Source organism: Aotus nancymaae, unplaced genomic scaffold, assembly GCF_030222135.1.
Source record: "Aotus nancymaae isolate 86718 unplaced genomic scaffold, 86718_ANA_hifiasm-v0.15.2.pri h1tg000008l, whole genome shotgun sequence".
NCBI classification, from domain to species: domain Eukaryota; kingdom Metazoa; phylum Chordata; class Mammalia; order Primates; family Aotidae; genus Aotus; species Aotus nancymaae.
In genome coordinates, this window is record NW_026988419.1 from 9611439 (window position 1) to 9683527 (window position 72089).

Here is a 72089-nt window from a genome sequence, read left to right on the forward strand (position 1 = left end):
CACTTCAGTCTCCCAGGTAGCTAAGATCATAGGTGTGTTCCACCATGCCTGGCTAATTTAAATTAAGTTTTTTTTTTTTTTTTTTTTTTGCAGAGACAGGGTCTAACCGTGTTGCCCAGGCTGTTCTTGAGTTCTTGGGCTCAAGCAATCCTCCTGATTTGGCCTCCCAACTTGCTGGGATCACAGGCATGAGCCACCGTGCCCACGCTTTTTAGTGATTTTGTTGTCATTGTTGCTGTTTTTGAGACAGAGTCTCGCTGTGTCACACAGACTGGAGTGCAGTAGTATGACCTCAACTCACTGCAACCTCTGTCTCCAGGGTTCAGGCAATTCTCCTGCCTCAGCCTCCCGAGTAGCTGGAATTACAGGTGCCTACCACCTCACCCAGCTAATTTTTCTATTTTTAGTAGAGACGGGGTTTTGCCATGTTGGCCAGGCTGGTCTCAAACTCCTGACCTCAGGTGATCCACCTGCTTCGGCCTCTCAAAGTGCTGGGATTACAGGCGTGAGCCACCGCGCCCAATCCGTTTTGTTATTGTTTTTACAGCTGTATAGTATTTCATTAAAATAACATACACTATTTTATCTGTTCCCTATGGCACTTACAGGGTTTTATTTGAGGAGTGAAAACACTATGAAATGTAAAATATTTCATGTTGAGATCTCTGCAGTAGTAGAGCACTTGAAAGCTTGGGGTATTTAGCTCCTTTGGTCCTCTCTGTTGAGAAAGTCAAGTTAATTATCACCATTGCTACTTGTTATCTTCAACAAATCATGAAACCAAACCCGAGAATGTCAGGTCCTCGCTGGGTGAGCAGTAGAAGCAGGTGGAACGGTCAGCCCTCTGACTCACAGCGTGTTCCACGTGATTTCTCTGCCTTAGCTGAGAACTGTAACTGGCCACAGAAATGAAGTCACAGCAGAAGACCACAACAAAGAGCGAGGAGGAAACACGCCTTCTTTGTGTGCACCTGTGAAAACACAGGGTCTCAGCTCACAGGCTGCGACTGGGCTGCATTGTCCTGGAAAACGGGGAAACAGATGGCAATTTAAGATGAACCTGATAGCATTGTTTGGGGCTGGGCAGGAGGTGTCCTCTGGGAAACTAGGAGAGAAGCTTTCAGCTAAGAGCCACAGCAGCATGAAAAAGGCACTAACCACTTCCTCCTTCCCCACCTCTGCCCTTGGAGGAGCCTGGAGCCAGTGAGAGGGCACAGCCCTCCATTGTTTGCCTGGTGCTGTTTCTGCCAAAACTCCCAGGAGGAGCCAGGAGCCCTGACTCAAGGGCCTCTGGTGTGTGTGTGTGTGTTGTGGGGGAAGAGCTGAGCACAAGGATGGCACTGACTTAGGAGTGCCCAATGTAGGGAAGTACACATTAACCAGAAGTGATATGATATGCTGTGTCCCTACCCAAATCTCATCTTGAATTGTAGCTCCCATAATCCCCACATATTATGGGAGAGACCCAGTGGGAGGTAATTGAATCATGGGGTTCGATTTTTTCTGTGCTGTTCTCTTGATAGTGAATAAGTCTCACGAGATCTGATGATTTCATAAAGGGCAGTTTCCCTGCACTCTCTCTTGCCTGCCACCATGTAAGACGTATCTTTGCTGCTCCTTAGCCTTCCACCATAATTGTGAGGCCTCCCCAGCCATGTGGAACTGTGAGTCCATTAAACCTCTTTTTCTTTATAAGTTACCCAGTCTTAGGTATGTCTTCATAGCAGTATATAAATGGACTTATATGGCCAGCATAGTGGCTCATGCCTGTAATCCCAGCACTTTGGGAGGCCGAGGTGGGCGGATCACCAGAGGTCGGGAGTTCGAGACCAGCCTGGCCAACATGGTGAAGCCTCATCTCTACTAAAAGTATAAAAATTAGCTGGGCATGGTGGCATGTGCTTGTAATGCCAGCTACTCAGGAGGCTGTGGCAGGAGAATTGCTGGAACCCAGGAGGTGGAGGTTGCAATGAGCCAGGATCGCATCACTGCACTCCAGCCTGGGTGACAAGAGTGAGACTGTCAAAAAAAAAAAAAGGCCAGGCGTGGTGGCTCATGCCTGTAATCCCAGTACTTTGGGAGGCTTAAGTGGGTGGATCACAAGTTCAGGGGTTTGAGACCAGCCTGGCCAACATAGTTAAACCCCATCTCTACTAAAAATACAAAAAATTAACTGGGTGTGGTAGCAGGTACCTGTAATGCCATCTATTCAGGAGGCTGAGGCAGGAGAATCTCTTGAACCCAGGAGGTGGAGGTTGCAGCAAGCCAGGATCCTGCCACTGCTCTCTAACCTGGGCAACAGAACAAGACTCCGTCTCAAAAAAAAAAAAAAAAAAAAAAAAAAAGATGAATACAAGAGGCATGTAGAGCACAAGATAGGAATAATGTTAGAGATCTGAGAATAATCACTACTCCTTGGATCTAGGTTTTCTTTTTATGTGTACTGAGCCTAAATGGCTCTTACCTGAATAGCTGAATGGTATTGTCCCCTTAGGAGTGGGGAGGGAGCATGGTTTAGAACTCAGAAATCCAGGCTCCGCCAATAACCAGTTGTGTGGTGTTGGGAAAGTCCCTCAGTCTCCCTGGGATTCTGATCCCTTAGGAGATGCCAAGATTCCTTCAATCATGACAGATCCATTTAGTGCCTGTGCTGTAGGTTCAGCGTTATAGGCTGCAGTCAGAAGTTAAAAAAAATAAGTACGATATGGTCCCTTCTCCACAGCCTGTTTCTCCAATTAGTGTCCCAGGTTCTAGAATGCCTCGCCCCTGGTTAGCAAGTGAGTATCACATCAAGAACCAGAGTTAAGGTTGTTTGGGAACAAGGAAAACAGAGGCTTGGATGGCTCTGAGGTTCGCTGGGTGACAGCTGCTTTTGTGAGTTTTCCCAATCGAGAAGGTAAGTGAGTCACAAATGCTATCCTGAAGTGATGCTGTCGGCCCAGCCGAGGCCACGTTCTGAAGTCCTAGTAATACACTCCACTCTCCATTTTGCCCTGGGTGCCACTTAAACATTGCTTGTCTCTTAAACTGGGTACTTCTGGAATCCCGTCCTCTTCCTCCTTCTGTCCTTTTCTTTCTGGGTAGTCACGTCCTTTCCCATGGCTGCCTGAAGACCAGCAGGTCCCCAATTTATATTCTCTGATGTACTGCTCCCCTCGAAGCTGTAGTGAAAAGGCCACTGGACATCTCCACTCTGGCCATCCCACGGGCATTCCATGCACAACACAGCCACCCTGCACTCCTCATCCTCACGCCCAACCACCCCCCTTTCCAGTATTCTTTTTTTTGAAACGGAGTTTTGCTCCTGTTCCCCGGGCTGGAGTGCAATGGCTCACTGCAACCTCCGCCTCCCAGGTTCAAGCAATTCTCTTGCCTCAGCCTCCCGAGTAGCTGGGATCACAGGCACGCGCCACCACACCCGACTAATTTTGTAATTTTAGTAGAGACGGGGTTTCTCCATCTTGGTCAGGCTGGTCTCAAACTCTCAGATGATCTGCCTTAGCCTCCCAAAGTGCTGAGATTACAGGTGTGAGGCATCGCGCCAGGCCCAGTATTCCTTATTTGGTGACTGACAGCCTCACCCAAACATCTACAAGTAGCACCCTGAAATGCCTCCAGGACTGACCACTGCGGTTTTCTGCCTGCATCCAACCAGACAACAAACCTGTCCTTTGACTTTGCATAGCTTGCTGGGTCCGTGGCTTCCTCAATGCATCACTTCTCTTTTCATGCCGACTCTTAGGTGGTTCTGGTCAGATCAGAATAAAGTGGCATGCAAGGCCCTTCCTGATCAGGCCCCTGGCTGTCCTCCACCCACCCCTTCATTGAACCGCCACTCCAGCCACCTTGAACTGCTTGCAGTTGCACCAGTGAGTGACAGTCCTGGACCCTCATCTAAGTCAGTGTCTCCCCATGGGGTCTCTATGCATCCTGCAGTGCCCGTTATTATGGCATTGACCCATCATTTAGGGCGCCCCTCCAAAGTGGAGGATGGTGGTGATTCTATCTTCTGCTCCTGGTGCAACGCCTGGCTCTCGACATGTGAGATAAACATATTTTATAAATTAAAGATGCAAAGAAACTCTTTTCAGACTTCTCCTGAGTCGAGGCTGGGAATCTGGAGATTATAATGCATCCCATTGTATTTTATAGACTTGCAGAAAGGACAAATCCCTGAGGATTTCCACAAGTTCCAACAGAGCCTCAGATTTCCTAGGTTTGCTTGCGCGACTCATCACCAGCCTCTCCGTTTGCTGTGAGGCATGGACCAACGAGCTGCCGTCCAGGAGCTGGTGATTGCAGAAACCTGGGCATCGTTGCTGAATCTGAGAAAAATAAGGTAGAGAACTGAGTCACAGCCGTCTATGTGCTGAGAGTCAAAGCTCATGATTTCCCTGAGTATTTTCATCTGTGCCTTCAACAGAAGGACCAAGCTAAAACAGTGTTGTGGTGCACAGCTGAGAATCTGGCATTGGTGGTGGGTGGAAGGTGGTGACCGAAGGTGGAGGCGGTCTGGGGAAGGTCAGTATTTCATGTTGTTCCTGGAGAAATAATCGTGGGCACAGCCAGTCGGAAATGAGGCTGGTCCCCCTCTTCCCTGGCCTCCTGCCCCTGGATTGGTTGGTACTTTGGCTGCCAACAGATTAATGAAATCTTTTCAATCCTGAAAGGAGTGGCAACTTCATGAGGAAAAAGGTATGTTTTTAGCATTAGATGGAAGATTAAAACAATGCTATCGAGAAACCAAATCTTTTCCTATAGAAGAGTTTTAACACTTGCCTTGTACAATATGTTGTGAGTTAATATCGTGATCTTGCGGGAACAATTTTTCTTCTCAAATCTTTAGAGTTATTTCCAGAATTTCAAAGCCTGTTTCAAAAACTATAGTTTTGTTTAAAGTACAATCAGCTGTGTGAATGGGAGGACCGGGGAAGGGAGAGCACTCACACTGAGAGACGAGAAAGTTATCTGCTTCCAGTGCCAAAGCATGACGTGAATTCTGTTGAGTTTTCTTAAAAAAGCTTGAGAGCTGTAATGCCAAAAAAAAAAAAAACTCTAATGATTTTTTGAAAAGTTGAAACAAAATGAATTTAATTACTGAGTTGTTCACAGTAACGAAAACACAATTCATCTGTTATAAATTGTATTTATATATTTTTCCCATGCAAAAAGTATAGGAATTATGAAACATAAATGATTAGAATTGGAGGTTAGACTTAGATAGTGAATCTGAATAGAAATAATGCATTTTCTTGGATAATAATATTTTACTTTAAATTGGGTTATTATACTGTTAAAGGAATCCAGATATGTAAAGGTTGTTATATTTTTCATCACCAAAGTGTTTTTCAACATAAATTGTCATACTGTGTTCCATTAGAAGGCTTCATAAATTGCCTCTTTTATTTTAATTTTTTACAGCCCTTTTTAAAGAACTTTTTTTTTTTTTGAGATAGGGTCTTGCTCTGTTGATCAGGCGGGAGTGTAGTGGCATGAACTTAGCTCAGTGCAGCCTGGAACGCCTGGGCTCAAGCAATGGTTCTGTTTTGGCCTCCCAAAGTGTTGAAATTACTGTTGTGAGCCACTTCGCCTGGTCCAATTGTTTCTTTTAAGAATTATGTTTAGAGAGAGTGCTTGTTAATATCTGTTGAGGAGCACAGCTATCAGGAGAGCAAATGATTTTTTAAAAAAATATTTTTATTTTTATTTATTTTTATGTATTATTTTTTATTTTCTGAGATGGAGTCTCGCTCTACTGCCCAGGCTAGAGTGCAGTAGTGCGATCTGCAACCTCTGCCTCCTGGGTTCAAGTGATTCTTGTGCTTCAGCCTCCTGAGTAGCTGGGATTATAGGTGCATGCCACCAAGCCCAGCTAATTTTTGTGTTTTTAGTAGATACGGCGTTTTGCCATGTTGGCCAGGCTGGTCTTGAACTCCTGACCTCAGATGATCTGCCTGCCTTGGCCTCCCAAGGTGCTGGAATTAGAGGCGTAAGCCACCGTGCCTGGCCACAAACAATTTTTAAATCAATATTTAGAACACATTAGGGTGAATGTTGTTTAGAGGTTGAGAGCATTCTCACTGAAGATTATTCCATTTAAGATTCAACAGCTCAAGAGTCTGCAAATCTAGGTCCTTAACCAGAACTTGCTTTTGTATCTTTTCCTTACAAGAAGGAAGAAAACCCAGGCTGGGATTTCAAGACCCTAGAGAGGTAGTGCAGCAAATTTCTGCTGTTCAAATCTTCCCTCAGCTACTTCTTAGCTGTGAGAACTTGGGCAAGTTACTTAGCCTTTCTATGCTCCAGTTTCTTCATCAGTAATTTGGGGCTAGTAATCTCTTCTTCATAGGTTTATTGCAAGATTAAATTAATTTACATTAACGGCTAGGCTCAGTGACTCATGCCTGTAATCCCAGCCATGTGGAACTGTAAGTCCATTAAATCTCTTTTTCTTTATAAATTATCCAGTCTTAGGTATGTCTTCATAGTGATATAAATATGGACTAATATGGCTGGGTGTGATGGCTCACGCCTGTAATCGTAGCACTTTGGGAGACCAAGGGGGGCAGATCACCTGAGGTCAGGAGTTTGAGACCAGTCCGGCCAACATGGCGAAACCCAGTCTCTACTAAAAATACCAAAAATTAGCCAGTTGTGATGGTGCATCTGTAGTCCCAGTTACTGGGGAGGCTGAGGCAGGAGGATCTCTTGAACCTGGGAGTTGGAGGTTGCAGTGAGCCAAGATCATGCCACTGCACTCCAGCCTGGGTGATAGAGTGAGACTCCTTCTCCAAAAAAAAGTTTACATTAAGAATTAGAACAGTTTATGACTGGTACATAGTAGATCCTCAATAGACACTAAAAATTATAATTCTTAAGTATTTATTATTATAATTACATGAGCAATTACTGGAAAGCTCTCACTCTTTCTAAAGAATTTGCATAAATAGCCAGGTGCAGTGGCTCACGCCTGTAATCCCAGCACTTTGGGAGGCCGAGGTGGGCAGGTCACCTGAGGTCAGGAGTTCAAGACCAGCCTGGCCAACAAGGGGAAACATTGTCTCTACTAAAAATACAAAATTACCTGGTGGTGCATGCCTGTAATCCCAGCTGCTCGGGAGGCTGAGGCAGGAGAATCACTTGAACCCGGGAGCCAGAGGTTGTGGTGAGCCAAGATCATGCCATTTTACTCCAGCCTGGGCAACAAGAGCAAAACTCTGTCTCAAAAAATAAAAATAAAAAAATTTTGCATGATTAAAGGAAGACTTATTTTCTCAATGTCTTTTTAGTACACTCAGAATTTTTAGTAGAGCAAATAATTTTCAGTGAAGTCAAAATTATTGAGATAAAATACCTTCTCTTCATGTCCTAGCATAAAATGTTCAGAAACAAAATGAAATAAAGAGACAAAGGAAAAAAACCTTGGCAAGGGGTCAAGTTTTGAGAATTGTTTTCAAGAGGTCATTGTATTCAGACTGGCCGCACAGGCTACTGTAAACTGTAAGTAGGAAATGAGAACCCGTTGTGCTGATAAAATGGCTGTCTTTTCAACTAAACAGATTGCTATCAGCCTAACAGAGCCAACTCCTGTTCCTTTTTGCCGGGTCATTTCCTTTACTCACTGTCTGTAAGAGCCGCCCACTTGGGTGTTTCTCAGGATTATAGGTTTTTAGGTCACACTGAAACCCTGGGGAACGCCTGAAAAGCCAAACACAAGCGGTTACTTTATGCACAAGCTAGATGATGTGACCCCACTGCTGCCGTGTGGAGCGGAGGCTGCTGAACTTGAGCTTGTGTGAGCTGCTCTTACGGCAAGTCCGTGGGTGGCCAGGAGCACATGTCAGTCTGGTTAAGAGCTCTGCTCAGAAGTAGCCCCTGCAGCTGAAGGTTTTCGGGTGGGCTGAAGGCTGGGCTGCTCCTTCATTCATTTCAGAAGCTTGAACAGTGAGCCTTCTACGCACGCTATCTTTGTCATCGCCAGGCAGTTCCTCCATGGATGAGACACAGGGGCCTCTGGCCATGACTGTCCATCTTCTTGCCAACTCTGGGCACGGTTCTCTTCTGCAGAGGACTCTGGACCAGCTCCTGGATTGCATTTGCCCAGAGGTCCGGCTCTTTCAGGTGTCTGAACGGGCCAGTCCTGTGAAATACTGTGAAAAGTCCCACTCCAAGCGGTCCCGGTTCCCAGGGATGTCCGTGTTGCTCTTTCTGCCCAAAAGCCTGGGAGAGGATCGGCTGTTCCGCATCCTGGACTCTCTCCAACATTCGCCATGGCAGTACTACCCCACCCAGGACACTCGGGGAAGGCTGTGTCCCTACCTTCTTGCCAATCAGGAGTTCTACAGCCTGGACAGCCAGATGCCCATCTGGGGAGTGAGGCAGGTGCACTGCGGCTCTGAGATCCTGAGGGTGACACTCTATTGCAGCTTCGATAACTATGAGGATGCCATCAGACTCTATGAGATGATCCTGCAGAGAGAAGTCACGTTGCAAAAGAGCAATTTTTGTTTCTTCGTGCTCTACGCCACCAACAGCTTTGCTCTGCAGCTCTCCCTGAAACAGCTGCCCCCAGGAATGTCAGTGGACCCCAAAGAGTCTTCGGTGCTGCAGTTTAAGGTTCGAGAGATTGGCCAGTTAGTGCCTCTGCTACCCAACCCATGCATTCCCATCAGCAGCACCAGGTGGCAGACTCAGGACTACGATGGCAACAAGATTCTGCTTCAGGTATTTCTGTTTTGTCTTTGCGATCTTGTAGCGGCTCATGGAGCTGCGTCATTTTACATCAGAAAGGGCCTAAGTTAGTGCTTCTCATTTCAGGGGCTTTCAGAAATTCCCACCCCAGGCCAGTTTGATCAGAATCTCTGGGAGCATCCAGGCCTAGGTAACTTTTTTACAGCTACTTGGATGATTATAACCTGTAACAGGGTGGAGAGTCACTGATCTCATAAAATCTCATCTGACAGATAAGAAAGTTCAGATTCCAGGAATTGGCAGCTGACACAGGTACTTGATAGTAGAATCAGATAGGATTCGACTATAAAGATCAGAATCTTTTTAAAGAACCAGCCTCCTTTCTCAGGCTTGCCGTTTAAATGCCAGTCAACCTTACCCATATCCTTTGCTTACCCTTTGAACTCAGGAATGTCACAAATTCTTCGCATCTGACCTAAGGAAGTTGAAGTCATACTTATGTTTAGAGATGGTTTTATTTTTTAATTTTAATTTTTTAATTCCCTTCTCCTGATTGTACATTTTTTTATTTTTAAGAGATGGGAGTCTTCCTCTGTTGCCCAGACGGGAGTGCAGTGGTGCCATCACAGCTCTCTGAGATCTCCACCTTCTGGGTTCAAGCTATCCTCCTGCCTTAGCCTCTTGACTAGCTGGGACTACAGACACATGCTGCCATGTCTGGCTAATTTATTTTATTTCTATAGATGGGGTCTCGCTATGTTGACTGAGCTTGTTTAGGGATAAGTTTTCAGTGCTATTGACTTAATTTTTAAGCATCTTGCATCACTGTGAAATTTTACCATGCACCAAATTAGAACTCTTTCTGAAAAAAATTTTTTAAATTAAAGCCTTCCTTTGTAACCATCCTTTAAAACCTAATGCAGCATGTGTGTATTTAATCACGACAGCTGTCATGCATTGCCTTTCACGGTATATGAGCCTGACCACTTAGTAGCTGTATGACCGAGGGCCTCAGTTTCTTCATTAGCACAATAAAGGCAAGGCAGAATTAGCATCTTCCTCTCTCGTATTTATTTACAGTAAATGACCTGACACTTACAAAGTACATAATTAAGACAGTGCCCAGAGCTCAATTGTAGCTATTGTTCATATTATGCCCTATACTAAAGATTTTAAATTGATAATTTTATTTAATAAACTCTTATAACAACCTATGAAGTTACTATTTTTCCCATTTTGGAGATAAGAAAACTGAGCTGTACAGGGGTCAGTTATTTGCCCAAGATAGGAAGTGTCTATCAACCTTCAAAGTTCATGTGGTCAGCCACTGCAGTCCAGTGGATGTGTGTAAATGTGTGGGCAGAGGGATGAACGTGATAGTCACGGCAAAATATCCCGTGGCTTCTGTCCTTAAGAAATGGTCAGAGGCCAGGCATGGTGGCTCACGCCTGTAATCCTAGCCCTTTAAGAGGTCGAGGTGGGTGGATCACCTGAGATCAGGAGTTCAAGACCAGCCTGGCCAACTTGGTGAAACCCTAGCTCTACTAAAAATATAAAAAATTAGCTGGGCATGGTGGCGCGTGCCTGTAATCCCAGCTACTCAGGAGGCTGAGGCAGGAGAATTGCCTGAACCCAGGAGGCGGAGGTTGCGGTGAGCCGAGATTGCGCCATTGCACTCCAGCCTGGGTAACAAGAGCGAAACTCCGTCTCAAAAAAAAAAAAAAAAAAAAAAGGAAATGGTCAGAAACTCCTTAAGGCCTATCTGGATAAAGTAATAAGAGACTACGAGATGAGCTATCTTTCCATTTGGTTAATTTTATTGTCATTTTGATGTCTTTATTAATAAAATATGAATCATATTGATTTTATATTAAATATTTTCTAGATTATTCACCTTCTTGTTCACATAAAGTAGATAGGCACCATTTCTGTTAGTTGCCTGTTATGAAACCCCCTAATTTCCAAGGCATCTAAAATTTCTTTTCCTTCTTAGTGACTCTCTAGTACTTAAAATCAACCTCATTGTCAAATAAAAATTTAATGTGTGTGTGCAGCAAGGGACATGATTTAAATCATTCCTATCTTCAAGGCTGACTGACATTTTTGCTTTGAAACTAAGTTGCTTAAACAACTTAGTTCCTTTGGAAAGTTGAGTCACATTTGAGGAGTGTAAAAGAGTTTTTTTGGAAAAAGAGAAACTCCTTAAGTTGTATGAAGAGAGCCATTTTCCTCTCTGGATTGTCTCAGGAGCCTGGCCACGTCTTAGGTGTGAGTGGGGCATCAGCCCCTCACTCTGTTGTTTTTAAGACAGAGTATCGCTCTGTTGCCCAGGCTGGAGTGCAATGGCATGATCTCAGCTCACTGCAACCTTTGCCTCCTGGGTTCAAGCAATTCTTGTGCCTCAGCCTCCTGAGTGGCTGGAACTACAGAAGCCCGGCACCATGCCCAGCTAATTTTTGTATTTTCAGTAGAGACGGAGTTTCACTGTTGCCCAGGCTGGTTTCAAACATCTGATCTCAAGTGATTCACCTGCCTCAGTCTCCCAAAGTGCTGGGATTATAGGCGTGAGCTACCATGCCTGGATGCCTCTGACTCTTGCTAGCCTCCTTAGACATCACCTTTGTTCTGACCTCAAACCTCAGGGACTTCTGCTTCCTCACTCCAAAACACACTTTGGTCTCCTCTTGTTAAGTCAATGAGTCTAAGCTTTTGCAAACGGAGTGGGAGATTGCTTTCTGGAAAACTCTGCTTCTGGTGTCATATAATAAAAGTGCTCAAGGAAAGTGTGCAAAGGCTCAGCCATAATCCAAAGACAACACACCGTATCTCCCAGGTAGCTTTTCACTCTTTGAATGGAGTGAATTTTTCAGGATAGAAAATTCCTCGGTGTGGTGGCTTAGGCCTGTAATCTCAGGACTTTGGGAGACTGAGGTGGGTGGATCACTTGAAACCAGGAGCTCAAGACCAGCCTGGCCAACATGGCGAACCCCCCTGTCTACTGAAAATACAAAAATTAGCTGGGCATAGTGGTGTGCACCTGTAGTCCCAGCTACTCGGGAGGCTGAGGCAGGAGAATTCACTTGAACCAGGAAGGCAGAAGTTGCAGTGAGCCGAGATTGTGCCAGAGAACTCCAGCCTAGACGACAGAGCAAGACTCTGTATTAGTTTGTTTTCATGCTGCTGATACAGACATGCCTGAGACTGGGAAATTTATGAAAGAAAGAGGTATAATTGGACTCACAGTTCCACGTGGCAGGGGAGGCTTCAAAATCATGGCAGAAGGCAAGGAGGAGCGGTTGCATTTTACATGAATGGCAGCAGGCAAAGAGAGAGCTTGTGCAGAGAACTCCCATTTTTAAAGCCATCAGAAATCGGGAGATTCATTTACTATGAGTGAATTCATTCACTCCTTCACTTACTCACTCATGCCTTTAACAGAACCCAAGTCACCTATTGAATGCTTTGCTGCTTAGAAACTTTTTCCATCAGATACCCTAAATCAACTCCCTCAAGTTCAAAGTTCCAAAAATCTCTAGGGCAGGGGCAAAATGCTGCCAGTCTCTTTGCTAAAACAAAACAAGAGTCACCTTTGTTCCAATTCCCAATAAGTTCCTCATCTTCATCTAAGACCAGCTCAGCCTGGACCTTATCGTTCATATCACTATCAACATTTTTGTCATAGCTATTCAACAAACCTCTAGGAAGTTCCAAACTTTCCCACATTTTCCTGTCTTCTTCTGAGCCTTCCAAACTGTTTCAGCCTCTGCCGGATACCCAGTTCAAAAGTTGCTTCCACATTTTCAGGTATCTCTTCAGCAATGCCCTACTCTATGATAGCAATTTACTGTATTAGTTTATTTTTGCACTGCTGATAAAGACATACCCAAGACTGGGCAATTTACAAAAGAAAGAGGTTTAATTGGACTCATAGTTCCATGCGGCTGGGGAGGCCTCACAATAATGGCAGAAGGCAAGGAGGAGCAAGTCACATCTTACATGGATAGCAAGAGGCAAAGAAAGAGCTTGTGCAGAGAACTCTCATCTTTAAAACCATCAGATCTTGTGAGACTCATTCACTATCACTCACTGTCACGAGAACAGCACAGGAAAGACCCGCTGCCATAATTTAATCACCTCCTACTGGGTTCTTCCCATGACACATGGGAATTGTGGCAGTTACAATTCGAGATGAAATTTGGGTGAGGACACAGCCAAACCATATCACTCTGTTTCAAAAAGAAAAGAAGGCTGGGCGTGGTGGTCATGCCTATAATCCCAGCACTTTGGGAGGCAAAGGTGGGTGGATCTTGAGGTGAGGAGATCAAGACCATCCTGGTTAACATGGTGAAACCTCATCTCTACTAAAAATAGGAAAAAGTTAGCCAGGCATGGTGGCACACGCCTGTAGTCCCAGCTACTCCGGAGGCTGAGGCAGGAGAATCACTTGAACCCAGGAGGTGGAGTTTACAATGAACAGAGATTGTGCCACTGCACTCCAGCTTGGTGACAGAGCAAGACTCCCAGCCTCAACTTCCTTGGGTCCTGGGGAGAGGGGCTGGGTGGCAAGTTTGGCTTCTGTAGGTGAGTAGTCCAGGCCTTACGCTGTGTGCTCAGGATCCAGATTCCAGCTCTGCTGCCGCTGTCTTGGCCCAGTCCTCAGACAGGCATCCCCTGGGGTGGCCAGCTCATTGCTAGCAGCTCTGAGGGCTCCATCCTTCACGTGGGCTCCAAGTACCTTGCCCCACCATGGCCCAACAAAATGTCTGGACTTCAGTTGGACCAACTTGGATCAGATTCTCTTCTCTAAATCAGTTATTACACGCAGAAGAGTGAGAGAATATGGATCAGTTTAGCCCTGAGGCACGGCTCTGCCTTCCACCCCTAGATGCTGTGTGGTGTTCTGTGGGACTCTTAGGGAAGGTTGTGGGTCTCCAGAGAAGATCAGGGTGGGGGAGACAAATACAGAGTAGCCCAAATAGCTGATGTCCAGCAAAAGTAAGAAAATAATACCTATTAAAGGAGGAAACATAACCACAAACTAACCTCTCTGCAGACCATCCCTCCACATGACCAAGATAGAGGTGTATGCACAGGAGACCTGAGTGTGAGGGGAGCTAGGCCTGGGGGTGGGGAGTGGGGAGGTGGCAAGAAAGCTTTCCCAAGGAGCAATGACCAGATCTGCTGGAACTGGATGGCCCAGGATGAATTAGCCAGTTAGAAAAGGGAGCAAGGGTGTCCCAAACAGGTGACCGTGGGTGATGGTGTTGGTGTGGTGCTGCTTAGCAGGCCATATTCAGCAAAATTCCTGAGGTGTCATGTGGCTGGAGTGAAGGGAAGGAGAGTCAGGGGAAGAGGATGAGCAGGTGGTCTGAGGCTGGATCAGCGGGAACACGGTCAGCTCCTGGAATGTAAGCACTGAGAGGGTGGGGATCTTTTGGGCTCATGCCTGTGAACCTAGAACCTAAGGTCAGTGTCTGACACATGGTAGACAAACACATTCTTGTACAAATGAACCCTAGCTAAGTAGCTTCTATTCTACCCTTGGTGTAAGGGGCGGTCACTGATGGGTCCTATGAATGGAACTGACATGGATTATTCATGTTATGATAGTCAAATGGGAGAATGTACGTGGAGGTGCTTGGTAAAGTAGAAGCTGCAGGAGACCATGTAACAGTGGTGCAGTTGTCATCTGTGTATCTGAGAGGCTGTCACCTGTCTCTGCCAGGGCACCGAGTGAGCAAGGCTTTTTCCACATGACCTCTTGCCATTGCAGACCGTCTGATGCCTCTTAGAGTCTAGAACGTATGGTTTTGATGAGCACAATATGAGGGTATTGAATAGATGCTCAGTAAATGAATGTATGAATACATAAGAAGGTAAGTCCATGTGTATTCATTCCACAGAACTTTACTGAGTTCCTGCTATGGACCAGACAACTGTTTTTCCTTTGGCAGTTTTAATTCTGCTGTCTCAATTCTTAGTGCAAAATTATAATGGATTCAACCTTTCCTTTCTTTGTTCAGACAGTCCCTTTGCTTTTGCCACTGGTGGTAGTGACAGTGTCAGTGTGTTCTGGAGGAAGGTAGCGTGGGTGATGATAACCCGCCCTTTTTTTAAACCTCCTGCAACTTAAACTGTGCCGTCAGTCAAATAAGCTATTTTGTCAAATCAACCACATGCAGTATCTCTAGCCAGCTTCTGCTGGCTTTCAGCTTTCCACAGCTGAGCCCCATGTCCAAAGTTGCATTTTTTGTATTGTTTATAGATTAAAATTTTTTTTTTTACATTACAGCTTCTCTTCCCTGATTTCCCTACTGATGCATTAATTTCCTGGCTCCTGCTGGCACAGGCAGTCCAAGGGTAGAGTCTATGACTTTGGTGCTGGGCTCTGGCAGACTCTGAATTCTAGGTCACTGAGTTAGAATTGGTGATCTTCTCATTCTGTTTGATGTACAGTAGGACAACTTTATAAATTAAATGATAAAACCTCCCTCAAAGCCACTTGAAATGCTCCAGCAAAGTCTACATTTCATGGCCCCTTGGGAGATGCAACAGCCATGCCCTTGTTAGCCATTGGGTGGGTGCTCTGTGTGGGATCACACTGCCCTGGAGGTCTAATGAAGAGCTGGACCCTCCTGCAAGTGCCCACAGTGCCAGACAGCCTGCAGGAAATGCATTGTAAAGAGGCAGTCACCCACCTTGTGTGTAGGGAAGGAGAAGGTGAAATTGACCGAGAATGTCAGGGAAAGTAACATGGAGGAAGTGTGACTTGGGAGATGACCGAATGGGCTGTAGCATAGTGTGGAGCTGGGGAGTTCAAAGGAGTTTAGAAAATTTTTCATCCACTGAAAATGGGTGCAGGAGGACACAAAATGGGATTTGAAGAAATCTATTTATTACAGTGTTTAGAGAAGGGGCAGACATACTTATACCTGTAATATATAATTTAAGACCATAATCTTTTTACCATCAAATAGAACAGGCTGGATGGGGGCTTGACTGACTACTTCAATTTTCCAGTCAAAGCTGGTGCAGTTTTGAAATAGGAAACTCATAATGGAAATAGGAGGTTAAATTTCAGGGGTAGACTTGGCTGAATTGGCAATGATTAGACACAGAGGGTGAAGAAGAGGAAGGTGATGATGAGTCTGGACACATTGGGCTTGAAGTGCTTGCAGGTCATTCAGGTGAAGAGATTCCATGGTCAGGTGGTCTCTGAGGGCTGGAACTCAGGAGGGGCCTGGGCTAGGGACATAGCTGGGGTTGGTGGCTGAAGCCCTGGGAAGAATTGACATTACCAAAAAAACAAAAGAGTGTAGAGAGAGAAGAGGTAAAGAGGTAAATGGAAAATGCCTGCAGTTCAGGAGGAGAGGGAAGAAGAACCAGTGAGAGACTCTGAGAAGAAGCAGCCGGAAAGCCAGGAGGACGAGAAGATCGTGGTGTCATGGAAGTCAGTGTCGCTTGATGGCTTGCAGTCCGTAAGATGTGGCTTCTCAGGTGTGCTAGAGCAGGTCCTTCAGGTTCTGTCCCGGTCTCCTCACTGGGCCCCAGTTGCCTGCGTGTTGCCATTGCCCCTGGAGAGATCGGTACCTGCTGCAGGCCCTGCGTCCTCCACCAGTAACTGCTGCTGCCACCACCCCAGGCTTATGGAACAGTCCCCAAACACTACTGAGACCAAGCTGTAATTTCTTTCTTTCTCTCTTTCTTTCCTCTCTTCCTTTCCTTCCTCTCTTCCTTTCTCCCTTCCTTCCTATTTCTTTTTTTCTTTCTTTCTTTCTCTTTCTTTTCTTTTCTTTTCTTTTCTTTTCCTCTTCTCTCTTCTCTTCTCTTCTCTTTTCTTTCTTTCTTTTTCTTTCTTTCTTTCTTTCTTTCTTTCTTTCTTTCTTTCTTTCTTTCTTTCTCTCTTTCTTTCTTTTTCTCTTTCCTTCCTTCTTTTGTTCCTTCCTTCTCTCTCTCTCTTTCTTTCTTTTTTTTGACAGAGTCTCGCTCTGTTGCCAGGTTGGGGTGCAGTGGCATGATCTCGGCTCACTGCTACCTCCCCCTCCCAGGTTCAAGCGATTCTGCTGCCTCAGCTTCCCAAGTACCTGTGACTACAGGCACATGCCACCATGCCCAGCTAAGTTTCGTACTTTTAGTAGAGACAGTGTTTCACCATGTTGGCCAGGATAGTCTCGATCTCTTGATCTCATGATCCGCCCACCTCAGCCTTCCAAAGTGCTGGGATTACAGGCGTGAGTCGATGCGCCCGGCCCGTTTCTTGTTCTTTCGACCTGGGCAGGACAGATCAGTAACAGCACAAGAGTACAACATCAGCACAATCTGGGATGTGCAGGCTCGACAACACATGTTGGTTGCCGGCCATCCATTCTGGAGGCTTTTCCCGACTTAGTCATATGGACAAGCTGGAACTCATGCCTGTGTAGCCTTCTTGCAGTCCTGGGGCCTCCCCTCCAGATCTCCTACAATCAGCACCTGAGCTAGAATCCACACCACTCTCCGAGACGTAGCCATGTGGGAGAAAGTCATGTGATTTTAAAAAAGATTTGGTTTCACACATACACTCTCGATTAAGACCCATTTCTCAACTGAGACCCATTTCTCTAGACTAATGCACTGCCCTCTGGGACTCTCTGTGATGATGAAAATATTCTATATCTGTGCTGTTCAGTATGGTGGCCATCCGCCACACGTGGCTACTGAGCATTAGAAATATGGCTGGTGAGACTGATGAACAGAATTCTTAATTTTATTGTATTATAATAATTTAAATGGCCTTATGTGGTTGGTGACTATTGTATTGGACTGCCCTGACCTAGGTCATTTCTAAGGTCTCTTGCATCTTGAAGCTTCTGTAACTATACTGTGTATAGCCTCATTGGTGACAAAACTTTATCTCTTATTTCATCTTTTTTTTTTTTTTTTTTAAGACAGAGTCTTGGTCTGTCGCCCAGGCTGAAGGGCAGTAGTGCGATCTTGGCTCACTGTAACCTCCATTTCTGGGCTCAAGCTATCCTCCTGCCTCAGTCTCCTGAGCAGCTGGGACTACAGGGGTACACCACCATGCCCAGTTAATTTTTGTATTTTCCGTAGAGACCAGATTTTACCATGTTGCCCAGGCTGGTCTCAAACTCCTGAACTCAAGTGATCTGCCAGTCTCAGCATCCTAAAGTGCTGGGATTATGGGCATGAGCCAGCCTATCTCATCTCCCTCCCCTCCCCTCCTCTTCCCTCCCCTCCTCTTCCCTCCCCTCTCCTTCCTTCTCCTTCCCTTCTCTCTTTTCGACAGGGTTTGATCCTGTCACCCAGGTTGGAGGATTAGTGGCATGATCATAGCTCGCTGCAGCTTTCAGCTCCTGGGTTCTAGTGATCTTCTCATCTCAGCCTCCTGAGTAGCTGGAACTACAGGCATGCGTTACCATGCCCGGCTAATTTTTTATGTTTTGTAGAGATGGGGGTCTTAATATGTTGCCGAGGCTGATCTTGAACTCCTGGCCTCAAGCGATCTTTTTGCCCTGGCCTCAAAGTACTGAGATAACAGGCATGTGAGCCACCGTGCCAGGCTCACATCCTCATCTCTTAAGGATAGAACTCAGTTCAATCAAAAGATATTTAGCGTTAATTGTATTGAATATGGTACAGAGTTGAGGAGATTTTAATATTTCATTTTGAGAGCACAACACGTATCACCTGTCTATACTGAGACATTACTAACTCTGAAAGTCAGATTGCTAAAAAAAGGTTTCAAAAATATTTAACACAGTTATCAATCTTTTAAGTGTCTGTGTATAGCTTTTCATAATCTACTTAAGGGCAGCAGATAGTTAATCTAATAATATGATATTATACATGACATTTAATGAACACTTATGTGCCAGCCACTCTGTTGTGTCGTTTCATTATAAATATCTCCACTTTAAAGACAGGAAACCGAGGTTTAGCAAGTTTAAACAACTTGCCTATAGTCACCCAGGAAGCAAGGGATAAAGTCAGGTTTCAAACTCAGGTTTCTCTGTCTTGAAAGTTCAAGCTTTTAACACTTACACAATCTTTGTCTTCTTTTAAAAAGATTTGTTAATATATAGTGTTTTGATTTCCATTACAATTTTAAAGAATATAGCACATATAATTGATCTTTCAAAACAAGATAATTCAGCCTGTTTTAGATAATCTACTTCTTTTATTTATATCACTGTAGTGAAACTTGACACTTTTTCCTCTTGCCAAGTTTAATGACAGTTTCTCTGATCCACTTTCCTTTCCATAGCTTAGCAAGATTTTAATAAGAATAACCTATTAGATTAGGTTGCAAACAGAATTTTTTAAGATTGCAAGGTTACCAACAAGTGTTTCTTTTTAACTAGAGGTTCTTTTCCAGTTTCTAATTAAAAATAAGTTTGTTGACAAGTATTGAAAGTATCTTTTCTCAAACTGATTGAATTGGTAAACATCCGAGCTGTGTGTGTCCACGCCCGCTGGTGGGATTCCTTCCTGTGCGGCTTCTCCTCTCTGTGAACCTTGCTCTGCTTTGTTTCCTTGCTCGATGAGCTCCCCGGCATTTCCAGTCTCTCTCCTCTGTTACCAGAGGCCCTCGTCATCTCCTTCAAACTCAAACAAGCAGATTGTCCTTGGCTCGATGGCTCTGGGATCTTGCCTTCTTTCTACGCCTGGCTTCTCAGTTGAGCTGTCTGGTTTTGCTGCCTTCAGCTACAACCTGGTGGTGCTTCTCCCCCTGCCATTCTGCACCCTGAGTCTTCCTCCAGCAGTTGAGGATCTGCTCTCTGGAGGGCCAGCAGTGCTTGAGGACAAGACATCAGCAGCATTGGTGCATGTGGGCCACTCCTGCCTTCTTGAAATCCTCTCCTCTGTGGGCTGCCATAACCCAGTTCCTTTTTTTTTTTTTTCTCACTCTGTTGCCCAGGCTGGAGTGCAGTGGTGCGATCTCAGCTCACTGCCACCCCTGCCTCCTGGGTTCAAGCAGTTCTCTGCCTTAGCCTCCTGAGTAGCTGGGACTACAGGCGCCCACCACCACGCCCAGCTAATTTTTGTATTTTTTGTAGAGACGGGGTTTCGTGATCTTGGCCAGGCTGGTCTTGAACTCTTGACTTAGTGATCCACTTGCCTAGTCCTTCCAAAGTGCTGGGAGTACAGGTGTGTGCCACTGTGCCTGGCCCCCGACCAGTTCTTTTTTTTTTTTTTTTTTTTTTTTTGAGACGGAGTCTTGCTCTTTTGCCCAGGCTCTACTAAAAATACAAAAGTTAGCCTGGGCTGGAGTGCAATGGCGTGATCTCGGCTCACTGCAACCTCTGCCTCCTAGGTTCAAGTGATTCTTCTGCCTCAGCCTCCCGAGTAGCTGGAACCACAGGCATGCATCACCACACCACGCCCAGCTAATTTTTGTATGTTTTGTAGAGACAGGGTTTCACCATACTGGCCAGGCTAGTCTCGAACTCCTGACCTCGTGATCCTCCTGCCTTGGCCTCCCAAAGTGCTGGGATTATAGGTGTGAGCCACTGTGCTTGGCCCCCAGTTCTTTTAAGTAAGGGATTCATTCTTTCTATTCCTTTTCTGTGTTCTTTTTTTTTTTCTCAAAGACTCAACTGTTTTTTCTTCTCTCTAAGTCCTGTTTTCTCAACCTTGGCACTGTTGACATTTTGGATAAGAGAATTCTCTGTTGTTGGGGGTGTCCTGTGTCTTGCAGACTGGTTAGTGGCAGACTTGATCTCTATCAGGTGGGTGTTAGTAACACCGACCCACTCACCCCCCAGCTGTGACAACCAAACATGTTTCTAGACATTGCCAAATGTCCCTTGGGAGACAAAAATCACCCCAAATGAGGACCACTGCCCTGCACCAAAGATTTCCTCACTGAGGTTACGAAATAAAAATCACCTTGTGGGTTTGGTTATCACTTTGATTCAGCTTAATCCTGTACTTGAATTTCCTCTGTCTCTGGAAGTGTTAGCCTCTTTTCTACTCTCTATAAGATCATTTAAACATAATGTCTCATCCCCATCCCAATTCAATCCAAGCAAAACCAAGTCATCGTCGCCGGCCCTCCTCTCCCCGCCCCCCACTTCTCCAGCTCCGTTCATTCTTCTCCCATTTGCCCAGGTTTTGAAACATCAGTTGTTTTTAAAGCCTCCTTTTTTCTCAGAACCCCCACATCCAATCAGTCCCCAGCTGTTCTAAATTTCCTTGGGAGTCATTTCTGCTTCCTGCCTTCCTGCTTTAAGCCCACACAACTTCAAACTCACATTACTATTATAGCAGTAACTCTTCGCCCTGGCTCCAGGCGTTCTGTTTCATCCTGCACAGTGCTATCAAAATACATTTTTAAATGACTACTAAATTTTTGTTCCTTCTCAGTTTAATAACAAAAGGTTAGAAAATCAAGTTAAAATGCCCCTGCCTTAAAGACCTTCCTATCAGACTCCTACTAGAAACTCCCTTTGCAGGCTGATTGTGGTGACTCACGCCTGTAATCCCAGCACTTTGGGAGGCTGAGGCAGGCGGATCACTTGAGGCCAGCAGTTCAAGACCAGCCTGGCCAACATGGTGAAACCCTGTCTCTACGAAAAATATGAAAATTAGCCGGGTGTGGTGGCGTGTGCCTGTAATCCCAGCTACATGGGAGGCTGAGGCAGAGAATTGCTTGAACCTGGGAAGTGGAGGCTGCAGTAAGCTGAGATCGTGCCACAGCATTTCAGTCTGGGCAGCAGAGCGAGACTCGGTCTCAAAAAAAAAAAAAAAAAAAAAAGAATCTCCCTTTTCAGCCTCACTTCTTCACCATCCCAGCCTTCTTACCCTCCTCTTCCCTCCAGAGCTCTAGGCTCATGCCCACACCTTTGGTTTCTATATTTTGTGTATTGTGGTAAAATATGTGAGACAAAAAAATACTATTTTCATCTTTAAAAAAAAATGAGAAAGCCTTATTTCTTTTAAAAAACTGTGGTGAAATACATAGAACACATGCATTTGCCATCTTATTTTTTGAGGGTACGATTCATTGGCATTAAGCACATTTACAGTGTTGTGCAACCATCACTACTATCAATTTCCAGAACTTTCTCGTCATCCCAAACAGAAACTCTGTACCTGTTAAATCAAACTCGCCGTTATTTCTTGCCCTTGGTAACCTCGATTCTACTTTCTGTCCCTATGGGTTTGCCTCTTCCTGATACCTCATATAAATGAAATCATACAATATTTGTCTTTTTGCCTTTGGCTTCTTTCACTAACCATGTGTTTTTCAAGGTTAATCAATGCTGTAACATTTAGTACAATTTCATTTCTTTTTATGGCTGAATGCTATACAATGGTATGTATATCTGTATCCATGTATCGCCTGAGCTACTCTTTATCCAAGGAGGCCTTTCATTTAATCTTCGATTATCCAATTTTAAGGCTCTGATCAAATTCCATTTCCTCTTTGAAACTTCCCGTGAGCTCAAGGGCACATTAATTCCCATTCTTAAGTAGAACATTTCACACTTAAATCTTTGTAACATGTAACTGATTATATGTTTTCCCATTCTTGTATTTTATAACGTAAGACTTCATGACTCTCCTTCTCTTTTCAGTATTTCATTGTACATGTTTATTTCCAGTAGAGTACTTGGCAGACAGCTGCTTCTGAAATACTTGTTGATTGACTATTTGTTTTCAGGAAATAAGTTTATCTCTTTAAAGAAGGTATATACAAAAACTGGTTTGGCATAAGCAAGTGTGTGTTTCATTTTGTTTTATTAACAGATATTTAGCTGTGTTCATTCCTATTTTCTTTCATAGCCATTTAAAATAAAAGAACATAGTGTCTCTCCAAGTAAGTAATTAATTTTCTTCTCCAGCATTTCTTGAGGGCCCCATGTTCTCATTTGTGAGTCTCTCAGCTGTACACTCCCAGGCTCTGTTAATGACCCCGTTAGTTTCTCTCATTTCCCTCCCATTCTCCATCCCTACCCCCAGCATGCCCCCGCCCCAACACACACTCCCACTTCTACACTCTTACCCGATACTTTATGTTGCTGTGAAAGAGGCATTGCTTAGGTGGGTCCTGGATTACAGGAGAGTACGTTGCCATTGGTGGTCTTGGCCAATTGATGAAAATAAGTACCTTTCAAAGGATCAGTTAATTGCAAAAGTCTGGTTTCAACTCTTAAGTGAGTCTGACACTGTTTAGGGGTTTCTTATTTACCTAAATTGTTTCCATGCAGCCATTTTCTTCCCCAGTGATGGAGAAATCCTCTTTTGCTATCTTCTTGGAATCACTTATAGAGAAAAACAATATTATTTTCCCTTCGATACAAGTCTGCCCCTCAACAGCTTAATCGTTTTTCAATGATGTATTTTCTCTTGTTTTTCAAGAGTTTAGAGTCATAAATGAGTGAAAATCTTCCTGTTAATCACATAACTGCTGATGTTCCTTGAACCTGAAGGACCTATCAATCTGTAACATTTTACAACTATTTCTTAGAAAGATGATCTCTAAATGATCAGAATTCCTACAAATGCATTTCAATTTGTTTTTTGGCAAGAGCTTAATTCTCCCTGAAGGGATTCATCTCAATCACTCAGCACTATGTTTCTCCTGGAAATTTTTCATTCCAAAGCCAAACATCTGCATTTCTATGTTAATAATGCTACAGTCACTTTTGCTGTATGCTTTAAGGACCTCAGACTTCTCTTTAAAAATGTGGACATTCCCCTCTCTTAAGAAAATTGCACAAATGTCTAGCCAAGACTTTATATCCACCTAATATAAAATAATTTGGGGCCTAGTTTATTGATGCTATATTCTCATTCATTTCTAGGTGCAAAAATTCATAGTTTGTTAAGTGTTAAGCTTTATTTATATAACAGATATTTAGTGATTACTTATTGAATGGTAGGCACTGTGCTAGGCACTGGTGATAACAAAGAAGGTGTATACAACCTGCTATTCCAGCCTGCAGAGTCTATGGGAAGATACAGAGGAGTCATAGCTGATACAAAATGGTGTGGCAAGTACTCAGATACGAGAAGTTCAGACTGCGCTATGAGAGCTAGTAATAATACGGATGATGATGATAATAACAAATGCATGCATGGCGTGACTATCATTTAATCTTCACAACAACTCTATGATGTTGGCACTTACTATCTTCTTTTCCATAAAAAAACTGAGGCACAGAAATATTAAGCAAGTGGCCTAAAGTCCTACTGCTAACAAGTGGCAGAGTTGATATTTAGTGACACCGAAATCAGATTTAGTGACACTGAGAAGCCTTCCTTCTCAATGCTGTGCAAGTTTGGAGTTAACAGTGAGAGGAATTTTCAGGATAAAGGGTTGGAGGAGGCATATCTCACACTGAAGAAATAATATATATGAACCCTGGCATAGGAAAGAGCAAATCATGCTCAATTTCAGCAGGTGGAGGCTGAAATGGAGAAAGTGGTGAATTGCCAGCCTGGTGTAAGAAGAGGCAGACAGTAAAGGGTGAGGCAGGCCACATCCAAGGCCTTAGATTTATCTTATCTTAAGAAGAGTAGGGCGTCATTGGGGCAGGATGATGCCATGATCCAATCCTCTGGTAGGGGAGCCGAGAATGGGTTCCCGGGAGGTGACAGCATCTGTGGGGATTTCTATGGGATTGCTATTACCGTAATTCAGACAAAGGTGATGATGACGGCCTGTTGTAGGGTGAATGACGGTGGGAGCAGAGAGAGTGGAAGGTCAGTGGTCTGTAGGAGGAAGTGTCCATGGGGACGGGTGGCTGGCTGTACCTGGGATATGGAGAAGGGTGACTGTTACTCTTGCTTGGGTCATGTGGAATCTAATGATGCCATCTTCTAAGACAGGGACAAGAGAAAGCAGAACGTACTTGGTGTGAGGAGGGGGACGAGTTCACGGTGCAGATGATTTGGGGCATGTTGTGTTTGAGGGATTGGTGGCTGGAAGGTAATTGGATAGGTAGGTATGAAGCTTAAGAGACAGATGAAGCTTAAGGGACAATTCTGAGTTGTAGTTACACTTTTGGGAGCCTTCATCATTTAGATGATAACTGAAGGCCTAGATGCCCAGGTGATTGCCCTGGGGCAGGGAGTGTGAGAAGAAATGAGGACCCAGGCCAGCTCTGAAGAATGACAACAGTCAATGAACCAACAAGGGGAGAGGCTCCTTTCATGGAAACAGAGAACGGGTGGTGGGAAAGGTAGGAGAAAATCCAGAGGACTGTGTTGGCAAAGAAGCTGAAGAAGAAGACTTCAGGATAAAGGGTATAGACTTCAAGGTCAGATTCTACCAAGAGCTCAATGAAAATGAATGACAAGTGGGCTGACTGTAGATGACCTTGGCAAGAAAGGGAAAGTCAGTGGTGTGGGTAGAGAAAATCAGGGGAGGTTTGTGGAAAAACATGACTGCACACAAATTTTATAAAGAGGTTTGACTGTGAAGGGGAGGAGAGAGAAACCTGGGAGGAAAGAGAGGGTGGAAAGAATGTGTTTTTCAAGACAGGAGACTTAAACAAGTTTAATTGCTGTTGGAAAGGAATAGGCAGACAGAAAGAGAAAGAAAAAGAGAAAGAGAGGGAGAGAGATTAAACATCCAAGATAAAAAAGTGGGAGGAAATGAATAATTGATAGGTCGGGATCACCAAGAAGGCAGGAGGTGATGGGATTCTTGGCACAGGGACCGGTCACTGTCACCTGGAGAGAATGGTGAAGCGGCAGATAAGTTTCACGGTAGCGATGAGAGTGTTGCTAACTGGTGACAGGGTCTGCTTCCTTGGTAATCTGGATGGTGAGACCACCTGATGGGGTGGGAGGCGATGGTTTCAGGACAGTGTCAAAGGTTTGAACAGCTGCTGGGTGAATGGAGAGGTGAGTAAGGAAACAGGAGGACTGGCAGGTAGCCTGGGAGAGACTGGAAACCACGCCATCATGGGACACGCATTTCACAGACACATGCTTTTCTGTGGCATCCTGGGCACATGTTCAGAAAATGTTGGCAGGTAGATGAATGAAAGGTGGGGAGATTTTGTGGGAGGCTGTGACAGAATGGGAATAGTGAGGGGAGTTGGAGGTATTGGTGAAGAAATGGTTGAAGTGATGATCTTTGGACTCAAATTGGCTCCGAAAGGCAGTGAGGATGGGAGGGGCTGACAGGGAGAAGCTGGGGGATGGGAGCATTGATGTTGCAAAGCAGATGTGATGGGGAATTGCGTGCTGGAGCTGGTGGTCTCAGAATGCCCGGCTTAAATAGAATCTTTCAAAGATGGGACATTTGCAGGTGGAGAAGGCCCCGTGGAGGGGCTGTGGGACTGGGTGACAGAGGGGAGTGAAGGGGTCATCTGGGTTGACCCAGAAGGGCACTTCCTGGCTGCCCTGAGATGTCTTGGCACTGATTGGGGCTTCATGACTAATTTCATTATGATCTGAAAGGGGGAGATTACTCAGGCTTCTCTGTCTGTTCACAGTTGCTAGAGAATGAAATAGAAGCTCCAGAGTCAAAGTTATTGATTTCTTTCTCCAGATTGGAAAATCTAATATCAACACTGAACCCAGTGTATGGGAATATCCATGCCAGTTTCCATTTCTAGAAGAAAAAGGCATCATTGGGTCAAATAAAAGGGTACATTCTGATACAAGGGCACAGTGTCAAATGGTTCTCCAAGAGGCGGGGATGGCAGTTGGCCCTTTGAAGGACTGAGGGAGTTTGTTCTCCAGGGGAAGGGAAACCCCAGCTGACATTTGGGAGATAGTATTTTTTCCTCCTAATTTTGAGAGGATAAGCAAATAGTTTTCATTGGAAAGTGAGAATTTGGGAGTGATTTGAATTTGGGGTGGGGAGAAGGCTTTACTTTTTATTTTACACATTTGTACAATGAAATTATTTTTATAGTGATAAATTACTACTTTCATAATAAGAGGTTTTTACTGAAAGCAAACATGAAAAGGAAAGAAAAGGAAAGGCAGGAGGAAGGAAGGGGAGAAGGAAGAAAGAGAGGGAGGGAGGGAGGGAGGGAGAAAGCAAGTGTGGAATTAGAGCCAAGGGAAATGTAGAGAGAGACAGTAAAATGAAATTAGGCAAAGAATTGATCAGAAATGTGGAGGAGGAGGTCGGCTGTGTGTGATAAGAGATAGACTCACAGCCACCACAAGGTAACTGACTACTCGAAGCCTTGAGTTTCTGGGTCCATGGCAGTAGTTCCCAAACTTTGTTGCACATTAGAATTACCTGGGGAGATTTATTAACCCTGAGAGCCAGGTGTACTCTGACCTGATGCAATCAGAAGGTTGTTGGGTGGGAGCAGGCATCATTGTTTTTTAATGATCCCAGGACGTTCCCTTGTGCCTCAAAGTTTGGGAACAGAAATTTCTCCTATGGGTTTGCACAAGGGCCCATCCCGAGGTGCAGCGGGCATCCCCTCAGCAATGTTGCCCCTAGAGAGAGTTTCTGAGGCTGGCAGAAGCTCTCTTCAACACAGTCCAGGGCACCACATTCAGCTGTGGCTCAGTGCAAGCACATCTGGGATGGGGGTTTCAGGTGTGCGTAGCTCTCTAGTGAACTGGCTTGGCCCCAGGGTAGAATTTAGATATTCTAGAAGAGTGGTTTTCAAGCTGGTTCTGTAAAGCCCGGGGAAGCTAGAGGGGGGTTCAGTCGGCAGGGGCTACTCCTCTGTATTTCAACCAGGGATGCTTTAATTAGATTGTTTCATATTTTGGGCTTTCAGGAAAGAATTTGTTTGGGAAAAAACTCGAGAGGGGGAGAGAGAGAGAGAGAGAATAATTGATCTAGAATAGGGGTTGGTCAACTATGACCCAGGAACTAAAACTAGTTTTCTATTTTTATATGGTTGGAAAAAAATTCATGACATATAAAAAACATGAGATTCAAATTTCAGTGTTCATACATAGAGTTTACTGAACACAGCCCTTCATTTATATATCGTCTATGGCTGCTCTGCGGCAGAGGTGGGTAGCTGGGATAAAGACCATATGGGTGGCAAACCCTCAAATATTTACTGTCTGGCTCCTCGCTGAAAATATTTGCCAACTTCTATTCTAAAAGAATCAGTGGAAGTCCTTGTTTCTTTGTGTGTTTGTTTTTGCAGTTTGGTAATAAGCACCTCACCATTTCTATCAGAAAACTGAGAAAATGTATGTGTGCATCATCTGTACAAACAAATACTCTCTCTCTCTCCCTCTGTGTGTGTGTGTGTGTGTGTGTGTGAGAGAGAGAGAGAGAGAGAGAGAGAGAGAGAGAAATGACTCATCTCATTTCAAGACCTGTTTTCTCATTGCCCTGATTTGCCTTGTGAGATAAATATGTATCATTATTTTTTCTCCCTTTAAATAGACAGTTTCTACAGCAGTGGTAAGTTCACAGCAAAATTAAGCAGAAAGAACAGAGAGTTCCCATATACTACTTCCCCCCGCCCCACCCAGAGAGCCTCCTTTACTGTCAACATCTGTTATCAGAGTGGTAGATGTGTTACAACTGATGAACCCACAATGACACCTCACCATCACCCAAAGCCCATAGGGTACATTAGGGTTCATTCTGTGGGTTTGGACAAATGTATAAGGCTGTGCACCCACCATTACAGTATCACACAGAGTAGTTTCACTGCCCTCAAAGTCCTCCGTGCTCCACCTATTCATCCCTCCCTTCCCCCAACCCCTGGCAACCACTGATCTTTTCACTGTCTTCATAGCTTTTCCTTTTCCAAAGTGTCATATAGTTGGAATCATATAGTCTCTCTGTCACTCAGGCTGGAGTGCAGAAGTGCAGTGATAAGTTGATTTAACCTCGAACTCCTGGGCTCAAGGGATCCTCCCTCTTCTGCCTTCTGAATAGCTGGGACTGCAAGCGTGCACCACATTCCCGGCTAATGTTTTAATTTTTTGTAAAGACAGGGGTCTTGATAGTTGCCCAATTTGATCTTGAATTCCAGGCCTCAAGTAATCCTCCCACCTCACCTTCCCAAAGGACTAGGATTACAGGCATGAGCCCAGATAGACTTCTTTAAGTTAGTAATATTTATTTCAAGTTCTTCCATATCATTCTTCTTGATAATTTGATTAATGGCTGAGTCAGGTAGGGATGGACCCTGGATACTGTTTTCCAAGGGCTGTTATCAAGATGGAAGAAATTGCCTTTCTCCAGAAATCTTCTTGGGAAGAGTATTGTGTATGGGATAGGAAGGCTCCCAAGGGTCCAAGTCTTAAAGGAGGGTCAGTGAACTCCGTTCTATGGAGGGAGAGCACAGTCAATTGCAGGGTGAGAGTTTTGCTGAGTGGAATCTGTGTTGGAAACAGATGCATGGTGCTGCAAAGAAAAGTCAGCACTGAGACAAAGGATCTTTCAGCAAGCAATTTTTACTTCCTGAACTGCAGGAAGGGTACTCTCGCTAGCCATCTTGCCTCGAGAGTACAATAAACAAAGGAAAAGCAAACATATTTATCCCTTATCCATTTGGGGTTGTCCTTACTGCCGTGTCTGATCTTTGTTGGCTGGAGCCAGACCTTGCAATCTTAACTAAAACCTGATTGGCTAACAACTTAAAACTTTTCTAAACAGGTAAAAGCAGTGGAGAGCTGGGACATGCCATGCTCACAGGCATGTCCAGCACAGATATCTTGGTTAAAGTACAAGGAAATAGAATATACTACGTGCCTGTAAGCATGGCATGTTTAACAGCTACATAGGATAGGGCTTAACAAAGAGTTATTAGCAAATTTATTCTTTAACAAGAAAGGAAACTTGAAAGAGGAACTTTTCTACTTCCCACAGTCTGTAAGTTTGGAACCAGAGTGGAATTATTAAGGATTAAAACACCTAAACTTCCATATAAGAAGTATCCCTCACATAATACCAGGCTTCTAATCTAAATAAATGGTGCTTCAAGAATTTAAAGAACATTGCTGCCAAATTATGAGCCTGCCTGGAGTGGTCACTTGTCTTAGAATGGCCCAAGATACATATTTTTGTTAGCATGATCTAAAAGAAGGATCGCTAGCTTTAGAAGATTAAATTTTTACTTCAATCTTTAACCACGTGTTTTGGTGACTTTTTAGATTTTTTTTTCTTGCATGGTTGGTAATAAATACATCATTTACAACATCAAGTGAGATCACTGAATGACATCTGTGAATGTCTGCATTGTTTGGACAACTTGCTCTACCAGAAGTGTGGTGTTGTCAATGGCTATTTGATTCCCCAAGTCTCACCCTTGTCAAAAACTTGAGTTAGGGAGTCCCAGAGAGAGAGATTTGGAGCTGGTGCTGATTATACACCTCATAATTATATTGTACTTATCACTTCTATTCAGATTTACTGAATGTCAGCTATGGGCATGACATGGCAGAGGGTGAATGAGGCATAGTCTGCTTTTTGGCACTGAGTTAATGGAAAATACGTTTCACATGTTCCTTCTTTCCTTTTCCCATAGGTCCAGCTGAATCCAGAACTTGCTATTAAGAGTGGCACCTCGGGAGCTGGCATGCTTCCCCTGGGCTCGAGGCTGACTTCTGTTTCTACAAACAGGACCTTAGAACCCAGAAGCCAGAGGAGCCAGGGCAGGAGGTTCCGGGGGCATTCTCTGGAGCTTCCTGAGCCTGGTGGGAGCCCCACGTCAGACAGCTGTGGTGGCACTTCGTGGAAAAACCCTGGCCGGTCATTCCAGGCCAGCAGCCCAGCCACGGGTGCCTACCTGCATCTGTCTTCTCATCACCTTGAATCCAGGGCTAGAAAGAAGGTCCTCAACCGGGAAAACAGCTTTCAGAAGCTTGAGACAGAGACGAATGTTGACACGGGGTTCACTATCATAAATTCTGAACCTAGGCAGACTTATTTTGGCGGATTTCCAAGGGGTTTGCAGACCAGCCAGCCACCATTCTGCTTGCCGGCCTCTTCCTTAGGGGTGGCTACCTCCAAAAACAGCAGTGTCCTTAAGGAAAGAGTCTGTCCTTTGCCGCTTGCTGGCCAAAGGGACCTTGGTACCAGGAAAACAATTTCAAAATGTCTTCATCTGCATGCTCAGGGTGAAGAAAAAGAAGACAAAGAAGAATTCTTTATATAGCATAAAATAAATGTGGTTTTCTAAAACATAAGCTCAGATAGAATGTTCTAGAAATGGAGTACTGACCCAGAATCAGCCTGTTAGTTTTCATCTGAGAGGGCCTGAATGTGCCCCATGCACAATCTATATTGCTTTTATTTCAAATGTTCAGTCTAAAGGTGCTGGGAATGATTGTTTATTTGCCACCACAGTCATAAGCAAACACAGCCAACACAGGGAAAAAGCCGAATGCGTTTGTTCCCTGGAGAAGCACTAACCCAGCTGGATGTGTTGAATCCAGCACCTATCGGGATAATTGCATTGTATGCAAATGAATCAGTATGTTATACAACACTAATTAGTGTCTGTAATTTGGTTTTAATTTTTACTTAGGCTGCATAGCTCATCCCCCTGGACAATATGGACTGCTATTTATTCTTCAATGCTTTTTCATTTTGATGTGACCTCTTTTGGTAACTAGGCCTGGTTCACCACATACCCTCTTGTGATTTTGCCTTTAAAGTTCTTTGTATCTGGAATGAGTGAAAATGCAAAGTATTTTGAAAATTATAAACACTTAATTTTGTTTTCCTGTTTAATGAGCCAAAATACTGGAAGCCAGGAAATTTTAAAAATGAATGCTAGGCTCTAGGGTTTTCCTCCTCGTCTGCTTCTCATTTGTTTCTGTGCTACGTCAAAGAGGACTGTGGTTCTTGTTACAAACCAAAGAGGAACATGGATGATTGGATGATTCCTGATCTCCACTGAGCACAGGGGAAGATTGGATGGGTTGATCTGGTCACTGGAGCAGGACTTGGGTTCCTCTGGCCACATTTCCACTCCCTTTATAAAGCTCACTCACTTATTCATTTATATGTGTTCATTCAATAAATATTTTTTGAATATTTGAGTAAGACATTGTGTATATGGTACATGTACCATCTGTGGCCATGAAATCCAAAAAGTGTTTATGGTTTCACCACTATGATAAATTCATTCTGCCAACTCCTTTTTTCTGAGATAGTTTTGCTCTGTTGCCAGGCTGGAGTGCAGTGGCACAATCGCGGCTCACTGAAACCTTCACCTCCTGGATTCAAGTGATTATCTTGCCTCAGCCTCCCAAGTAGCTGGGATTACAGATACACCACCACTCCAGGCTAACTTTTGTTTGTTTAGTAGAGACAGAATTTCACCATGTTGGCCAGGATAGTCTCAATCTCCTGACCTCGTGATCTGCCTGCCTCAGCCTCCCAAAGTGCTGGGATTACAGGCCTGAGCCACCACACCTGGCCCATTCTACCAACTTTTAAAAAGATATTGAATTCCAAATACATTCTTCCAAAAACTTTTTCCACAGTTGAGGCCCACACTTGCCGCATAATGGTGTAATAAGCATTTGCAACCTGCAGAGGGAGACTGGGCATATTATGAATTGCAATTATAATTGCAATGGACAAATTCTCAGTTGTCCATATGCTGAATTTTTTGGTTATGTCTGTACACACATTTGTTAAAAACCTGAGGCCTGTGTTTCAGTTCATTTAGAAGGTTATTCGACTCCATGAACTTCACTCTGGGAATAGATGTTACATAAGAGTATAAATGCTGATTCAGCTGGATCTTTTGGAGACTTGGAGACTTACTACACCCACCTGGAGGCAGAGATGAGTTCACGCCTAAAGTCAAATCTTGCACAAGTGAGTCTAGGCTGATTTTGGGTGCTCTGCTCGGCAAAAGGAATAGAAATGGAGGAGAGTTTCTTCTTCTTTTTTTTTTGAAAGAAAGAAAGAAAGAGAAAGAGGGAGAGAGAACAGGAGTCTTGCTCTATTGCCCAGGCTGGAATGCAATCTAAAAATAGGTGTTAAAAACCTCTTTTTTGCTGATAATTGTGCTTAACAGCGGAGACAGGAAGGAATAAGAGAAGAAAATAACAAACAGCCAACCAATATTTCATTTAAGTCTGTGAAATGCTATGCAAATGCTGAAGAGTGATTTACTTCCAATTATGTGGTCACTTTCAAATTAGTTGTAATGTGATACTGAGAAAAACGTATGTTCTGTGGACTTGGGGTGAAGAATTCTATAAATATTCACTGAATTTACTTGTTCCAGGTCTGAGTTCAAATCATAGATGTCCCTGTTAATTTTCTATCTCGTTGATCCATCGAATATTAAGTCTCTAGCTATTATTGTGCGGGAGTCCAAGTCTCTTTATAAGTCATTAAGAACTTGTCTTATATATCTGGGTGTTCCTATATTCGGTACATATACATTTATGATCATTGACTCCTGTTGTTGCATTGATCCTTTTACCATTATGTAATGTCCTTCTTTGATTCTTTCAGTCTTTGTTACTGTTAAAGTCTATTTGTCAGAGATGAAAGTTACAACTCTTGTTTTTTTTTTTTTTTTTTCTCTCCATTTGATTGGTGAATCTTCCACCAACCCTTTGTTTTGAGTCTTTGTGTGTCCTTGCTTATGAGATGGATCTGGATACAGCGTACTGATGGATTTTCACTTTTTATTCATTTTGCCTGTCTGTATCTTTGATTGGGCATTTAATCCATTTAAATTTAGGATTAAGCTTGATATTTGTGAGTTTAATATTGTCGTTTAATGCTAGCTGGCTATTTTGCCCATTAGTTGATGTAGATTCTTTATTATGGAGATACTCTTTAACTTTTGGTAAGTTTTTGGGATGACTGATACTGGTTGTTCCTTTCTGTGTATAGTGCTTCTTTCAGAAGCTCTTGTAAAGCAGGCCTGGTGGTGATGAAATCTCTGAGTGCTTGCTTGTTCGTGAAAAATTTTATTTTTAGAAATGGAGGAGAGTTTCAAATGGACAAAGACAGGACTTCTCAACTGATATTTCTTGTCCTTAAAATATCAATATATTCTCATTCCCATTTTCTCTCTTTCTCCCCCAGACTAAAATGTGATTTTAGAAAATGGGATGAAGAACTTAACTTTGGTATGGCTTTCTATAATAAGAGTTAAAAACAAAAAAAAAAGAAAGTTCAACTACCAAACTTTGAATAAACACAGCAGGAAGAAGTTTTAAAATTTCCTTTCTACTTTTTTTTTGTGTTATCTAAATTTTCTTAATATAATGCATGGGTGAGAATACAAGTACCTACAAATCAAAGAATATGAGAAATGTGAATCAGCACCTTATGAAATTGAGTTGTAAAATAATATACTCTTAAAATGTCATCTATTCTATCTTACTTGTATTATTCAGGGTTCCCTAGGGGAAGAGAACTAAAAGGAGATATATATGTGTGTGTATATATATACACACACACACATATATATCTCCTATATATATATGAAAGGTAGTTTATTAAGGAGAATTGAGTCACACGATCACAAGGTGAAGTCCCACAGTAGGCTGTCTGCAAGCTGAAGAGCAAGGAAGCCAGTCTAAGTCCCCAGAACCTCAAAAGTAGGGAAGCCGACAGAGCCGCTCTCGGTCTGTGGCCGAAGGCCCTAGAGCCCCTGGCAAACACTGGTGTAGGTCCGAGAGTCCAAAAGCTGAAGAAGTTGGAGTCTGATGGAGTCCAGTGTGGAAAGTATCCAGCACAGGAGAATGATGAAGACCAGAAGACTCTGCTAGTGTAGTCCTTTCACGTTCTCTGTCTGCTCTATTTTAGCCATGCTGGCCGCTGATTGGATGGTGCCCACTCAGACTGAGGGTGGGTCAGCCTCTCCCAGTCCACTGACTCAAATGTTAATTTCCTTTGGCAACACCTTCACAGATACACCCAGGAATGATACTTTGCATCCTTCAATCTAATCAAGTTGACTGTCAATATTAACCATCACACTACTCAACATAGGAATTCAATTTACAGCGTGATGGGATAGAAATACTAGGGGACTGGATGGGTGAGGCCCAGATTTTGGTTTCCTCTTCTAAATTTACTATTGATGTGACCTTGAGAATGTCAGGCTCCTTGGTCCTGTGTTGTTTTATCAACTGTAACAAAAGATTGTTAGGGGACTCAAGATGATGTATATCAAAGCATTTGGGTTTCATGAAGCATTACAAATGTGTGAGGTTTTTATGATTATTGTATTATTTTGTATATTATATAACATAGTATATTATTAATACCATTGGTCCTCGGACTCACAGTTTAAAAATGTCATGAGAACAAAGGACTTTTTTTGAAACAAGTTTTAGTAAAATCAATGAGGCAATAAAAAACAAATCCACCTTTCTAAGATTTTTACTATATGTGCCATTTGCTTTATGTTTCTATAGCTAAGAAGAAAATTATTTATAACAAATGACCAAATACATCCTAAAGTTCAATAGAGATTGTATACAACCAGGATAAACTATGAACTGGCTCAATCCAATTTATCAAATTAATTAGACTTAATTAAATTATGTGCTATTCCCTAAAATGTATAATGTGTTACTTTTTAAGCCTGAAAGTCTTCTGATGGTCAGAATACTTTATTTTTCTATAAACAAAATCCACATCCATTGTGAGTTCAGTCCTAGACCACTGCAATAAAGCAGGTATTGTAATAAAGAAAGTCCCATGAATTTTTTGGTTTCTCAGAGCATATAAAAGTTATATTTACAATATACTGTAGCCTATTAAGTGTACAGTAGCATTATGTTAAAAAAACCCCAGTGTACATACTTTAATTAAAAAATATTTTATCGCTAAAAAATGCTAATGATCATCTGAGCCCTCAGTGAGTCATAATCTTTTTGCTGGTGGAGGGGCTTGCCTTGATGTTGATGGCTTCTGACTGATCAGGGTGGTGGCTGCCGAAGACTGGGGTGGTGGCAATTTCTCAAAATAACACAACAATGAAGTTTGCCACATCAATTAGGACTCTTCCTTTCATGAAAGATTTATCTGTAGCATGTGATGCTGTTCTGTAGCCTTTTGTCCACAGTAGAACTTCTTTCAAAATTGAAGTCAATCCTCTTAAACCCTGCTGTTGCTTCATCAACTAAGTTTATAGACTGTTCTAAGTCCTTTGTTGTCATCTCAACAATGTTCACAGCATCTTCATCCAGAGTAATTTCTGTCTCAAGAAACCACTTTCTTTGCTCATCTGCAAAAAGCAACTCCTGACCTTCAAGTCTTATTATGACATTGTATCTAAATGGGCCTTCTCGGCTAAGCTCAGATAATGAGAAAGAAGAGCTCTCTGAGGAGATTCTCCCCAGTTGCCAGTTCATTTTCAGGATTCTGCTCTGGGTCAATGAAACCCACATCACTTAGAAACAAACTGGTCTCTGCATCCACAGCTCCCTTCTGTCACGTCTACTAAACCCTTACCTGAGGTTTGAGATGTTTCTTAAGCATTTCTCACAATTTGCAATGTTTAAAATCCGCTGTAGCAAGTAAGAGGAAAAGAAAAGGTGCTTACAGCCCCCAGGCCACATAATTAGGATGTACGTTGTTGAAAACTTGGTTTCATCAAAATTTATTTTCTAATATAATTGTTTAAAAAGTCTTGTTATTCTAGGGATCCTAGCTGGGCTTTTGGAGACTCGAGACTCTTAGTGGAAGAAGGAATGTATTGTTTTCACAAATCCCAGTTCTGCCAGAGAAATTTCTGAGGTGAGTCTTTTGAGAACAATAAATCTTTTTTTTCCTTTTGTACTTTATTACTTATTTTTTTACCTTTAATTGATATGATTACATATTCAAATTTTAATAAAAGAAATAGTCATTGTCTATTTCTTTTTTGAACACTATTATTTTTTATTTGTTTTTAGACATTCAATTTTGCATATTATAGTTTCATTGAGTATAGCTCAAAATAATTTTGTCATATATAAAATTTCTTCCTTATGTCAAAAATGCAACTTATCCTTTTCTTACATAAACGTCTATATTGTCAAGCAAAAGAACTGCTCTTAACTGAGTTCCTTTCTTTTTTTTAACTTTTAAGTTCGGGGGTACATGTGTAGGTTTGTGATATAGGTAAACTTGTGTCATGGGGGTTGGTTTTACAATTATGTCGTCACCCAGGTATTAAGCCTAGTACCCATTAGTTATTTTTTCTGATCCTCTCCCTCCTCCCACGCTTCACCCTCTGAAATGCCCCAGTGTGTGTTTTTCCCTCTATGCGTCCATGTGTTCTCATCATTTAGCTCTCACTTATAAGTGAGAACATGCAGTATTTGGTTTTCTCTTACTGTGTAAGTTTGCTAAGGATAATGACCTTCAGCTCCATGCATGTCACTACAAAGGACAAGATCTCATTCTTTTTTATGGCTGCATAGTATTCCATGGTGTATACGTATCACATTTTCTTTATTCAGCCTATCATTGATGGGCATTTAGGTTGTGTCCATGTCTTTGCTATTGTGAATAGTGCTGCAACGAACTTACATGTGTGTGTGTTTTTGTAATAGAACAATTTATATTCTTTTGAGTATATATACAGTAATAGGATTGCTGAGTCAAATGGTATTTCTTTCTTTAGGTCTTTGAGGACTTTCCATACTGTCTTTCACAGTGGTTGAACTAATTTACACTCCCACTAACAGTGTATAAGCATTATTTTTTCTCCACCACCTTGCTAGCATCTGTTATTTTTTAACTTTTTAATGAGAGCCATTCTGACTGGTGTGAGATGGTATCTCATTGCGGCTCTGATCTGCATTTCTCTAATGATCAGAGATGCTGAACTTTTTTTTTGCATATGATTGTTGGCCGTGTGTATGTTTTCTTTTGAAAAGCGTCTGTTTATGTTGACGACAGTAATTCTAGGGGGAGAGAGTAATACTGAATTAGAGTTGATATTGATGATGGAGCTGTCTGGCACTTCTTACATGTGAGGCATTCTCTTGAACATTTTTGTCTTCATAAAAATCCTGTGGGGTAGGTGCTATGATGATCTGAACTTTGCAGTTGAGAAAATCGGGGCAGAAAGATCTGGAGCCTAATCCTGGACTGCACAATGAGTGATGGTCACAGTTAGTATTGGAAGCCAGGCTGTGAGGCTAGAGCCTGTGTCTCTGACCACCAGCCTAGCAGCCTGGCTTCCAATCTGTTAGAAAGAGGAGTGAAAGAAGGGTGACCTGAACTTCACATGGTCCATGCTGCCTTCACATCGTACACACACACAACTGGTGCCCCCCTGGCTTCCTTTCCGCTCCCCAAGCATGCCCCACTTGTTCCATCTGCCTGGAGCTTCCTTCCCAGACCTGCCTGGTGGACTCCTTGTTGTCATGGAGTTTCAGGTTAAAATCCCTGCTGCAGGGGCTTGACCAGATGACACCTTATTAAAGCAACCCTGGCACCCCAGCCCTAGCCCAGTGCCAGGACCAGAGTAGCTGCTTTTACAGATAGTTTGTTCAACAAATGCACAGCAAGGGACAGGAATACTGAAGAGGCTTCCATTCCCTGGAAGCCAGAAAGTAAGAGATAGTCTTAGTGAGTTTGACATATCTGAGACTGAGTAATTTATAAAGAAAAGAAGTTTAATGGACTTAGAGTTCCACATGACTGGGAAGTCCTCACAATCATAACAGAAGGTGAGTGAGGAGCAAAAACACGCCTTACATGGTGGCAGGCAAGAGAGCTTGCATAAGGGAACTGCCCTTTATAAAATCACCAGATCTCATGACACTTATTCAATATCATGAGTACAGCAAGGGATAGATCTGCCCCCATGATTCAATTACTTCCCACCAGGACCCTCCCACAACACATGGGAATTATAGGAGCTATAATTCAAGGTGAGATTTGCATGGGGACATAGCCAAACCATATCAGGCTGCTATCACAGAAAATCATAGACTGGAAAGCAGTTTGTTTCTTACGGTTCTGGAGGCTGGACATCTGCGATCAGGCTGCCGGTATGGTCCAGTTCTGGTGGAGACTTTCTTCTTGGTCTGCAGATGGCCACTTTCTCACTGTGTCTTCACGTGGTGGAGGGGGACAGAGAGCCAGTTCCCTGGTGCCTCTTCCATTAAAGGCACTACTTCCATTACGAGGACCCCACACTCATGACCGAATCACCTCCCAAAGGTCCCACCTCCAAATGTCATCATATTGGGGGCTAGGCTTCAATATATGAATTCGAAGGGGGAGTGGCATAAAAACATTCAGACCACAGCAGACATGAACTGTATCATTCATGTTTGTATCCCAAGTTCTGGGCCCACCCCAGAGAGCCCTCTCTGCCTTTCCTCCATTTCTCAGGTACGTATTTTTTCTAGTTTGCCTGTTGGCTGCGGAGCTATTACAGCAGCAGTGGCTTCTTCCTCATCGTGTCCTTATTAGTACAAGCATCACAGCACGTTTCTTTAATGGTCTGTGCTGTTGTGCTCTGGCTGAAGCTCATGGCCAAGGTTTGGGCCTCATCTGTTTGTCCCACAGGCATGTCCTGTGAGCCAGACCCCAGAGCTCGCTCAGGCTTCACGGGCCTCCACCAGCCAGGCTCACTGCAGGAGCCCTGGGTGCAGCTCAAATGAGGTGATCTGGGGATGTGGGGGGCTTCTAAGGAGCAGGTTTTTTTCTTCAGTCAAGAGATGCTCAAGGGTCATAGCAGAAATGATGCTGTCACTCTCATGATAAGGGCTGTTTGAGTTCCTGCAGGCACTGACTGTGGTTGATTCAAGCTAACACCCATTAAAAGTCATGGTTCCTTTTATGTCCCTCTCATGGGATTGTAGTTGCATTTGGGAATCTTCTCTTGCTTTGTGTAATGATCTCATTCACAGAGTTAAGCAGGAATGAATTTCAGCAGGATTTTTTATGGGGTGTGTATCTATTTACCTAGCTTTTCACCCTATCAAAAGTCTGTCACTAGAGGGCACTGTTGTAACACTATCTAAATTACTGTGGTGGAATCGCCAACCCCCCCCCCACCCCCGCTTCACCCCAAGAGAAGACATAGTAGATATTTAAAAGTTAATTTATGCTTAGAAAGTTCCCTTATAGGAGTCTTGGGAGGCAGAGCTCACCCGAAAGATGTTCCATCCCCATCTCCCCTGACTTGGGCTCACAACTTAGACTTGGCCGGTCAGCTGGTCTCACCTGGAGTTTTGATGCTCACACTCAGGAACGGGGCAGATTTCTTTCGGATGGGGAGGGGACGTGGTCAGCATTGCTCTGGTCAAAGGGAGAAGTGATGTCCAATCATTGAGCGTGGGGGCGCTGGAGCCTTTGGACCCACCTGGTTCTGTGGCCTGATTTTGGTTGTGTTTCTGCCACGGTTCTCGGGTGTTTTCTGAGCCCAGTTTTCTAGCCTTCTGATAAATGCATTCTCAGCCGGAGTCAGCCAGAATCAGTTCTGCTGTTACAGCAAATAATGGAGGCTGATCCAGGTGCAACACTGATTGGGTTAAGGCCAAGTACAAAATTGGGGCACAATGTTAAGAAATTAAAGTTTCAGGGAGATAAAGACCTGAACAGTGTTTGTTTGGGGATTCCATGTCTCGGACGTTCTGCTGGCTTTGATTTTTTTACTCTTCCGTCTGGTTTGCTTCTCTCTCCTCTCCCATGGCTTTGACACTAAGGGGCCTGGGTTTGTCGTTAGCAGGCTAAGAAGGAAGCAGGAGGGGACACAAAGAGGGAGGCAGGGTCCCTTTGGAGAAGCAGGTCTCCTGTTAACTTTTGTCCAGGCCACACAAAACAAATCCTGCAGGCCACATGTGGTCTAGCCTGGGTCACCAGGACAGAGCTTCAAATTAGTGCAGTGCCCTTTCATTTACAAGCAAGAGTGACTGAGAACGGATTTACTTAAACAAAAAGGGAGAGAAGGAAAGTTATTGGTCATGTAACTGAAAAGACTGTTGTCAGGGAATCACAGCCCCAGAGCCACACCCCACCAGCTCCACCCTGGAGTGAGAAGACCTTGTCTTTTCAGAGAGCTTCAGGAGAAAAATCCCCAGGGAGAACTCCCATTGTCTTGGCCTGAGTCACACGCCCATTCCTGGGCCAATTGGGTGGTTTGTGTGGCAGGGTTCTCTGATTGGTGGGGCCATGGCTCTGGGTCCCTTTGTTGGAATGAGGAATGGGGGGACTGGACGGAGGGAGCCAGCCCCACAGAGCAACAGGGAAGGACCCCGCACAGGAAAGGGGCAGAAGTGAGAGAATACAACAAAAGCAGGCATCCGCTTCTGGCCAAAACTGTAGCTGGCAATATGAGAGGGATGCCCTTTGCATGTCCCCTGTGGGGGGGTATGTATTAGTCCATTTTCACACTACAGTAAAGAAATACCCTAGACCAGGTAATTTATAAACAAAGGAAGTTTAATTGACTCACAGTTCCACAAGGCTGGGGAGGCCTCAGGAAACTTACAAGCATGGCGGAAGGTGAAGGGGGAAGCAAGGACCTTTTTTACATGGTGGCAGGAGAGAGAAGTGCAAGCCGGGGAAATGCTAGACCCTTCTAAAACCATCAGCTCTTGTGAGAACTCAGTCGCCATCAGGAGAACAGCACAGGGGAAGCCACCCCCATGATCCAATCACCTCCCACTGGGTCCCTCCTTCCACACGTGGAGATTGTAGGGATTACAATCTGAGATGAGATTTGGGTGGGGACACAGCCAATCCATATCGGGGTTCTTGCATGTGGGCTTTGCTCATCTTTCAATGCTTTTTGACCTTGTGAGATCCTCCAGCCTACAGTGACCCTCAGTCTGTTTTGTTTCCTTTCCAGCCTGTATAGTTTTCTAGGGCTGTTGTAGCAAATGACCATGAACTTCATGGCTTAAAACAGCCAGAAGTCCAAAATTAAAGTGCTGTCAGGCCCACTTGCCTTCTGGGGACCCAAGGAGAGACTCCCCCGTCTTGTCCAGCTTCTGGAGGTTCCAGGCCTTTCCTGGCTTCAATCTCTGCCCCTGTCTTCACATCACCTTCTCTTCTTTGTGTTTTCTCTGTGTTTCTTATAAGGATACTTGTCATTGGGTTTAGGGCTCACTCGGATAATCCTGGATGAGCTCATCTCAAGATCTTTAATTTAATAACTTCTGCAAAAACTCTTTTCCAAATAAGATCACATTCACAGGTTCTGGGGGTTAGGATGTGGACATAACTTTTTGGGGGGTCACCATCAACTTACAACAGAGCACTTATATAATCTTTTCTGGTTTAGTTATTTGTTTGTTTTACATGTCATCCTCTCTTTGCCCACTCTGTTGCTTGCTCCCTTTCTCTCTCTTCCCACCCATCTCCCCTCCCTCTTTCACTCCATCAGAGCTAGGATCTGTCTGTCCTCTCCATAAAACAGTGACTGAACCAGTGAAAGGAAGAATGAAAGACTGGATTTCCTTGAACTGTGGCCCCTTAGCACTTTATCCATACATTTGGTGCTGCTTTTTTTTTTCTTTGAGACAGAGTCTTGCTTGTTGCCAGGCACCAGGCTGAAGTGCAGTGGCGCGATCTCGGCTCACTGCAACCTCCACATCCCGGGTTCAAGCAATTCTCCTGCCTCAGCCTCCCGAGTACCTGGGACCGCAGGTGCACGCAACAATGCCCAGCTAATTTTTGTATTTTTTTTAGTAGAGACAGGGTTTCGCCATGGTCTCGATCTCTTGACCTCGTGATCCGCCCACCTCGGCCTCCCAAAGTGCTGGGATTAAAGGCGTGAGCCACCGTGCCTGGCCCATGTATGTACATATATATATAGATCCCTGGTTTTAATATGCACTCCCTGAGGCCTGTTTTTCATAATTCTAGGTAATCATTTCTGCCCCATCATTCAGAGCAATAAAATTATGTGCCAAGCATTATGCTACATGCTGACTTGGTTATTAATAATAGATAAAGACAAGTAGAAATACAGCCCACACATTGCATAGCTTTGGTTTTGAATTCCTGCTGTAAATAATTTCGTCTTTCTCCCACTCCCCCCGTATTTTTCTCATATCTGATTACATGGTAAGCTACAAAGCATTGAACCACATGTGGCCAGAGCCTTTAAGTATTTTTTCACTCTAACTCTTCTCTTTCAAGTAATCACTTTGCCAATTTTTTTATTTTCTTAAATTGGTCCAGAACCATTGAGGCATGAAATGAAGCCTTCATATGGATGGTAAAGTGGTTCTAACAGATTGAAAAGTAAGAGACCAAAACTTGTTTTTGACTGCCTTCCATCTAGTCTTTAAGAAAATCATAATTATCATGTTCTACCTCCTAAGCCGCTGTCTCATCAGTCTGAAACACCGGCTGGGAAGAAGTATTAATCGAATAATTGGAGTGATTTCTAGTGAGACACTTCACAGCCACAAAGATAATTAAACAACAGCACCGATACCCCACCGCTTTGAGGGTTTGCGTGTGTGTACCCTGTGTACATGGAGGGTTTCGAACCAGCCTCCCATCAGGTCTGTCTTGAGTACTTGCTACTAAGCAGCTACAGTGCTGGACACTGGGGAAGTATTGGCCTGGTTTGCGACCATAGGGATTTAAATGGATTCTTGGCGCTTTCTTTAAGAGAACACTTCTCCCATGTTTGAAGAAAGTAGTTGGCGTACTCCAGAGAACCGGGTTTCAATTATATCGCACATTGCTATGCTAAATGAGCGAGCTTTCAAAGGGCCCTGTAGACGCCACAAAAATGTTTCCCGAGTGCAAAAGTGTAAAAACATCAGCCTCTTTTTGTAAATGTTGCCCTAAAAAAGCCTGCCGCAGGAATGAAAACCTAATGCTCGAAAGCCAGGTTGGGATCAGATCCACGAGATACATAATTAGTGAGAATATCGCCTCTTTCGATGGTTACTCTTCTGTTTTGACCACACCGACGTGGGCCAGAGTTTGCATTCAGTCATGCCCGTGAAAGTCTAGGCGAGTCTGAATATAATGCATAATTTGACTTTGTGAATATTTGCAGTTTGCGTATAAAGAAGAGATAGTCCAGTGAGGCAGCTGAAGTCAGCGTCGTAAGGAAAATGTTCCCCTTTTGCTGTGAGCATTATTTAAGAAAGAGTCAAAAGTATTCAGTATCCTGGGCAGTTTTGATTAAGTCTAAAAAGCACACTCTTTATCAGCACTTGAATTTAATATGGTAGGGCACTATTCAGTTACGCTGCAGACTGTCTCTAAATCGTGCTTACATTAAGATTCTAAGTTCCTGTGCCTGTGTAAGGTGTTGTAGGGTTACTTTTGCAGAAAGCCTACAGAAGTGGATGAAAATGGAAAGATATATGATGAAATAAACTTATATCCTGTATCCTCTCAGCTGTCATATGAGGCTGTGACCAGTTTTCTTGCCCCAAGTGGCATGAAAAGGAGGGTACCCAGGTGGAGGTGATGATGACCATGTTTTAAATGGATTCAGAAAGAAGTGCTAGAGCCTCAGTTTTTACACAAAGGCAAAGGCTTTGCTCTTCAACGGTTAGCTCTGTAGTTTCTGTTTGTACTCCTGAGTCACACTTGCACAAAGATCCAGTGAGGTCATCTGCTGTCGGATGGATGACTTGGGAGAGTGACTGTGTGGTACAAGTTTGTTCCATGAGAGACTCTGAATGAAAAAAGAAGTCTGTGTCTCTGGATGCTGATTTTGACATACAGAGGAGGGGAGAAGGAGGGCTTGAGCCTGATGGGAGAGAAATCACATCACAGGAGCAAGACGAGGAGAAAGGAATTGGTCCAAGATCTCACTCTCAGCTACCAATGGCCGTGGCAATAGGACCTTTTGTTTAGTGTGACAGGAGCTGAACCGAGGTCCCTGGCACTCAGCGAGGGGTTGCCAGAGGGAGAAGTGGAGGGTTCTGGGCATCTTAAGCACAGGGCTTGGAAAACACGGAGAGCCAGCGCCCGTTGACTGTGGGCCTGGAATCAAGGTAAGAAAAAGGAAAAGACAGAGTCTGGGTTGTGTGTGTCTGCATCTGTCTGTGGGACGTGCAGTTCTTTGGCAGAATATTAATAATCATGGTGGGCACTCGGTATGTCTGAGGAACCAAGATTTTTTAAAAATGTACAATTCAGATTCTAAGATTTTTATACTTATTAACTCATTTAATTATTACAACCTTACAAGGGAGATACTATTATTATAATATTCCTCATTGGTTAAATGAGGAAACTGAAGCAAAAAGAGTGTAAATCATGCACAACTAGTAAGTGGAACCCAGGCTGTCTGACTCATTGATTCCTGACTCTTTCTGATGTTGCCGTATGAGGTCAGCTGAGCACCGGCACCACAGACTGTGTAGTTCCTAATCCCCAGGTCTGTGAATGTGACTTTACGTGGCAGAAGGGATTGTGCAGATGTGATCAAGTTAAAGATATTGAGACGGGGAGATTATTCTGGATTATCCTATAGTGTAAATGAGTTTATAGAGGGAGGCAGAGGGAGATCTGACTACCGAAGAGGAAGAGGGTGGTGGGATGTGAGGATGGTATCCTGAACGGAGGAACGCAGGCGGCTTCTAGAAGGTAGAGAAGCCAAGGAAACGCATTCTTCCCTAGAGCCTCTAGGTGGCGCTAGGCTGGCCAGCATCCTGATTTTAGCTCTGTTAGAGCTTTTACTCTGTTGGATTCTGGCCTCCAGAACTGTAAGATGATAAATTGCTGTTGTTTTAAGCTCCTAAATTTTAGTGATTTTTATAGCAGCCGTGGGAAACTCACACACCATAATTCTCGAATCTTTCCGCAGAAACACATGGAGATGATGTTCCCAGGGTGAACATATGTTCATGGGCATACCCACATGTTGACACCCTGGACTCCCACCCAATTAAATAGTGTGTAGTGTTTGTGGAGAAGCCTGTGTGTGTGTGTGTGTGTGTGTGTGTGTGTGTGTGTACTTGGTGAGGGCATGGCATGATAAACACATGTTGTAAGTATGCCATTCAGTAGCATAAAAGATCTGAAAATTCACTTTTTAAGAGAAAGCAAATATTAATTTAATACATCATTTTAAACCTTATTATCTTGACTCTGCAGAAGATATTAGCAAATATACATATTTGCACCTACCATACCTAATGCCCTGGTTTGAATATGGTTTGTTTCCAACAAAACTCATGTGAAGGCCTGGTCTCAATGTGGCTGTGATGGTAGGTGGTGACTTTGAGTGGGAGTTGGGTCATTCACATGGATGAATGTCTTTCTCGTGAAACTGAGTTCATTCTCAGGGGAGTACATTAGTTCCCTCAAGAGTGAGTTGTCAAAAAACGAGTTTGCTTCTTGTGTTTTTCCCTATTTGCATGTACCCAGTTCCCCTTTCATTTCTCCACCATCTTGTGACATAGCATGAGGCCCTCGCCAGAAGCCACCAAAAGCTGTCTTCCATTATCGAACTTCCCAGGCTACAGAACCACGAGCTAAATAAACCTCTTTTCTTTATACATGACCTAGTCTCAGGTATTCTGTGATAGCAACACAAAATGGACTACGACAAGGTAGTATTGAAGAATAATCTCCTGTAAACCTTGTTTGACTTTTTGTAGTAATATACATAATTATTTACCTTATTGGATTGATTTGGTGATAATTAACTTCCACTGACACCCATAGAAATGTTCTAAGCATTGTTTTTCGCTTGAAAAAATGTAGATGTAGATGGCCTACTTTACTTCATTATCTTTCTGTGTCTTTCTTTCTTCTCTCCCTCCCCTCCTCCCTCCTCCACCTCTTCCTCCTCCTCCTTTTTTCTCCTCCTCCTCCTCCTCTTCTTTCTTTCTGTCTGCTTTTCCCTCTCTTTCTCTCTCTCCTTCCTTCCTTCCTTCCATCCTTTCATTTTTGAGGCAGGATCTCACTTTATGACCTAGGATGAAGTGAAATGGTGCAACCTCTGGGCTCAGTTGATCCTCCTACCTAAATCCCCTGAGTAGCCGGGGCTGCAGGTGTGCACCACCATGCCTGGCTAATTTTTGTATTAGTAGAGATGCGGTTTTGCCATGTTGACCAGGCTGGTCTCAAACTCCTGGACTCAAGCGGTCCACCCACCTTGGCTACCAAAAGTTCTGGATTAAAGACGAGAACCACTACACCTGACCCTTGTCCTTTTCTTAATAAAGATGTATCCACAGTCAGAAGGATGAGGGAAAGGGACATAAAACCAAATTCACAATTCTGTACATCAATCCCAGGTCACCATCAGGGACTGGGGCCTAGGGATATTTCCATTCTGCCAGCGTAAACTGTATCCATTAGCTCTAATTCAGAGCTAAGATGATCAGAGTGCAAGTGATGGGAAGTGGGGTTATGACTGGAATAACTTAGAATATCAATTCATAAAAACTGTAAACTTTGGTCCTATATTATTCATTGTAAAACACTAGCATTTTGTCAAATGGCCATGGATACAGACATCCAGTGTTCACTGGGATAGACGGGAAGGTGCACTTCTCCTTTGCACCTGCAGCCGGGGCCCTATCATACTGTTGTACAAGTCGGGTGTGCACACTTGAGGAACTACCTCCATTGTGTTAGCATTTTACGATTCACGTTGGTTAAGATAATTTTTCAGAGGGGGCAGTTGAGTGTTGCAAAGAAAGATTTTGTTTTTCTAATTTACACAAGGACGCCATATAGGCTAACGAGAGGCCATGAGAGTGTTTGCACAGACATGGTGGGAAAGGGCCAGTGGCAGAAAGCAATGGTCTTATCAAGGCCGTTTTTATCAGAAAGAGGTGAAGACAGTAACTGAGAAAAGGCAAGAGACACCTGTCATTGCATATGAACCACACAAGTCCCAGTCTCAGTGGGACTACCTAGAAATCCTTTGTTAAAAATCACTGCAGTCATTTTTATGTGAGATGACTCCTGTACATCACAGGGACATGCTGATAACTGATGTTAGTGTTAAGTGGATTTTTGTTTGTGTAATACCTTATTGATCATAAAAATTATCTTTAAGTGGAAAAATCATAATCCACAGAAGCAGTCAAACTAAGCAATAGAACGCTAAAATAATTTCTAAGTACTTTTGCTAATTTTCATTCCTAGTTAAACTTTACGCCAAGCAAACATGCAACCTACTAGATTGTCACCAGGCCAAGTAAGTTGGCAACAAAATGTAAGTTGCCCACGTATATAATTGAGCTTTCCAACTATAACAAGTTCTGGTGCTTCATTCACTCTTAGAAGAAACTGTGTGCAGTAAAGACTCATGATTTGTTCTATCGGAGGCTAAAAGCTTGTCAGGTGGCAATGATTTACTTGAATTCATCAAGAATGTACTAGTTTAAAAAAAAGTGATTTTTAAGTCTTTATAAATCTCCAAATTAACACTGAATAAAGAAATGTAGAACACATGAAAGGAAATAAAAATGTTGGATTCTATCCACAGTGGAAATCTCTTCCTAATCCCTCCTTTTTCTACGCTCTCATATTTCCTTGTATCTCTGTAATGGCAATGATCACCATTTGTCCTATAACCCATGCTATATTGCACGTGTGCCCGATTCCTCTACGGAGTGATGAGGGGTGATGAAGACTAAAGATTGTTTAAAAAATTCTTATACTCTCTAAACTACACAGTAGAGTGTTAGTTGATAATAGATGTTAAATAACAATTCTATGCATTATAGTTGGCAATCATATCAATGGGTATAAATTCATTCTACTCATTTTGAAAATACCAATATTTCAAAATTGTCCTGAGCCTTGTTAAAATGATGTTTTAAAATGTAGATTTTATTATTATTCAGTTATGGTGGGGCCAATAGGTCAGGAGACAACTGCCAGACTATCATTGGAATAAAGACAGTTGGTGCTGACAGTTCCTGCAGAAGAGGGCGTGCCACACCATTCAGGGCCACATGGGGGAGCACCAGAGCAAATTAGGAGGCAGAAGGAGTGCGGTGACTCGTGGGCGAGAGTCTTTATCCTGGTTTCCCTGGGAAGAAGCAGGCAAGGCCGGCTAAGCAGGCTTAGGATTGGCTAGTTTGAAAAATTCCAGTGAGCTCTGGGGTGGAGAGACTGTGCCTGGTTGTCTGGTACTTGGCCCTGGGGTCCTTAGGGCAGGGGAATAGTGGCCTGAGCCTGAGGGCTCTATGAGAGATGCTGAAGCGGGTGGCTGGGTGTGGGCTCTGGGGCGGCAGCTTTGCGTCTGAAAGATGCATTTGCGGGTGAGTCCTTTGCTATCTCTAGAAATTGGCTAGTCTGATTCAGACAGTCTCTCTAGAGTCAGCAAGGTCTCAGAATAGAAAGACACACGTCATAAAAGTGGGGAAACTGCTGCCCGATGTATAGGGCACTCAGAATACAAATGGCTAACACGCCAGAGCACGTGTTTGTGCCTGGCCTTGTGCCACGTGCTATGCACCTGTGAACCCAGTTCATCCTACACGACCCTTGGAGCTGTGCTGTTTTAACTTGCCCAGCAGCATTCTGCTGGTAAATTTCTAAATGAGGCGTACCAGCCTAAACAGTCTGTCTCCCGAGAACCAAAAGGAAGCAGTTTTTTTTTTGAGATGGAGTCTGGCTCTGTCACCCAGGCTGGAGTGCAATGGCATGATCTTGGCTCACTGCAACCTCTGCCTCCCAGGTTCAATCAATTCTCCTGCTTCAGTCTCCTGAGTAGCTGAGACTACAGGTGTGTGCCACAATACCTGGCTAATTTTTTGTAATTTCAGTAAAGACGGGGTTTCACCGTGTTGGCCAGGCTGGTCTCGAACTCCTGACCTCAGGCAATCTCTCACCTTGGCCTCCCAAAATGCTGGGATTATAGGTGTGAGCCAGTGTGCCTGGCCGGGAAACAGATTTTTAATGGAGGTCACATGGTGCCATTAAAGGAACATAGAGAGCATCATAGAGAGGATGAGCTTGGTGAGAAGGTGTGTGCAGAGTGAAATATGTATTCATTTGAATGGAGAGAAGAATCAAATAATAGGTTTCTAATGAATGAAAAATATGTACACACAAAATTTCATTGAGCTAAAAGAAATGTGTACTCTAAATGACACTACCTTCTGATGTTTGTTCTCCATTTGTTCAAATGGACTCAAATTAATTGCCTTAAATAAAAATGTGTTTTTTGAAGAAAAATGGAAGGAGGCTTGGTTTCTGCAGTAGGTGGGTTTTGCCAGTTTCCCCAGCCAAAAGTCTCCAAGTGTCACGGCCACTTGCAAGTGAGAGAGGATATCCCTTTGGAGGGGTCAGAGTAGGGACAGGATGCATGCAGGTGATGTGATGGTGGGAGGTCTACTTTAAGCCAGGTCACCTGCAATTCTGTCACCATGGGCACAAAGATGGAAAGAATGAGGCTGGCACCCAGACCACTGCAACTGGCCTTAGAGAGTCCCTACCATTTGTGGTAATTTGTCATAAGGAAGCTAATTTTAGACTACCTGCCTCTGGGAAAATTCCAAGACCATGTCTTATTGGAGCTATATCCAAGCCAATATAGTCTGAGACCATGCCAGGGACCCACTCAAGAGTCTATCTTGTTCTAGAAGATTAAAGTATGTGTGAAGATAAACCTGCAAGGTCTAAATCAAAACCAAGAATTCTCGGGCTTCCTGTAGAGTAGCATTCAGTAAATATTTATCCAATTAATTCAATTTCATTGAAGAAATCTTGACCTGCACAGGGAAAAGGTGTCACACATCTGCAGTATACACTCTTACTGTTTTAATGACAATGCACAAATTCCCAGGGCGTTGGGTGCGTCTACATTAAATGAGTGGGGTACTATCGCCACCTTGTGGTGAAAAATGGAAGTATTTTCATTCAGAGAGTTGATTATGCAATGCTTTATTTAAATATGGATTCGTTTCTGCCACTTGCTTTTGATCCGTTCTTTCGTTTTCTTGTTTTGTTACCTTACATATATTTACAAGAATTTGCACTAAATTAAAAAAAATCTGCACTAACCTAAAGTTGGCGAAAAACACCCTCAAACTTTCAAAGCAAGGAAGGGGCCGCTGTCTCTGTGTCCCTAGCCTGTGTTTCTTCTCAGATGGACTGAACCTAGCAGATTTGGGGGCAAATACCCAAAGTACCAGGACATCTGTCAGATTAATTCCTAGGAACTCCTCACCACTTTAAGCATTGCTTCATAGGTGATTATCACACATTTCTCTGTGTTTGTCAGAGATGATTGGTGCTACCTCCTATTTTGACTTGGCTCATTTTTTTTTAATGAATGAGAGGATTATGCATTATAGAATTAGGCTACATATTTTGTAGACCTTATCCACATTTCCAACCACTGGAAATTAAAATAAACAAAATATTGCTAATAGGGAAAACTTCACATGGATATTAAACTACTAAGATTGCACCTACTGTGATCTTGTCATCTTAGGTTTGGGGTCTCGGATTATTCACCAGCAGACAACAAAAGGTGAGGCAGGATTGTTCCTAGGTTAGGAAAAAAGTGAAGCCAATTGTTCCGAAGCTGGTAATAGAGGAGTTTCTCAGCATCTCCCTCCTGCCCTCCCCCTGGACTCTCACAGCCCTGGGGAATCATCAATCAGCCCAGGGCGTCCACCTGGAAGAACCTGTCAGAGGACACTAATAGGTGTATCTGGCCCTTGATGATGGCAGAGTTCCAGATTTCCCACTTTTGCGCATTTAGGCATTTTTATTTCACAAGAACATCCCCACAGAATGGAGATCAGGTACATCTTAAATTTCTGACGTAAAGAGGCCCAGGGACCAAGAATGCCTGAGAGACCCTACATCAGGGCGGTGGTGACTGCAGTGGAAATAGCAGCAGCACCAGCGAGCACTGTTCCAGCCGAGACAGCTGTGGCCTGAGCTCCTGGGTGGAGGCTGCTGCTGCTGCTTCTCCTCTGTTCCTACGTCCAGAGTTTCATCCCCAGATGGAGATGATCTGCTCCACCGTCTACTGAGAAGGATGAATATGACCAGTGGTTCCAACGAAAGCTTGACCATTTTAGCAATGATAGTGGGCAAGTCTGGCAACAGGTAAAAAACAATGACCACGGAGGTGGTGGCAGGGGAGGGATGGTGCCTGCTCTGAGGTCTCGTTGGGGGAGCTTGGGAGGGGATGGGACAGGAACCAGAGTGTTCTGCAGGCCTCCTCCAGGCCAAGTTCTGAGGTGGCCATTTTGCATCTTTTTTTTGAGACCAAGTCTTACTCTGTCACCCAGGCTGGAGTGCAGTGGCGTGATCTCAGCTCACTGCAACCTCTACCTCGTGGGCTCAAGTGATCCCCCTGCCTCAGCCTCCCAAGTAGCTGGAACTATGGGTACATGCCACCACACCTGGCGAATTTTTGTACTTCTTTTGGTAGAGACGGGGTTTCACCATGTTGGCTGGGCTGGTCTCAAACTCCTGACCTCAAGTGATCCACCTGCCTCGGCCTCTCAAAGTGCTGGGATTACAGACGTCATCCTCCACTCCCAGCCCCATTTTGCATCTTATCACACTAATTTAGATGTACTTTTAATGATGAAATATTTCAAATATGCAAAAGAGTACAGAAAATAATATCACAGACTCATGTAATGATGCCTACCTAGAACAGACGTAAACATTTTGTCAAATTTCCTCACATCTCTTTTGAGGTCTTTTTCAGCATCTGGGTTTTGAAGGGATTGCTTTGGGGTCATGTGGTAGAGCCCAGCTGCTATAATTTTAAAAACAAACAAGGAATCCATAGCCAATATTTGGCAGCTAAGAAGGGCAATCGTGATGTGATTCTTGTATCAATTCATATATTTTGTTAATTCCTTATTTTCAAAAGTATTTTATGATTATTAGTTTTTTGAGACAGGGTCTTGCTCTGTCGCTGGCTCACTGCAGTCTCGACCTCTAAGACTCAAGTGAGCGTCTTGCAATAGCATCCCAAGTAGCTCTCAGGTAGCATCCCAAGTAGCTCAGCATCGCAGCTACTTAGGATGCTGAGGCGAGAGGCTCGCTTGAGTCCTCGAGGTCGAGGCTGGTGTCTTTATGTATTTATTTTTTGTAGAGATGGGTTCCGATTATGTTGTCCAAACTGGTCTGGAACTCCTGGCTCGAGCAATCCTCTTATCTTGGCCTCCCAAAGTGCTGGGAGAATAAGTGTAAGCCACTGTGCCCGACTTGATTTTTTGTTCAAGAACATTTTGCTTGTGATTCCCCTTCCTTACATGCGCTTCTGTTTCCCTGTGTTCTTGTGCATTTTTATCCCTTTGATGTGGTTGCAACCGTGGTTTCCTCGTGATTCTGTGTTCTACTTTCCCTCTGCTATGGCCGTAGACTGTTATTTCATCAGCTTCCATTTCACTACACAGTTAGCATCTATGGTAAATTGTAGTGGCTGCAGGCGGTTTCATTGAGCTTATATGCCCGGATTTCCTTTGGGGGAAATTTAAGTTATTTCTCTTGTGTTTCTTTTTTTCTTTCCATTCCATAGTATGATCCTGAAGATTGTTTAGCGCCATCGAACTGAGCTGATTGTGCTCCTAATTTCATGGCACCTCATCACCATCATTTTATGCTGCAGCCTCTCTTTTAGTTTAATTTTATTTTCCTCCCTTTTCACTCCTGGTTCCCAGTCTCATTCCCCTCCTCATCTCTTGTATATTTACTATGTGCCCTTCCAAGCGACTTTCAGCCAGTTTCTTTAGATGTGTGTCCAATGAAAAACATACAGTATTGCTTTTGCTTTAAAAAAAGATGCACTAAAATGGTATTGTGCCCTAGATCCCTTCTGTTACTTTTTTTTTTTTTTTTTTTTTTTTGAGACAGAGTCTTGCTCTGTTGCCCAGGCTGGAGTGCAGTGGCATGATCTCGGCTCACTGCAATCTCCACCTCCTGGGTTCCAGCGATTCTCTTGCCTCAGCCTCCTGAGTATCTGGGATTACAGGCACCCACCACCACACCTGGCTAATTTTTGTATTTTTAGTAGAGATAGGATTTCACCATGTTGGCCAGGCTGGTCTTGAACTGGCCTCAAGTAATCTACCCACCTCGGCCTCCCAAAGTGCTGGGATTATAGGCATGAGAATTTTTTTTTCATTGATCTGGTTTTGAGATCCATTCATGTTGCTGTATATGCAGCTGGTTCCCTCCTTCCTCTCTCCTTCCTCCTGTACGGTGTTCTAGTGTATATGCAGTGAACATTTCACTTATCTGTTTCATTTTGATGGGCATTGTTATTGCCTCTGACTCTTGGAAACCCCAATGCTGTATTTATTCCACTAGTACCTGGTACCTTGGGCATCTGTGAGATAACCTTTCTGGCCTGTAGACTCAGGAGCAGAAAAGCTGCATGTGGCCGGCACAGTGGCTCACGCCTGTAATCCCAGCACTTTGGGAGGCTGAGGCGGGTGGATAACGAGGTCAGGAGTTTGAGACCAGCCTGGCCAAGATGGTGAAACCCTGTCTCTACTAAAAATACAAAAATTAGCCAGGCATGGTGGCGGGTGCCTGTGATCCCAGCTACTCAGGAGGCTGAGGCAGGAGAATTGATTGAACCTGGGAGGTGGAGGTTGTAGCGAGCTGAGCTCATACCACTGCACTCTTAGCCTAGGCAACAGAGCAAGACTCTGTCTCAAAAAAAAAAAAAAAAAAAAAAGCTGCATGTGAGGATATTGGTGTGCTCAATTTCACAAAATCTTGCCAGACTCTTCTCCCAATGAACACAAACTCTGGTCCCACTAACAGTGGGTAATTCTTGTTTTTTTCACATCTTTGTCAAGAAATGATTTTATCAAAATTCTAAGTTTTTGCAGTCTGATGGGTGAAAATAGAATCTCAGGGTTATTTTAATTTACATTCCTCTGACCCTAGGGAAGGCTCAGTTTTCTTCTGCGAATTGCGTTTTGATATTCCTTGTCCATTTTCCTACTGAGTGTCCTGTTTTTCTTCCTCTCTGATTTGCAGGAGTTCCATTGATAGACCAAAAGTGCTATAACTTGCCTGATTCCTTTCTAGTCATTTACAAATGGACTTATGAACAATTTATATCTAAGTAAATTGAGACAATTTGTTGCCCTAACATCACCCATAATTTAAACGCTGGGGGAGAAGATCACAAGGAGGAAGATGTTCAGTTGGAATGCTTTGATTTGCATGTGAGAAAATCACAACTCAGAGTAATTTAGACGTAAGGGAGGACTGTATTGACTCACCAAAGTTCAGGGTAGGTCAGATTTCAGGCATGGTGGGCTAGAGATTAAAAGAGGTCATCTCTTCATCTCGTGGTTCTGCTTCCTGCATTGGCCTTGCTACTAGGCAGGCTTCTCTCTATAGCTCTAAAGATGGTCCTGGGCTCCCCACCCGAAGGGGTTCTGGGTGCTTGTGATTTCCATGTAAAAGTGAGTGTTTTAGGGTTACTGAGGGAGGAGTTTGTGTTTCAGTTAGATTACTCAGGTTCTAATCTGTGTATACAAAAGTAAAATTTGGCTTTATTAAGTCAAAATTTGGCTTTATTGACATTTATAACTTTAATAAATTATAAATTTAGAAACCCAATTCTTCCTTAAGCTTTGAAAACTAAATTATAAATCTTGCCATCCATTTATAACTCTAGCAAGTTTCAACAATCACTTTTAAGGGTGCTTTTATAACAATAAAATTCCCTTAAACATTTAAACTGTGTTAATAAATGTAATGTATTTTATTTTCTTTGAAGTACTTTAAATGCCTAATTAATGCACAACCCTTCTAAATTCTTAGTCTGATAAATCAGATGCATTAAAGCTGTACATATGGGGAATCTTAACTCCTCTTAGATGTTTTTATACTTTTTATGACCATAGTCAATTTCTCTTATTCCTTTCATCTTAGATTCAAGCCTAAATTAATTACTCAAGTGCCCTTTTACATTGGAATGACTAATCTGTTAAGTAAGCAAATTCTCTTAAGCATCAACAGTGTTTATACTACTCAGTGTGCACAGATTGTTTTTATTTCTATGCTTAATGAGGCTGCATACAACCAGAAGTCTTGGTTGGGACATCAGATCTGGAGTAACATAATGGGAGAGGATTTTTCACACCGTTCACTGGGACAAATAGAACACTTTTTCATGGCCACTAAGCCAAGAGGGACTTCAAGTCCATGCCTCTCAAATGGAGTGATCTTAAAGACCTCTTAAAATTATACATTATCTAATTCTGAAATCAGATTTGATCTCAATGCTTGGATGGGTTCAACTCAACCAACAATTAACTTGTTAATTCTAATTCTGCGTTCTTTTCATATCCCTCCTTTTTGATAAGACCTGAACTCGAATAATTCTGTAACCGAATTTCACTGATTGTCTACGTCTCTAAGGCTCGGTCAGGCTTTGCAATCACAAATCCAAAGTCATACTAAAGATTGACGCTCCACAGCATAAAAAGCCACTTTCCAAGCATAGCTCCCACTTCTAGGTGAGAGAACTCACTTGGTTTTATTTGTGTCGTGTGCTCATTTCTGGAATAATCTCTGTATTTTTGGCTACGAAATATTTGGAATGGTCTATTTTGAGAAAAAGGCTTTCTCCTCCTCATGATGGCATTGGGAAAAAACACATATTTAACACGCATTTTTATAATGAACCGAACATAATTATATATAAATATATGTGTGTGTATCCTGTAGATAAAGTACACAAAATCATGACACAAAGATATGTATCTATTCTGTTTTTAAGGGACAGATGTTGAATTTTACCACGTGCCTTTAAAAAATAATGAAAATGATCATATTAATTTTTTATAATTTATTAAAGTGGTAAATTATATTAAATTTCCTAATGGTGAAACTTCTGTTCCTAATATGAATACCACCAGGTCATCATGTATTATTGCTTTAAAGTGCTGACAGAATTGTCCGACTGATATTTCATGACATTGATATTTAGAATTGAAATTGCACTGTAATTTCCCTTTGCAGTGACACTCTATATCATGTTTTGGTATTATATATAACTTCAACTTTAAAAAAGGACTGCTTTCTCCTTACTCTGTGCTCTGAAACAATTTATAAAACATTAGAATCTTTTCCTTAAAATGTTGACGGAACTATTTTTCTTCCTCGTTCTCTCTCTTCTCTTGCAATTTTCGCTATGCTCTCTATCATAATTTGTTTAGAGGTCTTGTCTTTTCGCAGCCTCTTTCGGTAATTCGTATTTTCTGAGAAGATTATTAAGTAAGCAAATTATCTTGAGCATTAACAGTGTTTATATTACTGTCATTTGCTTAAAGTTGAGTAAAGTCATTTGCTTAGATTTGAGTAAAAAGTGTTTTACAATTAAAAAAACATGTCCTTGAGTTAGGTTATTTCTCTATCCTCATTCTTATTTTATTTATGTGTACTTTCTACCCTTTTTTCTTGATCAGATTAAATCAGAGTTTCTCAATCTTGGCAGAACTGACATATTGAGCCAAATAATTCTTTGTTGCGGGGGCTGTCCTGGCATTGTAGGATGTTTAGCTGCATCTTTCACTTCTACCCCAGATGCCAGTGGCAACCTCTTCCGCACCCTCGTGACAATCAAAAACACCCCCAGACTGCCCAGTGGCCCCTGGGGTGGGGGATGGGCAAAATCACCCATGTTGAGGACCAGTTGACCTGGTAATGACTTACTTGTGTGTGTGCACATGTGTGTTTCAAATTTTATTTTGTTTTTAAAGAACCAGCTCTTGGATTTATTTTTAGTTCCATTATTTTTCACTCTCCTGATTCATTTCTCCTTTTATCTTTATTATTTTTTTTTCAGGCTTTCTATGGATCCATTTTGTTTGTGTTTGTGTTTGTCTAAATGCCTGGGTTAGAGACTCGTTTGTTTATTACCATTCTTACCTGTCCCCTGGGGTGTCAAGAGAGATTCAGGGGGCTTCTGCATCCCCTGACCCAGCTCCTGCATAAAGATTTTTTTGTATCATACAAGAGGTCACTGACTCTTCCCACAGATGTTTCACCACTTTGCAGAGGTCTATGGTTTTGGCCAGGCGCGGTGGCTCATGCCTGTAATCCCAGCACTTTGGGAGGCTGAGAGGGGCAGATTATGAGGTCAGGAGATAGAGACCATCCTGGCCAACATGATGAAACCCTGTCTCTACTAAAAGTACAAAAATCAGCTGGGTGTGGTGGTATGTGCCTGTAATCCCAGCTACTCGGGAGGCTGAGGCACGAGAATTGCTTGAATCAGGAGTTGGAGGGGTACCATCTCATGCCAGTTAGAATGGTGATCATTAAAAAAATCTGGAGACAACAGATGCTGGAGAGAATGTGGAGAAAAAGGAACACTTCTATACTGTTGGTGGGAGTGTAAATTAGTTCAACCATTATGGAAGACAGTGTGGTGATTCCTCAAGGATCTAGAAATAGAAATTCCATTTGACCCAGCAATCCCATTACTGAGTATATATCCAAAGGATTAGATATTGTTCTATTATAAAGACACATGCATACATATAGCAATAGCAAAGACCTGGAACCAACCCAAAAGCCCATCAGTGATAGACTGGACAAAGAAAATGTGGCACATATACGCCATGAAATACTTTGCAGCCATAAAAGACGATGAGTTCGTGTCCTTTGTAGAGACATGGATGAATCCAGAAACCATCATTCTCAGCAAACTGACACAAAAACAGAAAACCAAACACCACATGTTTTCACTCACAGGCAGGTGATGAACAATGAGAACACTTGGGCACAGGGAAGGAACCAACACTCACTGGGGTAGGTTGGGGGGTGGAGGGGAGGGGAGGGGAGGGACAGGGAGGGGCGGGAAGGTTGGGAGGGGTAACACCAGGAGAAATGCCTGATGTAGGCCATGGGGCCAGATGGAGACAGCAAACCACCATGGCATGTATGTACCTATGCAACACTCCTGTAGGATGTAGGATGTACACATGTACCCCAGAGCCCAAAGTACAATAAAAAAGTACTAAACATTAAAAAAAGAAAATGTATTCTCTTCAATAGATGGGTTAAATTCATATAACCATTTCAATTATTATTATTTTTTTTAATTTTTTTTTTTATTGCATTTTAGGTTTTGGGGTACATGTGAAGAACATGCAAGATTGTTGCATAGGTACACATGTGGCAGTGTGATTTGCTGCCTTCCTCCCCTTCACCTATATCTGGCATTTCTCCCTGTGCTATCTCTTCCCCAACTCCCCACCCACCGCTGTCCCTCCGCATTTCCCCCCAACAGATCCCCATGTGTAGTGCTCCCCTCCCTGTGTCCTTGTGTTCTCATTGTTCAACACACGCCTATGAGTGAGAAGATGCGGTGTTTGATTTTGTGTTCTCGTGTCAGTTTGCTGAGAATGATGGCTTCCAGGTTTAGCCATGTCCCTACAAAGGACGAGAGCTCGTCTTTTTTGATGGCTGCGTAATATTCCATGGTGTATATATGCCACATTTTCCCTGTCCAGTCTATCATCAATGGGCATTTGGGTTGGTTCCAGGTCTTTGCTATTATAAACTGTGCTGCAGTGAACATTCGTGTGCATGTATCCTTAGAGTAGAATGATTTATAATCCTTTGGATATATACCTAGTAATGGGATTGCTGGGTCAAATGGAATTTCTATTTCTAGGTTCTTGAAGAATCACCACACTGTCTTCCACAATGGTTGAACTAATTTACACTTCCACCAACAGTGTAAAAGTGTTACTATTTCTCCACATCCTCTCCAGTATCTGTTGCCTCCAGATTTTTTTAATGATCGCCATTCTAACTGGCATGAGATGGTATCTCAATGTAGTTTTGATTTGCATTTCTCTAATGATCAGTGATGATGAGCATTTTTTCATATGCTTGTTGGCCTCATGTATGTCTTCTTTTGTAAAGTGTCTGTTCATATCCTTTGCCCACTTTTGAATGGGCTTGTTTGTTTTTTTTTCTTGTAAATCTGTTTTAGTTCGTTGTAAATTCTGGATATCAGCCCTCTGTCAGATGGGTAAACTGCAAAAATTTTTTCCCATTCTGTTGGTTGCCGAATAACTCTAGACTGTTTCTTTTGCTGTGCAGAAGATGTGGAGTTTGATTAGGTCCCATTTGTCTATTTTGGCTTTTGTTGCCAATACTTTTGGTGTTTTGGTCATGAAGTCCTTGCCTACGCCTATGTCCTGAATGGTTTTCCCTAGATTTTCTTCTAGAGTTTTTATGGTGTTAGGTCTTATGTTTAAGTCTTTAATCCATCTGGAGTTAATTTTAGTGTAAGGGGTCAGGAAGGGGTCCAGTTTCTGCTTTCTGCGCATGGCTAGCCAGTTTTCCCAACACCATTTATTAAACAGGGAATCCTTTCCCCATTGCTTGTTTTTGTCAGGTTTGTCAAAGATTGGATGGTTGTAGATATGTTGTGTTGCCCCCGAGGCCTCTGTTCTGTTCCATTGGTCTATATCTCTGTTTTGGTACCAGTACCATGCTGTTTTGATTACTGTAGCCTTGTAGTATAGTTTGAAGTCCGGTAGTGTGATGCCTCCCGCTTTATTCTTTTAGCTTAGAATTGACTTGGCTATGTGGGCTCTCTTTTGGTTCCATAGGAAGTTTAAGGTGGTTTTTTCCAGTTCTGTGAAGAAGGTCATTGGTAGCTTGATGGGGATAGCGTTGAATCTGTAAATTACTTTGGGCAGTGTGACTATTTTCATGATAGTGATTCTTCCTAACCATAAACATGGAATGTTTCTCCATCTCTTTGTGTCCTCTCTTATTTCGTTGAGCAGGGGTTTGTAGTTCTTCTAGGAGTAAATTCTACTCTGAGGAAATCTGCAATTTCCTAGTGTGAAGTGATGCCTGAATATGGAATAAGATTTCAGCTTGTGGGGAAGGAGCAGCATTAGGCAGTTCAAACTTTGAACCGTTGGGAAGCATCAAGGACCCAATACCACCAGCCACTTCCAAACACAAAGTCCATTGGGATAAAGGTGGGATCTGGGTCAAAATGATGAAACCATGTGTTCTGTGCCAGACTGGGTTGGAGTCTCAGGGAAGCAGTTGAGGAACAAGACTTAGTGGGCCCAGGGTTAGAACAGTATAAAGGGTATGGGTAGAAGACAGAGCTTTTCCTTCTTCCCAGTAATTTAGACATCATTATTACATGACATTTGGGCTCTGTAATATTTGTACACACATGTGTGTACACACACATGCAAACAGTAGTGTTTGTGTTTACAGAAAATTTGCATTGTGTTGACCAATGTTATTGGAAAGATAATTATCTTTTAACATTTTCATTGTTTTCATGATTATAAAAAGGTCTAAACTATTTTTTTTTTTTCGAGACAGAGTCTCGCTCTGTTGCCCAGGCTAGAATACAGTGGTGCAATCTTGGCTCACTGCAACCTCTACCTCCTGGGTTCAAGCAATTCTCCTGCCTCAATTTCCCAAATAGCTGGGACTACAGGCACATGCCACCACGCCCAGCTAATTTTGTGTTTTTAGTAGATTTGTGGTTTCATCATGTTGGCCAGGCTGTTCTTGAACTCCTGACCTCAAGTGATCTGCCTGCCTTGGCCTCCCAAAGTGCTGGGATTACAGGTGTGAGCCACCACGGCCAGCCTGAAACATTAAAATTTAAGCAGAACTACATTGCTTCAAAAATAAAACGTAGATTTCCTCCAATCTCATTCCTAGAGACAGTCATTGTTAAGAATTTAGTGTCTATTCTTCTTTCCAGAATTTTTTCTATGCATCTGCTACTATAAAATGACTGCATATACCATAAATGCCATAAATGCACTTATCATTTTGTGCAGGCATCAGACAAGGGCATAACATTGTTTCCAATTTTCCAAAACACCAGAACTGAATGCCTACAATCATAGTTTATTTTCTATGGTATATTTTCTTTTCATATTTCTTTTGATGGAAAAGAAGTAAAATATTAGAGGAAACTCAGAAATAAAAACTAAAGTCCTAATTCTAGAACAAGCCTAATAAAAAAATCACATTTCTACAAAACCTTAATGGGAAGGCAAATGAGTCTCATTGGTAGTAATGATGATAATAGTTAAGAGGTAACTTACTGAATTTTAATTGTTTCAGACCCCATTCTGAGCAATCCTCCTGCCTCAATCTCCCAAATAGCTGGGACTACAGATGCATGCTACCACGCTAGGCAGAAATTAATTTAATTAGTGTATTAGTTTGTCTTACCTCACTATAAAGGGATACTGGAGACTGGGTAATTTATAAAGAAAAGAGGTTTATTTGGCTCATGGTTCTGCAGACTGTACAGGCATGGCACCAGCATCTGCTCAGCTTCTGGTGAGGCCTCAGGGAGCTTACAGTTGTGGCAGAAGGCAAAGGGGGAGCCAGAGTATCACATGGAGAGAAGGAGCAAGAGAGAGGGAGGGAGGAGGCACCACACTTGTTTAAACAACCAGATCTTGCATGAACTCATTAGCACTTATTACCATAAGAAGGGCGTGAGGACATTCATGAGGGCTCCAGTCTCATGGTCAACACCTCCCGCTAGGTCCTACCTCCAACACTGGGTGTGACATTTCAACATGAGATTTGAGGGGACAAATATCCAAAGCACATCAGTTAGTGATCAGGAAATCTAAAAAGCAGAACAAACAGACATTTATAGCAATTTGAGATTGCTGGCAAAGTAAGAAGTTGACAATGTCCCAAAGTCCACGAAAGAGACCATGATGATTGGTAGTAACAGAACATTCAGAAAAGCATCATTTTAAAGCCAGGTGTCATAAGTTGCATAAACATAATTTGTTCAGTAATAAACATATCATTAAATGAGTGGTAGCTTAGATATGTCACTTAATTCATATTGATCATAAAAACACCAATTTTTTTAAACTTCTCGTTTTTAGGGTGGTGTTATTTATAATGATACAAAAACACTTTAACAAACTCATTATTTTTATAATACTTTAATTAAAATCACTTTGAAAGCTTCAGTGGTACATAAAATAAGTTGGAGTTATATGTACAAATCATTCTCGGTGAAAATTAAAAATCTTGGCTGGAACTGATCACTTGACCTATATAAACCTATTAGAAACAATATAAACTATTTAAAATCTAGCGTTGACTCTAGCATTGGCTCATTTTGTTTCTACATTTGGGATTTGTAACTTCGGTGGAATGGAAATTACAGTCATGCTTTTCTTTTCCTCTGAGTTTGCAAAACTCTCCAAATTAACTCAGAAATGGATCCAGTCTATTTGCTGAAAAGTCTGGCAGCTACTTTTATAGAAGCTATTTGTTTTAATAAAGACAACAAATCTTTTAGGGTAGGCAAAATAGAGAAAGAAAGAAAAGGACTGAGAGAAAGAACAGAAGGAACAGAAACTAAATGGGTATTCTCTTCCTGAGAGCTGTCAAAATTAGGAGTATGTTAAAGAAATCAGACTGAGGCCAGGCGCAGTAGTTCACCCCTGTAATCCCAGCACTTTGAGAGGCAGAGGCAGGCAGATCACTTGCAGTTAGGAGTTCGAGACTAGCCTGGCCAACATGGTGAAATCCCATCTCTACAAAAAATACAAAAATTAGCCAGGCATGGTGGCGGACGCCTGTAATCCCAGCTACGTGGGAGGCTGAGGCAGGAGAATCGCTTGAACTGGGGAGGTGGAGGTTGCAGTGAGCCGAGATCCCACTCCAGTCTGGCCAATAAGAGTGAAACTCCATCTCAAAAACAACAAAAGCAAAAAACAAACAAACAAACCCCAAAAATCAGACTGGAGAGTTAACTTTGTGGGCTTCTTTTTAGGCACTGAACTTCTTTAAAAAGATGCATTGAAATGCGCTTCTCTAGTCTTGAGGACCAGGAATCGTTTAGGGGGTAATTGGCACAAGTTCAACGATGAGCAGAACTTTTACCGCATTATTTTAAAACTCTACATTTCCACATTTTACTCATCTTATATATTAAAATATTTAGAAGCTATTTCAAAACATAAAATAATGATGACTACATGCCAGAATATAGCCACTTTTTGTAATCTTTGATTTAAAAAACTTTAGAGGCTAGGCAGGGTAGCTCATGCCTTTAATCCCAGTACTTTGGGAGGCCAAGGTGGGTGGATTCCTTGAGCTCAGAAGTTCAAGACACCAGCCTGGGCAACATAAAGAGACCTCATTATTAATTTTAAATTAAAGAAATAAATAATAACTTTAGGAAGTGGTCTCTATTGAATGTGAAACCATAAACTTAACTATATATATATATATATATATATATATTTAACCCTACAAGCCTCTCTCTTATTCTTCATTTTAAATAACTCCTGTGTTTGGGTTATTTTCAGAAGGAAGTTCATAGGAATAGTTAGACATAGCCAATGGGAATAATGGCCATCCAGAGGCTACTGCTGTGTAGCAGACCCTCTCAACAATTTCTCGCCAAAAGTAGAGATTTGGCACATGCTGTGTAATTTGCATATTCTTCACTTAGTTTGCATGTTTGGCATAAATCTTTCTATCACTTTAAATAACTGGGTTGACTGAAAATGCATTTTTTAATGTTTTTATGGATATGCAAGATTCACAGTTTTGCAGCCAACAATGCTTTCCCCTGTAATTTATACAGGCAGAAGTTCTTGGCTTCTTTTATCCATGAATCACTGATTTTATGCCCACCGGTCTTGCCTCTGATTAAAAGGAGGGTGGTGGCTTGCTTTATCAGTGGGTCATTAGGTCTCCCATTTCCTGAGCAGGAACTCTGCAAAGCTGACAATAGGTCCAGGACATACTGGCTGGTCTCCAGTGATCTGGTACATCATTCAGAGGTTACTTTCCAATGCTGATAGGATTGTTCTATGTAACTATGGAAGGCCAAGAGCATGCATCTTCTATAGAAAGCCCTTTGGCTTATTTATTGAACTTGTGAAAACAGCAAATTTGCCCAGAAATGAACACTGAGGCTCTCTGAATACTTCCATATAGTTAATGACCAATACTGATAACACCTTCCATAAACCAAGGGCTTAGCTGGCCTCAGCCCGATATAACTAGTGTCTGTTCTTTCTCTTCTATAATCATCACAATATCCCCATGTTACTTTAATTTTACAGATGAAGAACTGAGACTTAAGCAGTTTCTGTGGCTTGTCCAAAGTGATATGAACTATGGGCCAGGCCATGATTTAAACTTGCCTGACCCCCAAGGTCCTGGCTTACTTGTCCTGCTATTCTAGGCCATGTTCTTATCAATCAATTCCACACATCACTGGATTGGAGCAAAGACTCTATATTAATCCAACGAGTTCATCCTCCTGTCTTTTCCTTATTAATGTTCACATTGTCATGGGGATAGCATGGATTTACTGAATGCTGATTCTGTGCCAGGCATGCAGCTGGGCATTTTCACAAACTTTATGTCATTCCCTTGAAATAATAGCTCTGGAGGTGAGTGTTTTTATCTCTATGATTCCAGTTAAGAACACTGATGCCCAGGGAGGTAATCACATGGCTAACTGGGCACAGCTAACTGATTACACCCATCCCTACTGATGCCACCGTGAGGTCTTCCTGGAGCGGATGGTGTTATCTGATGAGAGCCAGTGCTCCAATTCATACTCACACTTTGTTCTTGACCAACTCAAACCAGATTCTTTCCTTTAGCACATGTTGGCTTGGCTTTTTAAAAATTTATTATTTTTTTAAATTGTGTTTTAGGTTTTGGGGTACATGTGAAGAACATGCAAGATTGTTGCATAGGTGCATACGTGGCAGTGTGATTTGCTGCCTTCCTCCCCTTCACCTATATGTGGCATTTCTCCCCAGGCTATCTCTCCCCAACTCCCCACACCCCGCGGCTTGGCTTTTTATCAGACCACACCCAGGAATTCTGGGAGGAGTTCTGTGGAAAGTGACTAAAAGGCAGATGTGGAAGGACTTGACTTTTCTCTTTGATCCCTAATTTTTTTTTCTTTTCTTTTTTTTTTTTTGAGACAGGATCTCACTCTGTTGCCCAGGTTGGAGTGCAATGATGCAATCTCAGTTCACTACAAATTCTGCTTCTTGGGTTCAAGTGAATCTCCCACCTCAGCCTCCCAAATAGCTGGGACTACAGGTATGTGCCACCATGCTTGGCTAAGTTTTTGTATTTTTAGTAGAGACGATGTTTCACTGTGTTAGCCAGGATGATCTCAATTTCCTGACCTCATGATCTGCCTGCCTTGGCCTCCCAAAGTGCTGAGATTACAGGCATGAGCCACCATGCCCAGCCCTAATTTTTGTATTTTTAGTAGAGATGGGATTTCATCATGTTGGCCTGGTTGGTCTTGAAGTCCTGACCTCAAGTGATCCACCCGCCTCGGCCTCCCAAAGTGCTGGGATTACAGGTGATCCCTAGTTTTTTTAAAGTGCTAAGTGTACTTGTTTTTGTTGTTGTCGTTGTATGTGTTTTAATTTAATTTTTATTTTTATATATTTTTTGAAACAAAGTCTCACTTCTCTTGGCCAGGCTGGAATGCGATGGTGTGATCATGGCTCACTGCAGCCTCGACTTTCTGGGCTCAGGTGATTCTCCCGCTTCAGCCTCCCAAGTAGCTGGGAGTACAGGTTGCATGTCACCACAAAACTTGGCTATTTTTTGTAGAGTCGGTGTTTTGTCACATTTCCCAAGTTGGTCTCAAACTCCTGGGCCCAAGTGATCCACCAGCTTTGGCCTTCCAAAGTGCTGGGATTACAGGCATGAGCCACCATGCCTGGCCGTGGGGTGTGTGTGTGTGTTTGTTTAAGGGAATATATCTTTTCTTTAGGTCAGAAAATTTCAGAGCAGCTTTGGATCTGTGTGGGTTAGTAACTGCAAATTTCAAATCTTCTGGTTGGTCATTAAAAAAAAATCAAACTTTCATTCTGAGAACACACTAAAATTAAATATGAAGGTTCCCTTTGCATTAAGGGGTAGAATGTAGTCTCAAAATCTTGTGGATTTCTTTATCCTGACCTGAATGTATAGTTCTACTGTGAAGTTTGACATTTGTCCCCAGAAAGTCAGAGAAATGAGGGAAAAAAATCACTTATTCCATGACAATGCATTATGCACTCAACAAAATATGTTATTGAAGCCTCTTCCCTTGGTTCAAACAAAAACATTGAATCCATGCTTTGTTATAATGTGGCTTCAGCCGTACTTTGTCAACCAATTCCCTAGAGGCCTCTGGATATGTAGTCCGCTACGTGGTGAATGTTGACCTGGCTGAAATTGGGTTTGGCCGCTGAATCCTCCCGAAGGAAGGGAAGCTGAGCTTTAGGCGTCAGGGTTTGCCAGACCCATCAAAGCCTAGATTTACTGCTTAGCTGAAAAGACATTACCCTGCTTTCAAGGTGACAGATGATTTCGGTGCCAGGTCATTTCTGTGTTTTCCTCTTTGTACTGTCTTCAGTTGCTGATCATTTCTCTGCCGGAAGGCACTGTCTTACTGTCTCTGCACAACTTTCCGGATTTATCTCAATTCCTATCTTCCCCAGAAGCCTCCGGTAACTCCTCAAGCCCACACGGTTCCCCTATCTGCAAAGTCCAACAGCAGCTTCTTTTCTTTTCTTTTTTTTTTTAATTAGACTTTAAGTTCTGGGATACATGTGCAGAATGTGCAGGTTTGTTGCATAGGTATACACGTGCCATGGTGGTTTGCTGCACCCATCAACCCATCATCTACATTAGGTATTCCTCCTAATGCTATCCCTCCCCTAGTTCCCCCACCTCCTGACAGGCTCTGGTGTATGATGTTCCCCTTCCTGTGTCTATGTGTTCTTATTGTTTAACTCCCACTTATGAGTGAGAACATGCAGTGTTTGGTTTTCTGTTCTTGTGTTAGTTTGCTGAGAATGTTGGTTTCCAGCTTCATCCATGTCCCTGCAAAGGACATGAACTCATCCTTTTTTATGGCTGCATAGTATTCCATGGTGTATATGTGCCACATTTTCTTTATCCAGTCTAGCCTTGATGGGTATTTGGGTTGGTTCCAAGCCTTTTCTATTGTAAACAGGGTAGCAGCTTATTTTCATGTGTTGTTTCTGCTTTCTGTCCTATCTTTTCATCTAGAGTGTCTTCCCTGGGGACAGACATGCCGCCTTACATGGCTGTTGTGCACAACTGTCCTGAGAATATGGCAAATGTACAGACAAAGTTTTATACCTCTAGGAAGTTGTGAAAATGAAGTATTTACTCACAGGCCAAGACCCCCAGGGATGCTTGCCACTGCTAAAGTAAATAAGCAGCTGTAAGGCATGTGTCTCACACAGGGAATTTTCAACTTTTTTTTTTTTTTTTTTTTTTAGTAGCCCTGCAACTCAGTTAGGTGAGTTGAGCCTTTTTTTATTTTTTAATTTTTTTTCATTTTTTACAAGGAGAAAAACCAAGCAAGCAGTAACCTCGTATAATCACCTTCCAGGCTAAGTAACCTGAAGTCTCATCCTATAGGAATTTGTATTTATTTCATTTGTATCTTCTTTGAATAAAAGCAATCACTTTTGACATTTAAAATAAGTTTCAAATGTAAATTTCATTTAGACCTGAAAGCTAGTTCCATGTATATTCTTTTTTAAAAATTTCTTAAAAATTAAGGCATAATTGACATACGTGGAATTTTTACTCTTTTTTAAGTGTATGGTTTTGAGTTTGACAAACATAAGCAGTCAGGTAACCACCGTCACATCTAACGTGTAGAATACTTTCATCATCACCCCACCAAATTCTCCCAGCCCTTTATAGTCAGTCCTTTCTGCCACCTCCACACACCATGAATCACTGTTCTGTCCCTATAGTTTTGTCTTTTCCACAATGTTCTAAATGGACTCCTGCCCTGGAAAGCTGTTTGAGTCTGTCTTCTTTCCCTTACCATAATGCATTTAAGATTCATCCAGTTGTGTGTATTGGTAGTTCCTTTTCATTGCTGAGTATGCATTTAAAAATAGATATTTTTAAATTTTCCTTTACATTCTGGGATACGTGTGCAGAACGTGCATGTTTGTTACACAGGCAAACATGTGCCTTGGTGATTTGCTGCACCTATCACCCATCGTCTAGGTTTTAAGCCCCGCATGCATTAGATATTTGACTTAATGCTTTCCCTCCCTGACATTCCTACCCCCGACAGGCCCCATTGTGTGATGTCCCCTCCTTGTGTCCATATGTTTTCATTGTTCACTCCCACTTATGAGTGAGAATATGCGGTGTCTGGTGTTCTGTTCCTGTGTTAGTTTGAGCACGCATATTTTTTAATGAATTATTGGAATCTTGGTTTTATAGGAAATGTGGGGATTCAGGGTCACTATTGACAACCTATGTAGGATCATGACCAACACCTCTCTTGGTTCAGCCTACGATAGATATGCAATGGTTTTGCGTCTCATGGCTGAGAAGCACAGAGGTCTGTGTCATGACCCGATTTACAAGACATACATGGAGAAACTGGCTAACTCTCCTCGGGAAGGCCTAAGTGCAGGAGGAGGTAAAGCGTTGCCTGGTGATGTTTGGAATTTCATTTGGGGGTTGAGAAATGTGAGCATAGGCCACCAGCATTAAGCATTCTTGGTACACAAATTATGAAAATTGAATTCGGCCCAGGGAGGAATTACCAAGGAACCAGGAGCTGAATGTCCTTGAACAAGTAGTAAGGGAGCGTTGGACACAACATCACAAACAACTCTCTTTACACAGAAAAGAGGGCAACCCTCACATGCTCATGGTTTAAAGAAGCAGAATCAAGAAAGATACTCCACATTGCTTTTCAGAAGGTTGCTATTATCTCTTAACCACCTAAAACAGGAACTGTCAGCAGCAAGAAAGTGCTCTATCTGCAGTTCCTTGTAGGGTTTCTCATTCTTGGCTGGACCTGAGAATCACCTAAGGAGCTTTTGAATAGCACCAATGCCCTGACTCCATGACTTAGGGTTAGTATTTATCAGAATTTAACATCTCCCTAGGAGGAGGTATTTATGCTTTCTTCTGTGTATTTTTTTCCCCAGGGACCCCCGTGGTGAGCTAGAGCCCAAATAGACTAGAAAATTCCCTTGCCTAAAATGCTGCAGTGAAAGTATGGTAGTGCCTCTTGCTAGCAAGCTTTAAAAATTTTTTCTTTAATTTTTTAGAGAAAGCGTCTTACTGTTGCTGAGTCTGGAGTGCAGTGGTGGAATCATAGCTCACTGCAGCCTCAAACTCCTGGGCTTAAGCAATCTTCCCAACTCAGCCTCTTGAGTAGCTGGGACTACAGTCGTGTGCCACCACATCTGGTTAATTTTTAAAATTTTGTAGAGATTGGGTCTGGCTATGTTGCCCAGGTTGGTCTTGAACTCCTGGCTTCAAGCAATCCTGAGTTGTTAGGATTACAGGCATGAGTCACTGCATCTATCTCCTCTGCTAGCAAGTTTTAAATTTGCTTTCAGGGATGCTTTAGGCAGAACCCGAGAGGGTATTCAGCCAGATTATGAAGGCTACAACTGCTGCCAGTTTGCAGAAGGAGTAGGCTTAAGTGAAAGATGTCTCAGAGAGGGTGAAGTTGAAGCTGTGCAGTGTGTTTGCCTCTCCTACTCGACTGTCAGTGATTTGAAGCCAAAGACGACTGTGGCTTGTTCATTTTTGTGTCTCTAGTGCTTGGGATAATGCCTGGTGCAAATAAGGGCTCACAAATGTTGGTGGAATTACAGAAGGATTGATAGCCTTGAGAAAAGCATTGTCTATTAAAATTAAGGTTCAGTATCTGATTACCAGTGCATTTATTTGTCCATAACTCATATTGCATGGAGTGAGAGGCACCTGCAGGTGTAATTTTGTGTAATACATGCATAATTCAGATATATACATGTGCAAAATAATCTGTAGAAGGGGCAGTAGTCTTTTTGAAAATCTGCATTATAATAGTCTGATTGTACTTCCCTATCAAATGTACAAATGTAAATATACAAAGATAATTATGGAGAATGACATTGATGAGAAAATAAGAGAAACTTTAGTCTTCCTGTTATTCTTGACACACAGTAAATCTTCAATTGTCTTGGGTAGGTCAGAACTAGAAATTTCCTTGAGATTATGGCTCCAGAATATGTAGCTGGAAAAATCCCAACTCGATTTCCAAGACTGCTTTCAAGTTTTTGGACCTAGATTTCTCCAGAATCCAGCTCCTCTGGCTCTGCTTCCCTGGCTGCCACCTCCTCTCCTGGATTACTGGAATGACCTCCTAACCTGTTTCTGTATCTCTGTGCTGGCCCCTACACTTATTCTAACTCAGTAGCTATAGTGATCCCTAATGAACAAATTGAATCTTCTGCTCAAAATGGTGCAACGATGGCCATTTCCCTTAGGGTAACAGCTACTGTCCTTACAGTGGCATGCAGGGTCCCATTCAGTCTGGCATCATTCCTGCTCCCCTCACCCTGCTTGCTCTGGGACAGCCACACTGGCTCCGCGACATTCCAGGACATCATCTTCCCCACTCCCTCACCTCCTTAGAATCTTTGCTTAAACCACCTTCTCAGTGATACCCACCCTGTCCTCCCCATCTAAAATTGTAAACTGTCCCTCTCCCCCATTCCAGGTCCTCTGGGTCACTTTTTATTGTATTCTTTCCCTATCTGCTGAGAGCTACAAACTCTTAGGACGATGCCTAGGTTCTTGATGTGACTGCTAGACTTCACATGAATCACATTTCCAAACTGTTACTCATAATTCTAATTCCTTAATTTAGTTTCCAGCCAAGCACTGTGTTAGATGCTGAGGATGGGCACTTTCATAGGAACATGTCAAGAAGGTCAGAGAAACTCTAGGAATGAAACAGGAAGATAGTATGAAGGAAGGGTAAGGGTAAGGGAAGAATTCAGAAGCAGCAACGTCTGAATTCAGGTGGCAGGATGGGCAGAAGTTTTCAAATCAGAAGATAAAGCAAGTTGTTTTATGTAGGTAGGAGTAGAAGTAGAAAAGGCACAGAGTTGTGGAGAAACCCTGGGTCTAGACCACAGAAGCAGGATATAGCTTGAGAAATGAGTGTATGGGATGTGGTGGTGTAGTGGTAGAAGACGAGGTTGGACCAGTGGGTGGAGCCAGATCAGAAAGAGCTTTACATCCTATTAAGAAGTCTGAACTTCGTCATACAGTCCATACAAATCAATAAGAGGGCAGGGGAAGAGAATGCATGTGGTTTAGAATTATTTTCCCAAAGACTTGAAGGGTGGACAGGAGAAGAGATAACGAGGCAGGGAACCCAGTTGAGAGTCCTTCGTGACAGTTCACATATGAAACAATGAGGACCTGGCACTTGACAAGAGCAGTGACTATAGACAAGAGCGCCGGGAAGTAATATTGGGGTGACTCAGTAACCCATTGATGTGAGAGGGTGAGACATAAGAAGGACCCCAAGAAGGGGTTCATTTTTTTCTGGCCCAGGTAGACAGATGACAGGATGCACAAGTGGTGACAGATGATGTCTGAGAGTAAGGAGTCTGGTCAGGGTGATATTTGATTCTGTTTTAAGCATCTAGTTTTGAGGTTCCAATGAAGGTGTCTAGATTGTATGGTGTGCAAACAAGAGAGAGGTTGGGCTAGAGGAGAGATTTGAGAGTTAGTAGCTAAGATTTGGGTCCTGGAGAGAAGAAGACTAAGAGAA

The 72089-nt window shown here is 42.8% G+C and overlaps 1 protein-coding gene across 1 annotated transcript; it reads left to right on the forward strand.

The window, feature by feature from the left end:
* The first annotated feature begins 7639 nt into the window (after nt 1-7639).
* Nucleotides 7640-31760, forward strand: FAM124B (family with sequence similarity 124 member B). Its single transcript, XM_021666508.2, has 2 exons — nt 7640-8724; nt 30123-31760. The coding sequence occupies exons 1-2, from the start codon at nt 7993-7995 to the stop codon at nt 30750-30752; spliced, it is 1362 nt and encodes a 453-aa protein (XP_021522183.2). The 5' UTR covers nt 7640-7992; the 3' UTR covers nt 30753-31760.
* The last annotated feature ends 40329 nt before the right edge of the window (nt 31761-72089 follow it).

Bases quoted from the DNA above. Each gene is read 5' to 3' on its own strand.
- FAM124B (XM_021666508.2), top strand. From the start codon at position 7,993: ATGGATGAGACACAGGGGCCTCTGGCCATGACTGTCCATCTTCTTGCC. The intron at 8,725-30,122 runs GTATTTCTGTTT...CTTTTCCCATAG, and splicing joins GCAACAAGATTCTGCTTCAG to GTCCAGCTGAATCCAGAACT.